Genomic DNA, 72,089 nt, shown 5'->3' on the forward strand with positions numbered 1-72,089 from the left:
GACCACAATTCTACCTGGGCCCTATATTCCTGTAACTCCATATATTTACTCTGTTAATTCCATGACACTGGGGTCAATTTAGCATGGCCAATCAACCTAATCTGCATATTCTTGGACCTTGGGAGGAAATCAGAGCACCCGGAGGAAACCCAAGCAGACACAGGGAGAAGGTACAAACATTTTTCAAGTTACAAAACCAGAGTGGACCAGACAGACCCAAATCCATCTCCTTGCTTGTTCCAAACAACAAATTCAAATTGAATCCAATTGATGATCCCCACAAGAGGGACAAACAAAATCCAAGCTAACAAGACCTGATCCTAGGCTTTGATCAGATGCTTGTTCTTAGCCACCCTCCCTGATCATTGACCCACCCCTTGCTCTATCATTGAGGTGCCCCCCCCCAGCCCCTCCCAGGGGTAGGTTTCAGCTGCTCCTCAAAACACCGTCCATATCCGCTGCCCAACTTCCAATCCCTCCCTTTTCTGTCCCACTTTGTGCGTCAAGATTATAAAGGGGTTGTGCCGGAAGATCGGTCAGACCTCAAGCACCTGATTGCAACAAGAAGAAATTACATCAAACCACTTGAGAAACTATCGCCGGATCATCTCAGCAGCCTCATGCTCTGACTGACTGATTCCATCGGCAGCCCCCCCTGAAGAAGATAAAAAGAAGCGGCAGCCACTTTCAGAGACTCAGGTCTTTAGAGTGGGCAAGACTTCCCCCAGGGCAGTGAGATTGACTGCTGCCTGTTGAGAATGTGAATGGAAGGATTTACACGATTGAAATAGACAAGGAAACTGGCCAACTCTCTCCCACTCCCTCAATCCCTGACTGAGCGGCATCCGGAGCGGGTTTTACAATCACACTCCCGGCTCCTGGAGCCTATCCTTGGGCATGGAGAGTTGGAACCGGACCGATGAAGGGAGCTGGAGGCTGAACGCCTCCGAAGGCTGGGGCACGCCGAGCAACTCCTCGGATCGGACCGCGGGGCAGCTGCTGGACGACGCCACCATGATGCACATCTTGCCCTCGGTGTATGGCATTCTGTGCGTGGTCGGGGTGGGGGCAAACAGCCTGGTCATCTACACGCTGCTGGCATGCAAGAGCAAAGGGGTGTCGGACATTTACGTGCTGAGCCTGGCCACCGCCGACCTGCTGTTCCTGCTGGGGATGCCCTTCACCATCCACCAGCTGGTCCGGGACAGACACTGGGTGTTCGGGCAGTTCATGTGCAAGGCGGTCACCGTCCTAGATGTCACCAACCAGTTCACCACGGTGGGCATCGTTACCGTCCTGTGTGTGGACAGGTAAGAGGGCGGAGGGGGGAGTGGGGGCTTCAAGTTACAGATATCAACCCCCCAAAAACTTCAAGTTTGTGAACGAGATGAACTTTTCTGGGAGTTTGAATCTCCCTGCGGCGTAATCCTGTAAGAAATCTATGAGGATATGAACTTGCAAGTGTATATAATTTGATTAATATCCTATTTCCCAACGCCCCGGGAACATTGGACAGGATGAGAGTATTTCCCCCCAAAGCAATCTTTATCTCTGGAGCCTATTTAACGTGAAATTTGATTTGCTATCTGGGCACATCTCTCAGAATGGAGAGACTGCTTCAGCCTGTGTAGTAAAACTCAATAGTTAGGTGAGTGCAGCGGACTGGGTAAGAAGGCAAGCTCTCTGGATCAAAGTGGGAGCCCCGTTTCTTTAGCGGGGAAACTCATGGTTTGAGGGGTGGCGAGGGGCTGGGAAGAGGGTGAGTAAGGTCGGCACATTAATTGTCTTGTCTCGCATCAGGTTTCTTCATTCTATTTCCTTCTTGAATCACGACTGAGTAATTTCGGTTGCTGTATACTAATGCGAACTTTTTCCGCTGTGATTTCTCTACACGATTGTGCTTTCATGGGTTGATACTTGCAGGATTTGAGAAAGGGATCATTGGGAGTGTGCCAACATTTGCCCGGGGAAGTCCAGGAACGCGTCATTAGGATTACAGAACGAGGCCATTCGTCCCATCCTGTCTGTGCTGGCTCTCCGAATGAGCGATTCACTTATTTCCAATTCTCCTGTCTTCTCCCCTAACCCCGCTCATTTCTTCTTTTCTGAATACAGCCTAATTCATTTTTCAATGCTTCGACTGAACCCATTCCACAGTCTCATCACAGACTGCAACCATTAGCTGGGCAAAAAAAGCTTTTTTCTCATGTCGCTTTAGCTTCTTTTGCCAATTGCTTTAAATTTAAATTCACTCATTATGAATCCTTTCACAAGTGGAAACAATTTGCCGCTATCTATTCTGTTCAGACCCCGCACAATTCTGAATGCCTCTGTCAAATCTCTTATCAGTCTTCTCTAGGGAAAACAATTCCAGCTTCTCCAATCTATCTTCACAACCAAAGATTCTTAATCCCTGGAACCATTCTCACCAATCTTTTCTGCGCCCTCTCTAATGCCTTCATATCTTTCCTAAAACTAGTTCCTACAGAACTGGGTGCAATATTCCAGCTGAGACCAGTGAGTGTCTTGTACAAGTTCAACATTGTTCCTTGCTCTTGTGTTCTATGAATCTATGAATAAATAAATGTTACACCCTTGTTCAAAAAAAAGTTGTAAAAATAGCCCCAGCAATTACAGACCAGTCAATTTAACATCAGTAGTGGGCAAGCTTCTGGAAACAGGGGTGATTCTCCCATCCTGATCCGCAATTTTCTGGCTGTTTGGGCTGGGCGATGCGTCACCAGCCTTGTTCCAGGATTTGTGCATGTGCCTCTCCCAGAGCCGGCGAACAGCCGGAGACTAGGCCACACTGGAAACCGGAGGGATGACAGGTAAATCATTTGAATCTTTTAAAAATATGTTTTAAATGTATTTTTAACTGTAATTATTGGGAACTTACTGGTCCCGATTGAATCTCCCACCCGGGGACGGGGATGGGGTGGGGGGAGGAGAGGGGTAGTTTAGACTAGTTCCCCATGTTTCATGCCAGAATGAAGGGGGAGGGGACAATTGGGGCCCCCTGGCAGTGCCAGCCTTCATTCCCTGACACTGCCCAAGGGGCAAAGTGCCCATGCCCAGCGGGTACCTTGATACTGCCCACTGGGCATCAGAGAGTGCCAAGGGGGCTGTGCTTAGGGGCAGTCACGGGGGTGGGGTGTCCCACTGCCACTCTACCTGGGGGCTGGTGTAGGGTGGAGGGAGGCAGCGATTGGGACGGGCTGGGAGCTGGGTTGTCTGCCAGGCACTGCCTGTTGGGGTGAGGGGAGTGGGGGATCGCCACTGCGGGGGTGGGAGGGAGGTAGGCTGGACATTGGGGTGCCCCGGGAGTGAGGGGGGGGCGGGGTTTAGGGCTGGCCCAGGAATTGTTGCGAGGGCCACGTGAGGGGGATAGAGGGGCTGCACTGAGGGGGTCCTGGGCTGGCCAGCAAACAGGGAATCTGACAGGTTGGAGCCATTGTGCATGCGCAGAGCTCAGAAATGTCAGAGTCTGGTGTTAATAGCACCACACCCCCCACCCCTCCGCCACCAGATTTTTAATGAGATTCATGATTGGGACCTCTGCAGTGCACAGAATGGGGAGATGCAAGTGAGAAGTTGAATTGACAAAACAGTTATGATCCAGAACAGTTTTCCCGCCAATTCTGTGCTTTTGGGAGAATTGCCGCCTTTCAGGATAGAATCAGTAGTCACATGGAAAAATATGGGTTGCTTAGGAAGAACCAACATGGATATCTAATGGGGAAGTCACGTTTAATTAACTTGCTGGAATTTTCTGAGGATGTAACAGACAGGAAGATAATGCTGTTGAAGTGATGTACATGGACTTTGAAAGGGCATTCAATACAATGCCACACAACACTTTTGTGGGAAAAGTTCCAGCTCATGGAATGAATGGGACAGAGGCAATGTGAATACAACATTGGCTGAATAATAGGGAGCAGAGAACATTGGTAACTGGCTATTTTTTCAGGCTGGAGGAATGTTTGCAGCAGAGTTCCCCAGGGGTCAGTACTTGGACCCTTGGTTTTTCTGATTATGTATTAAAGATCTAGATCTTGGGTATGCAGAGGACAATTTCAAAGTTTGTGGATGACACAAAACTTGAAAATATTATAAACTATGAAGAAGTGTAGAACTTCAAAAGGACATAAGCAAGTTGGTGGACTGGGTAGATAGGTGACTGATGAAGTTCAGTGGGGAGAAGTGTGATGTGATGTATTCTGGAAGGAAGAATATGGAGAGTTAATATTAAAAAAGCAGTAAAATTCTTTGAGGGATGCAGGAACAGAGAGACCTGAGGGTTTATGTGCGTAGATTGTTGAAGGTGGTAGAACAGGCGGAGAGAACAGTTAATAAAGAATATAGCATTCTGGGTTTCATGAAAAGGGGCATAGAGTAGAAGAGCAAGTAGGTTATCCTAAACTTATACAAGATGCTATTCAGACCTCAGCTGGAATATTGTGTACAGTTCTGGGTGCCACACTGTAAGAAGGATGTGATCTCATTGGGGAGAGTGCAGAAGTGGTTTACAAGAATGAGAAACTTCCGTATTGAGGATAGTTTGGAGAGATTGGGACGGGTCTCCTTGGAGACTAAAAGGCTAAGAGGAGATTTGTTTGAGATGTTCAATATCATGAGAGACGGACAGAATAGGTAGGGAGGAACCTTTCCTGCTCATAACAGGATCAAAAATGAAAGGGCACAGATTTAAAGTGATTTGCAAAAGAAGCAAATGTGATGTGAGAAAATTCTTTTTCACCCAGCGAGTAGTTTGTGTCTGGAATGCAGTGCTTGGACGTGTGGGGAGGCAGGTTCAACTGAAGCATTCAAGAGGACACTAGATGATTACTTGAATAGAAACAATGTGCAAGGGTATGGCGAAGAGACAGGGGAATGGCTCTAAGTCATAATGCTTATTTGGAGAGCCAGTACAGACACCATGGGCTGAATGGCCTCCATTTGTACAATAACTATTCTGTGATTCTGAACTTACTACATACTTTATTAAATGCCCTCCTGTCATCTTTAATGACTTACGCACATATACAACCAAATCCCTTTTGAATTGCAACCTTTGTTTTATATTTTCTCTCCATATTCTTCCTACTAAAATGAATCACTTTACAGTTTCCCACATTGAACTTCATCTGCCTATTTCACCAACTTAGCCTTGGTGTATAGGGCTCAATTTCAAAGTTTGCAGATCTTATGAAACTTGGAAGGATTGTGAATTGTGAGGGGGACAGTGTAAAAATTCAAAAGAACATATACAAATTGGTGGAACGGGCAGACAGGTTACAGATAAAGTTCACTGGTTGAGAGCCGATTAACAAAGCATTCAGTATTGTAGCCATAATTAATAGGGGCGTAGAGTGCAAGAGCAAGGAACTTGTAGAATACACTAGTTTGACCACAGTTGGAGTCTTGGATCCAGTTCTAGGTGCTAAACTTTAATAAGAATGCAAAGGCATTGGAAAGAGTAAAGAAAAGATTCATGAGAATGGTTCCAGGGATGTGAAACTTCAGTTATGAATATGGATTGGAGAGGTTAGGACTGCTTTCTTTGGAGAAAAGAAGGCTAAGAGGAGATTTGATAGTGGTATTCTAGATGTAATGGATTAGATCTATTCTTATCCCAGTGAAGTTTGTTTTCCCCCAATTAATTATTCTTACCCTATTACTGTCTTTCAGCCTTTTCCATAGCAAACCTAAATCTTATTATATAATGATCGATGTCCGCTATTTGTGCTTATTGATATTTGATCCATTTGCCACATCAAGACACACTTAAAAACTCCTTATCCTTCTGTCCTTTATGCTTTTACTATCCCAATCTATATTCGCATTATTGAAGTTCCCCGATTATAATTGTTCTATAATTCTTGCACCTCCCTGTAACTTCCTTGCAAATTTATTCTGCTACATCTTTCCCACTAGTTGGTGGTCTCTGGACTACACTGATCAATGGAATTGCACTGTCTTTGTTCCTTAGCTCAAGTCAAATAGGTCTGTACTTGGCTCCTCTGGGATACTCTTTCGCTTCAGCACTGCAATGATCTCCTTAACCAACACCTCCACTTCTCCCTATTTCTTTCTTTACTACACTTTGTATTCAGCAGTATTTAACATTCAGTCCTGCCCTTCCTTGAGCAAGGTCTCTATTATTGCCACAACATCACATTTCCACTTGGCAATCTGTGCCTCCTCATCAACTTAATTACCATGCTCATTTACAAACATGCAGATAAGCCCCGACTTGGACTTCATTACTTTCTCCTTTACTCTGATGCCATGTTAATAAATCACTAGTCTCTACTCCAGTACTATCTATTTCTCCCAGTATTCTGTGCACCTCAGTATACCTCCTTACATTAACTCTTGGTTCTCACCTGCCAAGTTAGGTTAAATGCTCCCCAATAACAAGAACAAAAAACCTTGTGTGGAACTCAGTGACCTGTATGAGTCCCATCCCTGCCAGAGCCAACCTCAATGTCTTAAGCATCCAAAACCCTCTCACTTGCACTGTCTTTCTAGCCACACATTCATCGACTTTATCCTCCTTTCCATACTCACATATGGCAGTGAGAATAATCTGGAGATGACTACTTTTGGAGTCCTGTTTGCTAATTTCTAACCTAAATTCTGATGAAAGGACCACATCTCTCTTCTTGCCAATGGGTACCACGATTGACATCCTCCTCCACTCAAGGTTTTTAAAGGGATTGTCAGGGAATGACAAAGAGAGAGGGAAATATATACATATCACTGAACTCAGAGGCTAGTCAAAGTGTGCAGAATTTTACTAGCAGTGCCAACAGTTCTTTTTGACTTCCAATATTGCACCTAAATCCATAACAAACACTTTCTCCTTCTAGATCAGAAGTCTGGCACAAAAGGAGGCAAATCAGCTCATCATGTTTGTGCCAGCTGAAAAATTTATTGAATCTTACTGTTTAGCTCTTGGTGTGTAGCCCTATAGATTAGAGCACTTCAAGTGTACATCCAAACATCCAAGTGCTTTTTCTGATGAGACTTTCAGGTCGGTCTTTTACGACAATAGGATTTCCAGCGCAGTCAGCCCCTTGCCAGAAATGGGTGGAAGGCAAGTTAATTTATTGAAATTTAATGTGATTCAATGTGATTCAATGTGATTAGTTAGCCCGGCACTCAATCATTCAGGCTCGCCTGCCTTTATGGGAGAGGAATAGAATGCTTTGCATGAATGGGGAACAGTTGACTTGGCCTTGCCAGTGGAACTGGAGACCATTGAGGCCACCTGGGGAGGCGAAGGGTAAGGGGGGTTTCTCTTAGTCAGTTCCAGACTGGCAATGCCAGACTGGCAATGCCCACCAGACACTGCCAGGGCACAGGGCCAATGGAGGAGGGGCCAGGGCCAATGGGGGAATGGACCAGTGGGGGGTGGGGCTATTTGGGGAGGCATCTGCTGCAACTCTGCAGCAATCGGTGGGGGGAGGGAGGGAGAGGGGACCTGCTGCCATTCTGGAGCGATCAGTGGGGGGAAGGGAGGGAGAGGGGATCCACTGCCATTCTGGAGCGATCGGTGGGGGAGGGATGGAGATAGGGCCTGCTACCTCTCTGCAGTGATTGGTGGGGGGAGGGCTGCGATCGATAGGGGAGAGAGGGAAAGGGGGTCCGCTGCCACTCTGCAGCGATCAGTGGGAGAGGGCAGCAGGACCATGATTGGTGGGGGAAGGAAGGGGTCTATGATTGCCTGGGAGGTGGTGGCTGTATCTCGGGCCATGGGCCCCCGCAATTGCAGGGGACGTGGGGGGAGCTGCTTCAGGCTGCCTGCAGTAGCAGGGGCCTGACAGCTCTTTCTTTGTTTGTCAGACCCTATTATTGCTAATGTACATGTGCAGCATCAGAGGTCTGCACATGCGTACTAGCTCCCTCTGCAGGCTTTTGGGTGCATTAAGCCCCACCTACAGGCATCTGCACTGAGCAACAGACTTGCTCAAAATTTTGCAGCCAGAGTGCCTTTGGGGGGGCGGAGGAGTGCCTGAAAATGCATCCAAAAAAATGGATCTGGAATTCTCCCAGTTCTACGCCCGCCCAGCACTTAGAAAAAAAATAGTAAAATACTGACCTCAGTCTCTATAACTCCTTAGATACCCTCCTCTGGGTGAAAATGTTTCTCCTCAGTTTTCCCTCTCATCCTTCTGTCTATTATTTTAAATCTATGCTCCACTGGTTATGGGTCTCTCTGCTGAAGGAATTGATCCTTTCTATTCACTCTATCTAAGCCTCTCACAACTGTGTACAACTCAGTTAAATGTACCCAGTCTCATCTATTCCAAAGAAAACAAATAGAGTCTATCCAATCATCCCTCATAGTTAACGTTTTCCAGTCCTGGCAATATTCTCAAAACTTTCCTCTGTACCCTATCGAGGGCTGAACAATAAAATATTTCTCTTTCTCTCGACCATGGAACAAGTCATGCCCATCTGCAATAGCCTCAAATGCTTATTATTATTCCATTTGGGTTATATGTTACAACGGCGTATCAGGTGAAGTTTCCCTTTTATTGCAATCTTCTACAACACATGCGACTGGCTAGGGGAAAGGAGAGCAATTTGTTTAACATGCACTAATTATCTTGCCAAGCACTCCATCGCTATGTGCTATGTATAGTAACAGAAACTCAAATGTGTTCAGAAAAATGATACGTTGCAGAACTGAGATAATATTGATAAACTACTTGAATTCTGTTGTCACAGTTAATTTTTTAATATCATTTTGTCAGCACTTGCACAAAATGTAAATTAAATTCCTTGCCAGTCGAATGTAAGCCAGCAAAACATCAGCAGCACAGGCCTGTAGAAATACCCAGCATTGCCTGCTAACACAGTGTCAGGCAGCTGTAGGAATGGGAACTGTTTGAATAAGGTGAGGATGCTTTATGCCAAGAGGGAAGTCAGCAAGAAATGAGAAAGGGAAGAACTGAGAGACCTGAGCAAAAGAAATTGATCACGAAGAATGAGGACTATCAAGTTGAGAGAGATTGTGAAGCAAACAAGTGAATAACACACAAGGTTAGACTTTCTTTCCTAATCTTTGATGCTGCACTCCTATTTTATCATGATAACTCCTTTCTCATTCATTTACGATTCCTTTGAAGACCTGGCACTGTGAAACCAGGGGCCCAATTTTTCCCATCGCAACCAACAACTTTTCTGGGGGAGTCAGGCCAGGAGATGCGCGTGTCAGCTATTTAATGTGTCCCCCCACCCCCCCCCAGCTTTTACGCATCTCTCAACCGGAGAAAAATGGCGCCCCAGGAATGTGCAGAAAACCGGCAGGCCGCTGATTTGTATGACTTTACATACTTTAGCATGCCATTATCAGAATCAACATAGCCCCTCCCACCTCTTTGGTGTGATGTCACTTTGGCACCAATCAGAATAGCTATATAAAGGTCTCAACCTGCATGGCAACCTTGAACTGGCATGAGGAGCGGAGCATGGAGGAATGTTACAGGTAGGCCCTGAGATGGCCTTCCTCCTGTTGTCTTCAGGTGTTGACCCATGGACCAGTGATATCTGGGGTGGAGGGGTGGGGCTCTCTGGGTGAGGTTTCGTGAAGGACTCCTGCTGATTCCTCCCCTACAGGGCAGCGCTGTAGCTCAGTGCGGGAGGCCCCATCAAAGAGTCCTGTTTACCTTTCCCCTCCAGGGCATTTTGCAGTGGTATTGTCTTGCAGCGGGGTGTAGTCAGGGACTTGACTGAGTGCTGGTGTTTAGGGGTAGGGGAAGAGTGCACTATGTGCTGACTGAGGCCTAACCAGATGAAGCAGCTGCTGTTCCAGGCCGGGATGCAGAGGTTCAGACATGGACTGCATGGGATCTGCTGTCACTGGGCGCACATCTGGTGCTGCTTTGCAGTTTGACCCTGCCCTGTGACACAGACCAGTAACACATGCCTGTAACAGATGCTGCAGTTGCACACATAGCAATGGCTCAAGGGTGCACATTGCCATGGCTGCACACTGACCTGCATAATCTGTGCCAGCATTTGTCATTCTGGGAACCTCACACAACCCTAATCGGGTCACATATGGCACCACGTATTGTGTGATGTTGCCAGCACACCTAAGTGGGCGTACTGGCCGAAGTGAGGGATTGGGATGGTGCTGGGCCTGTGCAGCCAATGATAATATTCCATCACTCTGTACTCTTTCCAAACCCCACTGTGCAGATGGATCTCGGTTTTCTCGATCTGGAGCTGGCCATGATGGTGGCAGCAGGGGCGGAAGAGGAGCAGGAGATGGCGGGCTTGGAGAGATCACCACAGGAGCAGCAATCCCAGACCCTCAGGAAGGAGGGCAGGGGGCTGCCGCTGATGGCCAGGAGGTGGGTGGGCAGTCTCCTAGAGGATGCACAGAAGGTGGAGAGTGCTGAGGGCAAGGAGATACAGGCCCCGCAATCCCTTCAAGGCCCTCTTGCAGAAGATGTGTTGTCACCGGCTGCACATGTCCAAGACCACAGTGCGACACATTTGCGAGGTGCTCACACACCGGGCACCTCAGGGGAGGGGTGGCCACTCACTCCCTGTGAACATAAAGATAATGGCTGCCCTAAATTCTTATACCTCTGGATCATTCCAGGCTCCCAGTGGTGACCTAGCTGGGATCTCCCAGGCCTCCATGCACAGATGTGCACAGATGCCCTGTATGACTGGGCAAGGCAGTTCATTAATTTCAATGCAGGCCGTGCACAGCAGGAGGCCCAAGCTTGTGGCTTCGCATCCATCGCTGGGATTCCCAATGTGCAGGGCACAGTGGATGGCACACACATTGCCTTGCGGACTCTCAGTGCAGGGCTGTAGCAATTTGTGAACAGGAAGGGATTCCACTCCCTGACGTCCAAATTGTTTGCGACCATCAGATGACGATCATACAGGTCGATGCACGCCACCCAGGGAGGGTCCATGACAGCTTTGTACTCAGGCCGTCGGACATCCCTGGCCTCTTTGAAGACCAGCCCAGGCTCCTGGGATGGCTACTGGGTGACAAGGGTTACACACTAAGATCACGGCTGATGACGCCTGTGCGGAGGCCTGAGACCGAGGTGGAGACCTGCTAAAACGAGGTCCATGGAGCTGCCCGGTCCATCATTGAGCATCGGCCTGCTAAAGATGAGTTTCCGCTGCTTGCGCCGCTCTGGGGAGCCCTCCAGGGTGACCCTGTGCGTGCTTCACACGTCATCATCGCTTGCTGCGCTCTCCACAATGTCAGCCAGCAGCGGGGAGACCAGCTGGAGCAACAGGAGAAGGAGGAGGAGGAGCGATGAGGGGACGAGGTGGACATCCCACAATATGAAGAGCCGGAGGAAAGAGGGCGGGCAGCGATGGCAGGTATCCAGCAGGGAAGGGCAATGAGGGATGCCTTGTTTGCAGCCCCCTTCACCTAGCTGGTGCTGTGCAGTGAGGGATCTGCAACCAACACACATCCACCACATCCCAAGACCATGTGCAATTGCTATTCCCCCTTCAAACCAACCTGGGCCCTCAAACCACCACATCACTCTTCCCCTGCTCCTGTCATCCCACCATCCTATCCCCCAGAAACATCCGACCCTAATAACGTACCTGGGCTGGCAATGGTTGCGAGTCTTGGTTGAAGACTAGAAGATAATGACAACGAGTTGTTGTGCACACTGGGATTCTGTCCCTGGTGCAACTCAAGTCTGACTCCTACCTGTACTCTGAATGCACGCTGCCACACTGGCCCACATAGCTGTAAGAGTTGGGGACGTATGTTCTTGCACCAAGAGTCTGGTGGATGTTGAGGAAAGTAGGGCAGGCACTCTGTAACATGTGGCTGAATCTGCAATGCTGAACAGAGTTTGGGAATTGGGAACACTCAGCTCTGTGGGGGGGACAGGGAGGGAAATCAGAGATACATTAGTCACAGCTGTGAGCTGCAACTAACAGTTTGTGCTCTTAACATTATTGATTAATAAACCCTGACTAATGCTGACTTTCACCTGTGCCCTCTTAGTGAACTACAACTCTCTTGCTTTGTGCAGTCTATTGTTTCTTCTAGATACTACCCCAGGATGCACATCGGAGGTATCCAGCTGTGATGCACACCCCGTTACCCGTGATGTCCTTGGCGGATGTCCCCTGAGTGGCCCTGGCTGCCTTGAGGATGGCACTGTTTCGGTTTCACCCTGTTCATCTCACTGGCCCTGAAATGTCTCGGTGTGAGGAAGAGAGGAAAATTGAAAGGTCTCGGGATGTCTGGGATTCCTTGGTGAAAGGCCTCAGCATGGGCTCAAGCCCTTCTTCGTCCTTTGAGGTGCCCAGAGGCCCAGGGGGCACTCCATGGGATGCCAAGGTAGCTGGACTGAGCTCCAGAAGCTCCGCTGACACCTGACTCACCTGGAGGCCTAGACGTGTCTGCCCCATGATAATAAAGAACAAACAAAGAACAAAGAACAACACGGGAAACAGGCCCTTCGGCCCAACGAGCCTGCGCCGCCATTTTAACATTGTGTGATAACTCAACCCTGGATCTCTGAGACTGGGCCAAGCTCTGGAACCGCTCCGCTACAGCATTCTGTGAGGCTCCGGATGGTCACCCATGGTCATCGAGCGCTGTGCCTCCTGGATGCCGGCAACACACTCGCCTGTGGCCCGTTGTGTCTCCAGCATAGCCTGGACCCTGTCACCCAGTGAGGACAGACCCATGAGCCAGACTTTCCACTATGGTTGCCACCCTGGTGTCAGGAGGTGTCTCCTGCAACAGCACTCTGTTGGACTCCCCTAAACAGCCTTGCAGTCGCAGTCTGGTTGCTGACAGCCTTCCACAACTCCCCAGGCTTCCTGATGCATTTCCACCAGCCTTGGGAGAAACACACCCAGAGACTCAGCAGCTGGCTTGGGGACAGCTAAATCCTGGCCTTCGGCAGACCTCTGTGTACCCAAGCCCTCGGATGTGCCCACCTCCACCCAATGTGCACCAGTGTCTGTCACGTGCCAAATTGTAACCCAGAAGCCTCAACGCTAAAAGTACTCACCATGGTGATGGTCGCTATGTTGGTGGGTTGTGTGGTACATGCCGGTGCCACTTCACTGGCACTGGCCTCGGAGGATTCCTCAGTGCCTCCCTCCAAGGTGTCATCCACGGGGTCATGGGCAGATTACTCCAGAGCTGCAGGGGCAGTGGCAACACCTGAACGGTCGGGTTCAGCTGGTCCAGAGCTGCAATAAAGACCACACATTAGGGAAAGGGAGGCAAAATATGCCTTGCAGCATTGCACTTACCTCGAGAGTACGCTTCTGCTCACTTGCATATGGAAGCCGACCAGACTGTTGATGACCATTTGGGATGGCTCATCGCCCCCTGCCAGCTTCATTGGCACACTCCTCCATGCTGGTCAGCTACCTCAGGCACACTACCACCAGTCTGTGTCATTTCCCGCACGTTATGAATGTTCTTTTCCTGTGCGGACATAAGGTGGATAGCAAGCATTACCATATTGCAGTGAATGGCGCGCAATGCATACCCGTGTCTCAGACATTGTGCTGGCAGTTTTGGGGAAAGCGGCCACCACTGAAAGGTGCTTGTTGTGGGGTGAGGGGAAGGGGTTAGATTCTGTTCCTGGGGGACGGGTCATTTGTTGCATGACCTTCAGATATCTAAGCAGGGGTTGAGATCCATGCCAAGCATGTGCAGGCTTCCGAGTGGGATGCTCACTCACTCTTGCTGCTCGGAGAAGGTTGTACATTTTTTCCCCACACAGAGCGCAGTGTCAGGTTCCTGGCATTCACCACTTCTGCCATCTCCTTTCACAATGCTGTGGGGGATGCACCACTTGGGTTAGGACTCTGGCCTGGGAAGACACTCACGCCTCTCCTCCACAGCATCTAGCAGGTGGTCCTGGTCGGTCTCTGAAAATCTGGAAGCAAGTTTGCGCGCAGACACCTTTGTGGCGTGACTGACTGTGTGTCCAATTCTGCAGCTTATATACAGCTCTGGCTTATTATGGGAGAATGTGTGGCATGTGAGGCAGGAGTGTTCTCTTCCTGCTGGGGAACACTTCAGCAGTCGTGGACATTCAATCTCTGATCTTCGGGTAAGTGCTCTCCAAGGTGGCCTTCATAACACATGACAGAACAGAATTGCTGAGCAGAAACTGATAGCCAAGTTCCGCACATGTGAGAACGGCCTCAACCGGGATCATGGCCTCTTTTAAGTTTTAAAGATTATTTATTAGTGTCACAAGTAGATTTACACTAACATTGCAATGAAGTTACTGTGAAAATCCCCTAGTTGCCACACTCCGGCGCCTGTTCGGATACACTGAGAGAGAAATTAGCACGGCCAATGCACCTAACCAGCACGTCTTTTGGACTATGGGAGGAAATCAGAGCACCCGGAGGCTGCAGACACAGGGAGAACGTGCAGACTCTGCACAGTGACCAAGCTGGGAATTGAACACAGGACCTGGCACTATGAGGCAGTAGTGCTAACCACTGTACCATCATGTCACCCCTCAACTGGGATCTTGGGCTCATGTCACACTATCTGTAACCCCCCTGACTTGCCTGGGCTTGCGAAATCTCACTAACTGTCCTGGCTGGAGACGATACACATCTCTTTAACCTGTGCTTAACCCTCTCTCCACTCATATTATCTGTACCTTTAAGACTTAATTACCTGTAAAGACTCGCATTCCAACCATTATTTTGTAAATTGAGTTTGTGTCTTTATATGCCCTGTTTGTGAATAGAATTCCCACTCACCTGACGAAGGGGCAGTGCTCTGAAAGTTAGTGGCTTGTGCTACCAAATAAACCTATTGGACTTTAACCTGGTGTGGTGAGACTTCTTACTATTATTACAGGAGAGCCGGTGCAGTGAGTGTGGTCTGTTAGGGGCCCGTTGGCAACAAATCCTTGTGAGAAATTTTGAAGGCTGCATTCAGTTGAGTGTCATGCATCCCTCAGGGTGCTGATTGGCTGCCATTCAATAGGCTGCTGAGTCCTGTGGGGGGGTCGGGGGGTCAATGCTCAAGGCTCCCATTCAAGAGAGGGAATGCTCACAAGTTCTCTGCAGTGAGGACAGTATGTTCTAAACAATGGAGAGGTTGGGTACCCGCATTACCCGGATCCATGGGGTGACCGAGCAGCCATGTCTGTGTGTAGGTGCAAGCGGTGGGGGGGAGCAGCCATGTCTGGGGGGGGCCATCGATGTCTATGGGGGTGACTGTGGGGGGCCAGTGATGTCTGTTGGGGGGAAGGGTTGGAGGGCAGTGATCTGGATCCTGGGAGGTCTTTTCAGTGATCTCCCATGCACATGTGCGGGTTCCCCCTCATCCCACTGATTTCAGGCTCTTCAGTGCAAATAGCACACCCTGCCTCCCCCCCACCATCCCCCCCCCCCCCCCCCCCACCTCCCACTACCACCCCCCCCACTGGGTTTTTAATGATATTCATAATTGTGACCCCTGCAGTGCACAGAGTGGGGAGATTCAGGTCTGAAGGACTGATCTAGAACAATTTTCCCATCAATTCTGCACTTTTGGGAGAATTGCCCTGCAGCAGTGAGGCTGGCGTGCAACTCAATGTATACAGATCTCCTGCTAATTGCAATTGTGCAAGCTATGTAGTCAATGTGCTTGGCTCATCATACCACACAATGCAACTTCAATCATCTAGGAGCAACTTGAATTGTCAAGCAGATTGTCAATCCAACATGCTAATTTGTTGTCAGGAGAAGACAAATAATTAAAAGTATGCAGGCTGCACTGCGTGACCCAGGTCTATTTGCAGACTGGGATCAATCATCCGTCTTTACCAGCCTCTGACAGTGTTAGAAATATTGGATTCAAGCTGATGCAACTGCCCTCGGGCAAGGTGTATAAATATTAAAGTTCTGAAAGATTATTTTAAAACCTACCGCTGACTTTTCCCCAGCGTGCAGTGAGTTGACTTCTCCGGAGTGAGAAATTCTTCAAATCCAGAACTAATGATGACTAGACTATAAAGAGCTGGCACCACAAAGTTTAGAATGTAACAGATTCCTCCCCATTTCAATTTCTTGCCTTTGCTCCAGTTGTCTTCCCTCTCCCTGATCCCTTTCATTTCCAATCTTCTTCATTCTGGTGCCCTTTGGCCCATATCTCTGTTCAATATGTTCTCTGCTTCTTGCCTCCTTTTTTCTTTCTGTGTTCCAAATCCCCATCTTCCGATGATTCTCTGTTGTTCCTTTCTGCCTCATTAGTTTCCCATTCTGCACTTTTAGTCAGTGCATCTTTGTTTTTTTTCCTTCTTAGACGTACTAGAATCATAGAATCCCGATAGCGCTGAGGGAGGCCACTCAGCCGCCCACCCAGACCCTATTCCTGTAACTTCTGGGATTGCAGCTAAACTTAAAGTAAGGTGTCGGAGCTGAGATGGGGTGTAACTGCGGCCAGGTTGGCACAGCCTGATGAGGGGTTGCGGGGGAGTGTAGGGCTTGGAAGGGCAAGGGGAATCCAGGGGATGTTTCACATCCGAGGGAATGGATGGCCCTACAATGGATGGTATCCCATTAACTTGGTCCCAAGGCTCACCAGGGTTTTCCTCTCCTGCCATCTGCATGATGGCAGTGGAGATAGGTGGTGGCAGGTGGGCACCAGGAATGGCACTGGTGGCCAATTTTATGGCCATTCTCACCAGCCATCTTGCCATGCGTTTGCCAGGGCGGGGGGGGGAGGGGAGCGGGGTGGGATGTATAATTATGACTCTATGGTGCATTTCTCCAGCCCCGCACGTTCATGTGCAAATTGCAGCATGGCTGGAGAATCATGGGAAGGGGCAGGTGGTTCTAGCACGGTTAACACCCATGACAACACCTTTCGGGATTCTTCCAACATCTGTGTCCTGATGTAGTGTGGGAATGAACCAGGTTAGCATATTTAAATATGCATTTAATTATGCAAGATAAGTTTGGAGCCAGATTCTCCCTGCTCCTGCAATTCTCCCACTGGAGAATTGTGATGGCCACACCAGAGGGCTCAGTGCCCAGCGAAGCGCTGAGTGGTTGGGGAAATTGCTGTGTAATGCCCTAGAATTGCCCCAGGCACCTTGGCAGTGCTAGCCTTGCAGCCCCAGTTGGCACTAGCAAATTGGCACTGTCATGGTGCTGTGTTGGCAGTGCCAGGGTTCAAGGTTGGAAGTGCCAGGGGGGCATGTGGAGGCTTCAGAAGAGGAGGAAGGAGGCCTTTGGCGATCACAGTGTCATGTTGCTAACTTGGGGTTGAGGGGGTGGGTTGGTACCAGCAAGTGCAGGGCCCCGATGCCAGTCAGTGGGGGGAGGGACTTAGCTGGCGAGAAGGAGGGTGGTAGCCACGTAGGGTTGTCAGGATATTGGGGCACTCTTTAAAATTTGCACCTCAATCTCCGAGAAAACGGCCTCTTTTTGGTTCACCCTCCTAACAAAATTCCAAATGTGCGTGAATTCAGTGAGAATCTCCCCGGATCCAAAAATATTTCTAAGGCCTGAATTCATTGACCTTGCCTGTGGCTGGGATTATCCATTCCTGCTGCTGTGAATGAGGATTCGACTGAGTTCTTTGTTATTACTGGGAGTGTTGGCAGGATATAAGAAACCAGAGAATTCTGGTCTGAGTGTGGGTGAATTGCAAACTGAAGCACAGCGACCCTCCCAGTGGGAATCTCACCAGTTCTTCTTGTGGGGACAACACTTCAAATTTTTCAGAGAGAAATGTCCCCCATGTCTGCAATACTGAACTCAAGGTTGCATTTGCTCATACTCAGAGCTCTAGAGCTTGCTTGTGGATAATGGAGGGGTAGACATATAATCAGCAAAGGTTCCTTAACAAAGCATGATCCAGTGATCCTGGTTGGAAAGTATGTGTTTCGTGGATTATAGTTGAAGGTACGATCAACCCTATGCTACAACGAACATGCATTTGCGAGAAGAGGTGAGGAACCTGGGAAGACAGAAAATTAAAGTGAGCAACCATGTAATTAGGGCAAAAGCTGGCTTTTCAAGGAGACAACAAAGAGAAAGCTAAAAGGCAAAAGAACCACAGATAAAGAGAAAAGAAAGCCAAATGAACAGATACTGTTAATCAGCAGTTGGAATATGTTGGCAGTATTGTAGCACCATATTATGGGCAAGAAATCGAAGGAATGAAAAAGTTTCTGAATGAAAGATTACAATTATTAAGAGATATGTGAAAGGCGAATGCATATTTGACAAAGAAGCAGGATAATTGCGAGGCAGAATAATAAGGCAAATAATGAAAGGTACTTCTACAGATTGACAAAATGGTAATAATTGAACAGAAATAATTGGTAATCACAAAACATTGTTATAGATTGTGGTAGGTTTCTGAATTTGTCTGTATTAAACTGTTGTTGAAGCAAAGTTCATTGCCTTATAAATTGCAATGAAGTAATGAATTTACTTCATTGCATTATAGTGATTGTTGAGGATATTTGTTTTTAATCATTCAAGAGATGTCACTGGCTAGGCCCAGTATTCATTGTCCATTGAGAAGGTGGTGGAGAGCTGCCTTCTAGACTTGCTGCAGTCCACATGGTATAGGTATATCCACTGTGCTGTTAAGAAGGGAATTCAGGATTTTGATCCAGAAGCAGCGAAGGAATTGTAATATATTTCCAAGTCAGGATGATGGTGGCTTGGAGAGGAACTTTCAGGTGGTGGCATTCCCATATTATTTGCTGGCCCTGAACTTCCAAATAATCGTGGTCACAAGTTGAGAAGGTGTTGCCTAAGGAGCTTTGGTGAGCCCCTGAAGGGCAGCATGTAGATGGCACACACTGCTGTTACTGTGCATCAGTGGTGGAGGGACCAATATTTGTGGATGGGTTGTCAATCAAACAAGCTTTTTTTTGTCCTATGTTGCCAAGCTTCTTGAATGTCGTTGGAGTTGCACTCATCCAGGCAAGGGGAACGTCCATCACACTCCTGACTTGTGACTTGTAATTTGTGGATAGGCTTCAGGGAGTCAGGAAGTGAGTTTTTGGCCATATGATTCCAAGTGCCTGGCCTGTTCTTGTAGCCACAGTATTTCCATGCCTAGTCCAGTTCAGTTTCTGGTCAATGATGACCACCAGGATGTTGATCACGGGTGTTTCAGTGTTGGCAATGTCAAGGGGAGATGGTTAGATTCTTTGTTGGAGACGGTTAGATCCTGTCTTGTTGGAAATGGTCATTACTTGGCACTTGTGTGGCACCAGTGCAAATATGGGGAGCAAGCAGGAGAATGAGGTTAGTCTTCTTTTTGCAGATACATGGATTTGGGCCTGTGTCTGTGGGAGTTTGCGCATTCTCCCTGTGGATGCGTGGGTTTCCTCCGGGCGCTCCGGTTTCCTCCCACACCCCAAAGATGTGCTCTTAGGCTGGTTGGTTTTACCAAATTGACACTATTCTCCCCTGAATCTGGCTAAGTCAGGGGTTCCATTCGTAGACACGCAGGGTAGAATAGGTGTAGGGTGATGCGGCGGCGTGGGCTTGTTGGGCCGAAGGGCCTGTTTCCCGTGCTGGGTTGTTCTTTGTTCTTTGTTCGTGGTTCTTGGGGAGAAAAACAACTTCATGGAGTTGATGGGCTGAATAGCACATTTCTATGAATATAGAAAAGGAAAAAGATTGTTTGACTATCCAATCTATCCCATTCAGCTGCGTTACAAATAAACACTTTAACTTCCATTCTGTGCTGTAATAGTCTCTGATTCTGTCCTAAGGAATTGTAAGATTGCGTAAAGATAAGAGTCATGGACAGATTCTGTTTTGAGTTATTTGTCAAGGTTTTGTAGGAAATGAAAAGTCCAAATGAAGAGAAGGAACAGCAACAACATGCTCAGGGTCACAAAAGTTTGTACAAGTCAACCTGATTTTATCACTAAGCAATGAGTGGTTTAGTGTTCATTTCTGTTATGTGCAGTAAAAGCAACTCAAACACACATCAGCTGTCACCAGAGGAAAATGAAATTGAAGTAGATCAGAGCTTGGATGAAGACATGCTGACAGAATGCTGAGATGTGACAATCATATTAACTGCACTGATGGAAACTGAGGAAGTGGCTCAGTGACTACTTAAAGTCCTATGCCAAATAAAGTGATCCTTTGCACCAACAAGTTGGACAATTCCATTGTGTTAATTCAGATTAATTGAATATTTGTTCATATCTACAATATACAAGGTGGTCATTCGGTCCATCAAGCCTGCACTGACAACAATCCCAACCAGGCTCTGTTCCCGTAACCCCTCATATTTACCCTGCAAATCCCCCTAACACTAGGGTTAATTTAGCATGGCCAATCAACCAAACCCACACATCTTTGAACTGTAAGATGAAATCGGAGCACCCAGAGGAAGCCCACGCAGACACAGGAAGAACATGCAAACTCCTCACAGACAGTAACCCGAGGATGGAATTGAACCCGGGTCCCTGGGGCTGTGCGGCAGCAGTACTAACCCACTGTTACTTAAAGAAAGTTTGGTTTGGAATAGCAAAGGTCCTTTTTTTTTGACACTGAGTTGCACACGCTAGAAAGGTCACAGTTCTGACCTGCATTGTCCAGCAGGGATGATAGAGCTGAGGCCAGAGTGGAGGGCACAGAGTGGTGCATAGGGCAGCGATTTCATTGTCTGCCAGATCAATATCCATAATCCTCTTTCCTTGGCCAATGTCTATCCTTCAGATATGCTAAAACTGATTGTCTGATCATTATTGTATTGCTGTTTGTAAGACTTTACTGCATGTAAATTGGCTCCTGACATCCCAACAATTTAAATGTTTGTACATAAAAGCAAAATATTGCAGATGTTGGAATCTGAAACAAAAAACAGAAAATGATGGAAAATCTCAACAGGTCTGACAGCATCTGTGGGGAGAATATAGAACATGATTGCACCAAAGATATCTCCCCTCACTCCCCCTTTCAGCATTCCGCAGGGACTGCTGTCTCTGGGACAAACACAGTAAAAAGTCTGACAACACCAGGTTTCAGTTCAACCGATTTATTTGATGGTAAATTCACAAGCTTTCGGGTTAGCCCCTTCGTCAGGTGAATGGAGAGTTCTGGCCTCAGACAGAGCATATAAATCACAGACAGTTTACAGATTACTGATTAGAATGCGAATCTTTACACCTAACCTGCTGTTCAAGTCTTAAAGTGGCTGACAATGTGAGTGGAAGGAGCACTGATCACAGTTTACAGAGATGTGTATTGTCTCCAGACAGTACGGTGAGTGAGGTTTTGCAAACCCAGGCAAGTCACAGGGGTTACAGATAGTGCAACATGAGCCCAAGATCCCTGTTGAGACCGTCCTCATGTGTGCGGAACTTGGCTATCGGTCTCTGCTCAGCGACTCTGCGCTGTCGTGTGTCATGAAGGCCACCTTGGAGAACGCTTACCCGAAGGCCAGAGGCTGAATGCCCGTGACCACTGAAGTGTTCGCCAACAGGAAGGGAACAGTCTTGCCTGGTGATTGTCGAGCGATGTTCATTCATCCGTTGTCGTAGCGTCTGCATGGTCTCCCCAATGTACCATGCTTCGGGACATCCTTTCTTGCAACGTATCAGGTAGACAATGTTGGCCGAGTTGCAAGAGTATTTACCATGTACCTAGTGGATGGTATTCTCACGTGTGATGATGGCATCCATGTCGATGATCTGGCATGTCTTACAGAGGTTGCTGTGGCAGGGTTGTGTGGTGTTGTGGTCACTGTTCTCCTGAAGGCTGGGTAGTTTGCTGCGAACACTGGTCTGTTTGAGGTTGTGTGGTTGTCTGAAGGCAAGGTCTCTGGGACACCCTAGTTCACTCGTCCATTACACCTAACCACCCCCCCTCCTCACCGATGGCACCTTCCCATCCAATCATAGAAGGTGCAACACTTGCCCCTTCACCATCTCAGGGCCCAAACACTCTTTGCAGGTGAAGCAGCACTTCATGTGCACCTCCTTTAATTCCGACTATTGCATTCGCTTCTCCCAATCCTACCAAAATGGATGACCTCACTTTTACCAACATTGTACTCCATCTGCCAGACCCTTGCCCACTCATTTCAACTATCTATATCCCTTTGCAGACGTTCAGTGTCCTCTGCACAGTTTGCTCTACCACTCATTTTTATGTCCTCTGCGAACTTTGACATACTACACTTGGCCCCCAACCCTAAATCATCCATGTAAATTGTAAACAGCTGCGGTCCCAACACTGATCCCTGAGGCACACCACTAGTCACTGATCGCCAACCAGAACAACACCCATTTATTCCCACCCTATGCCTTCTGTTAGTTAACCAGTCCTCTATCCATGCTAACACATTACCTGTAACACTGTACACCTTTATCTTATGTAGCAGTCTTTTGTACAACACCTTGTCAAGTGTCTTCTGGAAATCCAGATTCACTACATCCACGTGTTCCCCATTGTCCCTGTGCTCGTAATGTCCTCAAAGAATTCCATTAAATTAGTTAAACATGACCTGCCTTTCATGAACCCATGTTGTATCTTCCCAATGGGGCAATTTCTACCCAGACGTTTCACTATTTCTTCCTTGATGATACATTCAAGCATTTTCTCTACTACAGAATGTAAGGTAACCAGCTGTTGGTTACCTTTTGTCTACCTTCTTTATGAAACAATGGTGTCACATTTGCTATTTGCCAATCTGTTGGAACTGCCCCAGAGTCCAGTGAATTTTGGTAAATTACCAATTACCACAAGTACATTTGCTATTTCCTCCACCATCTCTTTTAGTACCCTGGGATGCATTCCATCAGGGTCAGGAGACTTGTCTACTCATTAGCTTACCTAACACTGCCTCTTTAGTGAAAATGATCAGTTTTAGGCCCTCACCTGCCATAGCCTTGTCATCAATTTTTGGCATGTTATTTGTGTCTTCCACTGTGAAGACGGACACAAAATACCTGTTCAATGCCTTGGCCATTTCCTCATTTCTCGTTATTAAATCCTCCTTCTCATCCTCTGAAGGACCAATGTTTACCTTATCCACTCTTTTTTTTTATATTTGTAGAAACTTTTGCTATCTTTTTATATTCTGAGCTAGTTTACTCTCATAATCTATTTTTATAGCTATTATTGTGGTTTTCTGTTGACCTTTAAAGATTTCCCAAACCTCTAGTTTCCTACAAATCTTTGCCACTTTGAATGCACTTCCTTTCAATTTGATACCTTCCTTTATTTCCTTAGATATCCATGGTTGATTATCCCTTTTTCTAAAGTTCTTCCTTATCACTGGTATAAACTTTTGTTGCGCACTGTGAAAAAAAAATTGCTTTGAAAGTTCTCCACTGTTCCTCAATTGTCCCACCATAGAGTTTTTGCTCCCAGTCTACCTTAACCAACTCCTCCCTCATCCCATTGTAGTCTCCTTTGTTTAAGCACAAGACACTGCTATTGGATTTTACCTTACACTCCATCTGTATTTCAAACTCAACCATATTGTATCGCTCCTTCCGAGAGAATATTGAACTATGAGATCATTAATTATTCCTGTCTCATTGCACATGGCCAGATCTTGGATAGTTTGCTTCCTCCTAAGTTCCACTACATACTGTTTGAGGAAATTATCGCAGATGCATTCTATGAGCTTCTTGTCAAGGCTGCCTTGACCGACCTGGTTTGACCAATCGACATGTAGATTAAATTCCCCCATGATAATGGCCGTACCATTTTTACATGTTTATCGCCTGCCCCATCATGATGTTACTATTTGGCAGCCTATGGACTACACTGCTCAGTGACTTTTTCTCATTACTATTTCTAATTTCCACCCAAATGGATTCAATGCTTTTCTCCATAGAACCTATATCACCTCTCACTACCGCCCTGATGTCACCCTTAAACGTCAGAGCCACACCACGTCCCTTATTTCCAGTCTGTCCTTTCCAATATCTGATAACCCTGGATATTTAACTCCCAGTCGTGACCACCCTGCAACCATATCTTTGCAATGATCACCAAATCATACTCATCCACGACGATTTGTACCATCAACTCATCTACCTTGATTCAAATGCCATGAGCATATAGATAAAGTGCCCTTGTGCTAGTTTTTCTACCTTTTTGAATTCTAACATCTCCATTAGTAACATTTCTCGAGATCTTCTCCCTTTTAACTTTTTTTGTAATTTTCCATGCCGTTGAATCCTTCTCCCTACATGCTGTTTTGCTGCTTTGTTTCCTATTAACTATTGTACTTGCTATAGTTTTACCCTTCCCTTCTCTCTCACTTGTTAGTTTAGAGTCCTTGTGACCACCTTTCCGCTAGAGCACTTGTCCCAGATCAGTTGAGGTGAAGACTGACCCAATGTTACAGATCCCTCCTGTTTCAATACTGATGCCTATGCCTTATGAATAATATAGCCCTTAGAAACATTAATATCTAGGTGTGCAGATCCACAGTTCCCAATTCAGGTGCAAGATGGTCAAGAAGGCATATGGCATGCTGGCCTTCATCGATTGAAATGTTGAGTATAGGAACTGTAAAATCACATTGCAGCTGTAAAAGACTTTGATTAGGTTGCATTTGGAGCACAACATCTCCAATTCTTCCCTCCCTTTATTTCTCTTTCTTAATGGAAAGGGAGAGGACCTTGACAAATATCTACTACAAACCCACAGCTACTCGAACATGTCCGTTCCATTTCCTGCAGATCAGCTCTCAGCCTTTCTCTTCCCTTCCTCAACCACATTAAAGTTCCCCTTGTCCTCACTTTCCGTCCCATCAGCCTTCATATTCAAAGGACCATCTTTTCCACCTTCTCTAACCTGATGTCCAGAAGGAACACATCTTTTCCTCCCTTTCCCATTCTCCATTCTAAAGTGACTGCTCCCTATACTAAACTCTGCTCCACTTTTTCAATCACACTCAATAACCTGTCCAACTTTTACCACACCTGTCCGTGCTAATGTAGGAGATGCCACATTTGCTCTTTACCTTTTCCCTTCCTATTATTCAATCCCCTAGCCAATCTGTCCAGATGATATGGTGATTCATGTGTACCTTTTTCAATTTTAATACACGAGATTCGCCTCTTGGTGCACAATTTCCTTAACTGTGGGGGAGAGCAAACACAAATTGAGTGATCGCTTTGTGGAACACCTCTGTTCAGTCTGTAAGAGTAACCCTGGGCTCCTGGTTGCCTGTCACTTTAATTCTCCACTCCACTCTGACCTCTCTGGCCTTGGTCTCCCATGCTGAGGTTCAACAGAAGCTCAGAAAATAGCAACTTATTTTTCGATTCAGCACTTCTGTAGAACATTGAGTTCAACAGTTTCAGATCATGACAAGCATTCCCATTTTCTTAAGATGGCATCTGTTGGTGATGACTCAGTTGTTCCTATTCATACCTCTTTGCATGTTTGTTTATTTGTTCATTTTGCCTTGCACCATCCAACCTTTTGTCATTTAATCCCTCCTGTCATTCATCCTGTTACCAGAACTTGCCTTTCATTCTTTCTCCTCCACCCATTTATTGGTAATTACAAAAAATCTGTTACAACTATATAATTTCCAGATTGCTAAAAGGTCACTGACCTGTAATAGAATCCCTACAATAGAAGGAGGCCATTCAGTCCACCAAGCCTATACTGACAACAATCCCATCCGGGCCCTATCCCTGTCATCCCACATACTTCCCCAACTAATCCCCCTGACACTAAGGGGCAATGGAGCATTGCTAATCAACCTAACCTGCGTACCTTTGGACTTTGAAAGGAAACCGGAGCACCTGGAGGAAACCCACACAAGACTCGGGGAGAACATGCAAACGCCACACAGAGTTACCCAATGCTGAAATTGAGCCCGGGGCCCTGGTACTGTGAGGCAGCAGTGCTAACCACTGTGTCACTGTGCCGCCCTATGTTTGTTAGTTTTATCTGAACCCCCAGATGCTATCAGATATGCCGTCTGTTTCCAACATTTCCTAATTATGTTAACAAAGGATCTCCAGCTAAACTGCATCAAGTTGCCCTGCAGCGTGTTAATTGTATTCACTAGTTGCAGCTTTGATCTTTTCTATCTCGTAATCTCATCCTCAGCATCCTTAAATAGCTTCATTAGTTATATTACCATGTCTGGACATTTATCAAGCCTGCTTTCAGAGTCTTGCTAGTTTTTTTTATCTATAAAATATAAACAATTACAGTATTACAACATTCCATTGTCGATACTCTGAAAATTATTAAAATTTGCTAATGTAAATATATGCTGCCAGCTCCTCTCCATTCAAACACGTGGAAATTTTACACTCAATTTCCAAGGAGCTTGATGGAGGTTAACAAAATCGGGAATCAATTCCATTCAGAATTTTACTAGAATCATGGAATCCTACAGTACATTGCGTCTGCACTGACCAAAATCCCACCCAGGCTCCACCCCACGCATTTACCCTAGCTAATCCTCCTGTTACTAAGGGATAATTTAGCATGGCCAATCCACCTAATCTGCACATCTTTGGACTGTGGGAGGAAACCTGAGCACCCAGAGAAAACTCACGCAGACGTGGGAAGAACGTGCAAACTCCACACAGACAGTGACCCAAGCTGGGAATCAAACCCCGGTCCCTGGTGCTGTGAGGCAGCAGTGCTAACCTGTGAGATATGTGAGATATATCTGCCATTCAGCAGCAGACAGTCATTCCCTGGTCCATTGCCCATGGCAATGTTTTGACCAGAGTCAATTTGCCTGATTTGAGTTTGAACAATTTTGGCAGTTAAATGTTATCTGCTGAATTTTCCATTGCAGCACCTCTACCAGAGTCCACTTGTCCCAGAACTAAGACCTCACTTTATGTCTTACAATATATGTATCATCCTGGCTAATTTATATCTTTTTCAACTGGAAGAAGGTTTTAAGATGGAGAAGTGAAAGTCATATCACATGAACCACTCCCCCCTCCCTCCACACCCCCAAAATGGGAGAATAGGTTACTCAGTTCCATTGCCTTGCTAGAACTGCAATACGCAGACTGCTATCTTCCATCAAACAAACAATAGCTGATAATAAGATCTCAATCCAGGCTGGTTCCCAGCTAAACCATTTCCACTGGAACTTCTGCACCAGCAGCTGTAACAATTGTTTATCTCTGCATGCAGCACTTCAAAGAATCAATAGTCAAGTTAGGTTTTGCATCCTGGGGAACGACTGCCTCCAAGGTCAGCCCCTTCCTTCCAACTCCAACCCCAGTTGCTCCCATTGAGACGAACATGCACCCAAGCAAGACCAAAGAGTTTAAAAATGAACACTTACTTATGAGCTTCTCCTCTTTGAATGTCTTGCCACCAGCTCTCGGCTTTTCAAGGATAATACCAAAACATGCCTGCGCGACTTCCAGCAGCGAGAGCAGGTGAATATCACTTTGGTGCGTGTATCAGGAGTCAGTCCTGCGAATGACATGGAGATGAAGGTATTTGCATTGTTACCGGGTTGCTGCCCGCACTGGGGTTGGAGGTGCAGGTTGAATGAATCCTGACTACCTTGATGCTCATTGGGAATCCCAAGTTTGGCTGACCTCTCATTCACTGGGGCATCGGGATTCCTGCTAGCCATCTGTGGAGGTTGATGAATCATTCTCCCCCACCCTGCTCCCCCCACCCTCCTGCCAGTGTCCGTTTTGCCAACAATATTCAACTAAGAATTGTTTAGTTCAGACCTGATTTACAAGTTGGTGATAGTTATAGTAGACGATTTTTCAGGTGGTCAGATCCCATCAGTTGCTGGAGGATGGTTTAGGTCAAAACCAGTCTCTCTGAATGGATTCAGAAAATTATAGAATAGTTTCAACTCAGAAGGAGGCCATTTGGCCCATTGGGCCCATGTTGGCTTTCACAGTTAGTTCCACTCCTGTACCTTTTCCCCATTACTCCACAACATTTCTTATCTTTAGTGCTTATCAAATTCTATTTTGAAAGCCATGATTGAATCTGCCTCCACCATTCCTTCAGGCAGGGCACTCCTTGGTGTAGTCATTTGCTACAAGAAAAAGATTTTCATCACGTCCTCTCTGGTTCTTTTTATCAATCACCTTAAATCTTTTGTCCTTTTATTTATACACCCTCCCACCACAGGGAACAGCTGTTCTCTGCGTAAGCTGCTCATGATTTTTGAACACCTCAATCAAATCTACTCTCAATCTTCTTATCTTCAAGAAGGACAAGCCGAGCTCCACCAACCTACCCATGTAATTGAGTTGTCTGCTCTCTGGAAACATTTCTTTCAATCTTTTCCGCACCCTCTCCAAAACCTCCGCATCCTTTCTAAAGATGCAAAACTGGACGTGCTGTCAATGTGATCTCCTAAACTGTTTTCATTCTTCTGAGGGGATTGGAGTGTAATTTGCCAAAATTGCTTTCCTGTATTTTCCTTGTTTACTGTTCCATGTTTCTTACCTTTTCTAGGAGATCACAGAGTTGGTGAGAAAGAATGGAGGTCGGAAATACATAGCCATGATTCCCTGGGCATCAGGAGTGCAGGGCAGACTTTAATATTCTTTTTCTTGTCTTTCATTCTCATACATTTATTACTGTAGCTCCTTCAAGATGAACTTCTTGGTGTTTATGCTCTGCATATTCTCCAATTGCTGTCTGAGACCCATTGTACATATGCCTTGTTGAGACAAAAAGAAATGCATGCAATCACGTTCCAATAATTTCTGATTGTGAATGCAGTACAAGCTGCGATATGCCCCCTAGGAAAGGAAAGTTACAAGCACCAGCTATTAGCTTTGATTCTTGTTCCTGCTGGGAATTTTTGGCCATTTTCAGTTGCTTAACTTGATGGAAATCTTTGAAAGAAACGATGAAGTGTTGATAACTTCTCAGCAACAACTCTGATCTGACTGACTCCTTTCAATCAGTGGAGCTGCTGTAAGCATGGGAAATCTGATTATAAACAGAGAAGCAGACGGTCAGTTAACAAGTTTCCACATCAAGCTCATCTCAGTCAAGGTACAAACAATTATTTCACATTGAACTATGTGCCGAGTCACTTCCAAGTCTGTGCTAACTTGGCACTTGTTTGCCTCAGTATAAACAATCAGAGGAGAGGCAAAAAACCAGTCAGGTGTCTCAGTCAGGACTTAATTCACAGAATTGTTATAGAATCATGTAGAATCCACACAGTGAGAGGCTATTTGGTCCATCAAATCTGTGCTGACTCTCCGACAGAGCATCCCACCCAGGCCCTACCCCTATAACCCAGGTATTTATTCTGCTAATCCCACTAACCTATACATTTTGGGACACTAAGGAGCAATTTGGCATGGTCAATCTGTCTAACCTATGCAGTTTTGGACTGTGGATGGAAACCAGAGCACCCAGAGGAAACCCATACAGACATGGGGAGAATGTGCAAACTCCACACAGTGACCTATGGCTAGAATTGAACCTGAGTTCCTGGTGCTGTGAGGCAACAGTGCCTACTGTGCCAATGTGCCGCCTATAGCATTGCAGAGAAGCCATTTAGCCTGTTGCGTCTGTGCAGCTCTCTGAATTAGCAAGGTACCACACACCATATCTCCCTTCCTCCCCATAGTCCTGCAGATTCATTTTGGAATCATAGAATCATAGCATCCCTACAGTACAGTAGGAGGCCATTTGGTTCATTGAGCCTGCATTGACAACAGTCCCACCTTATCCTCATAACCCCACATATTTACCCTGCTAATCCCCTCGAAACTAGGGTCAATTTAACATAGCCAATCGACCTAACCTGCACATCTTTGGACTATAGGAGGAAACCAGAGCACCTGGAGAAAACTCACGCAGACAGAAATTCCACACAGTGACCCAAGCTGGGAATGGATCCTTGGGACCCTGGCACTGTGAGGCAGCAGTACTAACCATTGTGCTACCATATCATCCTTTCCTTCAGAATGCCTCGACTGAATTTTCCTCCACCACACTCAGGCAGTGCATTCCAAAAGTTAACCACACATTTACCCGTGTATAGATGGCAAATAAGGATCAGATTGGACTTTCCAAAATTTTGTTCTCAGGTACGTGCACTTTTCGAAGTGTCAGTGTATTAGTAATTGCAGGCTTTGGCGATTACATTGTTGAGGTAATTTCATCATTGAAAATGGGCAATGATCATATACTCAACACCCAAAGGAGTAGAAATGGGCACAGCTGGGGAGAACTGTAAGGAGTTTGTAACACTACTGAGCTATAAGAAGAACTTGCTGAAGGTTAAAAAAAAGCTACTGTATTATTCCTCCACCATATGCAGTTAATTATCTAAACTGTAAGGCCAACATCCTTGACTGGCCTGGATAAGGTGGTGGTGAGCTGTCTTCTTCACCTTCCCTTCTCATTGCTGGAGGTTGAGGGTTTAGGAGGATTTGCTAATGAACCTTTTGGTGAGTTGCTGCATCGGATCCAATGGATAATGTTCACAGCAGCTACAGTTCCTGATTGTGGAGGGAATGGATGTTTAAGCTTACTGATAGTGCACTGATGAAGTAGATTGCTGTTGTCTGAATGGTGCTGGGCTTCTTGATTGTTGTTGAAGCTGTACCGATCGAGTGAAGAATTTTCCACCACATTGCTGATTGGTAATTTGTCGCCTGTAGGCTGGCCAGACCCCATGTGGAGCATTTGGACTATTGTGAGCAGTTTTGGGCTCCATATCTAAGGAAGGATGTGCTGGCCTTGGAAAGGGTCCAGAGGAGGATCACAAGAATGGTCCCTGGAATGAAGAGCTTGTCGAATGAAAACAGTTGAGGACTCTGGGTCTGTACTTGTTGCAGTTCAGAAGGATGAGGGAGGATCTTATTTAAACTTACAGGATACTGTGAGGTCTGGATAGAGTGGATGTGGAGAGAATGTTTCCACTAGTAGGAAAAACTAGAACCAGGAGGACACAACCTCAGACTAAAGGGATGATCCTTTAAAACAGAGCTGAGGAGGAATTTCTTCAGCCAGAGAATCTGTGAAACTCTTTGCCACAGAAGATTGTGGAGGCCAGGTCATTGAGTGTCATTAAAACAGAGATAGATAGGTTCTTGATTAATAAGGGGATCAGGCATTATGGAGAAAAGGCAGGAGAATGGGGATGAGAAAAATATCAGCCATTATTGAACGGCAGAGCAGACTCAATGGGCCGAGTGGCCTAATTCTTTTCCTGTGCCTTATGCTTTCTGGTCTTACTGGCTTTGAGAAGCCAGGAGGTGAACTACTAAGCACAGAATGCTTATCACATCCTCTGATCTGCTCAATATTTATGTTGCTGGTCCAGCTCAGATTCTGTTCATGGTAAACCCCAGGATGGTGGAGGACTCTGTGATGCTAATGTGTTTAAGTATAAAGGAGGGGCAGTTGTACTCACTCTTCACACTTGTGTGGTGTGAATGCTATACTTGTTATTTCTCAGCCTAAGTCTCAATATTGGCTAGGCCTTACTACAAGTGGACACAAACTGCTTCATTTTCTATGCTTAACATTTAATCATCAGGGAACAGCCCTATTTCAAACCTATTGGTGGAGGGAAGGTCATTAATGAAGCAGCTGGAGATAGTTAGGTTTAGGACACTGTCCTGAGGAACTCCAGCACTCATATACTGGGAAGGTTGTCCTCCACTGACCATAAAATCTTGCTTTGTGTGAGGTATGATCCCAACTACCTGATGCCAAGTGACTTCAGTTGACTTGGCCAAACACTGTTTTGAAATCAGTGGGGAATTACTCTCAAAGCTCCTTAGCTAGAATGTGATTATTTACTGCATAATGGCAATAAAAGGAAGGCATGGTGGCTGGCACTGCTGCCTCACAGTGCCAGGGCCCAAGTTCAATTCTGGCCTTGGGTGACTGTCTGTGTGGAGTTTGCATGTTCTCCCATTATCTGCATTTTCCTCCGGGTGCTCCGGTTTCCTTCCACAGTCTAAAATGTGCAGGTTTGGTGAGATGGCCATGATAAATTGCCCCTTACTGTCCAAAGATGTGTAGGTTACGGGAATAGTAGGGTAAATACATAGGGTTATGGGGATAGGGCCAGGGTAAGGTGGTCTGTCAGAGAGCCTGTGCAGACTTATGGCCTCCATCTGCACTTAGGCATTCTATCGCAAATGATATGTTGGCCTCCATAGCAAGAGGACCTGAATACTGGAGCAGAGATGTCTTGCTGTAGTTGTACAGGGTGTTGGTGAGACCACAGCTGAAACATTGTTCAGCAGTTTTGGTCTCCTTATCTGAGGAAGAATGCTCTTGCTATAGAAGGAGTGCAGTGAAGGTTTTCCAGACTGATTCCTGAGATGGCAGGACTGATGTATGAAGGGAGACTGAGTTGGTTAGGGTTATATTCACTGGTGTTGGTTAGGGTTATATTCACTGGTGTTCAGAAGAATGAGGAGGGGGATCTCATTGAAACCTATAGACTTCTAACAGGATTAGATTGGACAGATTCAGGAAGGATATTCCTGATGGTGGGGGAGTCCAGAATCAGGGGCCATAGTCCAAAGATCAGGGATAAACCCTTGAGGACTGAGATGAGAAGTTTCTTCACCCAGAGAATGATAAGCTTGTGGAATTCTCTACCACTGAAAGTAGTTGAAGCCAAAGCATCGTATGTTTTCATAAAAACATAAGAACTAGGAGCAGGAGTAGGCCATCATGCCCCTCAAGCCTGCTCTGCCATTCAATAAGATCATGGCTGAGCTTTTTGTGGACTCAGCTCCACTTACCCACCCGCTCACCATAACCCTTAATTCCTTTACTGTTCAAAAATTTGTCTATCTTTGCCTTAAAAACATTCAATGAGGTAGCCTCAACTGCTTCACCGGGCAGGGAATTCCACAGATTCACAACCCTTTGTGTGAAGAAGTTCCTCCTCAACTCAGCCCTAAATCTGCTTCCCCATATTTTGAGGCTGTGCCACCTAGCTCTAGTTTCACCCACCAGTGGAAACAACTTCCCTGCTTCTACCTTATCTATTTCCTTCATAATCTTATGTTTCTATAAGATCTCCCCTCATACTTCTGAATTCCAATGAGTATAGCCCCAGTCTACTCAGTCTCTCCTCATAAACCAACCCTCTCAACTCCGGAATCAACCTTGTGCATCTCTGCACCCCCTCCAGTGCCAGTATATCCTTTTTCAAGTAAGGAGACCAAAATTGTACACAGTACTCCAGGTGTGGCCTCACCAGCACCTTATACAACTGCAACATAATCTCGCTGTTTTTAAATGCCATCCCTCTAGCAATGAAGGACAAAATTCTATCTGCCTTCTTAATTACCTGCTGCACCTGCAAACCAACTCCTCCTGTACAGCAGCATGCTGCAATTTTTTACCATTTAAGTAATAGTCCATTTTGCTATTATTCCTATCAAAATGGATGACCTCACATTTACCAACATTGTACTCCATCTGCCAGACCCTCGCCCACTCTTAGATTATCTATATCCCTTTGCAGACTTTCAGCGTCCTCTGCACACTTTGCTCTTCCACCCATTTTAGTGTCATCTGCGAATTTTGACACGGTACACTTGGTCCCCAAAGCCAAATCATCTATGTCTTTAAGAAGGAGTTAAATATAGCTCTTGAGGCAAAAGAGATCAAAAGATATGGGGCAACATGGAAAAAGGTTATTGATTTGGACGATTAGCCATGATCATAATGAATGGTGGAGTAGGCTTGAAGGGCCAAGTGGCCTATTCCTGCTCCTATTTTCTATGTTTGTATGCTTGGATCCACACAAAAATGGTTCCTTGGATGAAATGCTAGAAGGTTTTTAGCCAAATTCCAGTGCATATTTGCGCACCCAGAAGATTGTTGGCAGGGGAGAAAATGAATGAGAATGGAAAAAGCAGCCTCTTGCTAAAATTGTCCAATCAAGCCCTCAAATTGTTTGGAGTAATTATGTAAAGTGCCCCATGTTACAATTTAGTGAATGCAGTTCTCTGCATAATGAAGATACTAGTGCTGTAGGAACTCATAACCGACTGGGCACATTCGTGACAGATTTATTCAAGCAAAAGAAAGATGACCAGGTAGGATGCAGGGAACAGCCAACTGTCAGAACTTAATGAGCCACAAGGAAAATAGAGATTACATTAGTGTCATCATCTTGCTTAGTTCGCTAGACATGATTTGCACTTCTTTTGTAAATAGTCTTCCATATTACACTTGAATCCCCAGGCAGATATGAGGGCAGGCAAATTGAAAGTTCATTACATCTTGATAATTGAAGGAGTGTCAAAACTGGTGAGAAGTGCATGAGGTAAGTGTAGCACAAATGAGATTGCTCACACCAGTGAGCGTGGCTGCTGAAGGAGAAAAAAAAAGAAATGTTCCTCTACCTTTGTGACTTAATTGGTACCGAGACTGTGATTTATTTTCATAGAACCCTACAGTGCTGAAGGAGGCCATTCGGCCCACTAAGTCTGCACCAACACTCTGACAGATCATCTTACCTAGGTCCTATCCCCTTAATCCCACTTTTTAACCTGGCTAATTTCCCTACCCTACACATATTTTGGACACGAAGGGACAATTTACCATGGCCATTGACGTAACTTGCCCATTTTTGGAGTGTGGGAGGAAACCGGAGCACCCGGAGGAAACCCACGCAGACATGGGGAGAATGTACAAATTCCACACAAACAGTCACACAAGGCTGGAATTGAACCTAGGCCTCTGGTGCTGTGAGGAAGCAGTGCTAACCACTGTGTGATGAGGCTTATAAACTATTAAGTCCCACAATTTCTGGGCTGGACTGGGCTGATATCAAAAGCTGGCAGTGTCTGAAGAGACTGAATGACCTATTTGTTGTTAGTTTGTTCCTGTGGTTTACCAGAGTAGCATTATAGACATTCAAATATTATTATTGGTCCAGGATTAGGAAGGGGAATACTGATTAAGTCTCCTGTTCTTGATCGTTGTTCAGTGACCCTTACTGTAAATTTATACGTGTTTAGATTTAGGGGAGACATTACTGATTTTCTCTCCTGTGCCATTCTGGATAGAATGGCAATCAGCAAAGTGATGAAAGGTGTCATTGACAGTGTCGTAAAGCAGACTTTACTCACCAAAACTGCTCACTAATGCTCAGTGGAGAGTTTTCCCCTTGATTCCCGTAGGCTCCAGGCACATAAGAACATAAGAAATAGGAGCAGGAGTAGGCCATCTAGCCCCTCGAGCCTGCCCCGCCATTCAACAAGATCATGGCTGATCTGTTGTGGCTCAGTTCCACTTTCCCGCCCTCTCCCCATAACCCTTAATCCCCTCTCTTATCAAAAACCCATCAACCCGCGTCTTAAAAATATTTAGCGAGGCAGCCTCCACCACTTCAACGGGCAGAGAATTCCAGAGATTCACCACCCTTTGAGTGAAGAAGTTCCTCCTCAACTCCGTTCTAAACCGCCTCCCCTTTATCTTGAGGCTGTGCCCCCTAGTCCTACTGTCTTTTTTGAGCGGGAAGAGTCTCTCCACCTCTATCCTATCCATCCCATTCATCATCTTATACGTCTCAATGAGATCTCCCCTCATTCTTCTAAACTCTAGCGAGTACAAGCCTAGTTTATTCAGCCTCTCCTCATAGCTCAACCCCCTCAACTCCGGTATCAGCCTAGTAAACCTCCTCTGCACTCCCTCCAGGGCCAAAATATCCTTGCGCAGGTGCGGCGCCCAAAACTGCACACAGTACTCCAGCTGCGGCCTCACCAATGCCCTATACAGCTGCAGCAAGACCTCCCTACTTTTATATTCAATCCCCCTCGCTATGAAGGCCAGCATCCCATTCGCCTTCCTGACCACCTGCTGCACCTGCAAGCTGGGTTTTTGCGACTCATGCACAAGGACCCCGACATCAGATGTCATGAGTGACTTTGATAAGAACTGTTTTGGTACTGTGTCAGGGCAAAAACCTGATTGGAAGGATACAAATATGTGATTCGGGAAGGATGGGAATGAATTTGCAGGGATAAGAGCGCATACAGTGGGTGGAATTCTCCCATCCTGCCCAGGATGAGTTTTGTGGTGGATGGGAGCAGAGAATCTTGTGAAAGCCAATGTCTCAAACCTTTCAGCTTAAAAAATGACTACAGTTGTCCCAGTGGCAGGTTAATTATAGGTAGGTTATTCCACTGGCTAGTGGTGTGAATGCTATTTGCTTCCCATGAATAATCATTAAAACAACAGTCCGCCAGAATGTCCCTGTGCCTTCCAATCTTGCCAGCAGCAAATCATTTTGGCCTCAACCCCATTTGAAGAGGATTGGCATGCACATGGCAGACCTCAGCTTACTTGAGACTTTGAGGCGAGTGCAACATGTATAGCCTTTGTGCCGCCTTTTCTTGCACTGAATGCCACACTGCAGGGGTACTCGTGCCCTTCAGCTCCTTGCCAATGGTCAGTGTTCTCTCTAAGGACAGCACTGTGCTGCAGGACACGTGCATCCTCCACTTTGACTGACCCTGTACTGCACCCAGGGTTGTGGACTGCAGGGGTCTTCTGCTCCTGGTGTCTGTATGGACAGCACTGTGCTGCGGGACATATACATCTCCACTTTGACCGACTCGATGTTCGATCGGGGGACGTGGATGAGGTGCGAGATGAAGGTGGGACTGATGAAGTCAGTGGGGGGGTGTGCAACGACAGGAGGGAAGGGCAAATGGAAAGGGGGCGATGGGAAAGTGGACAGTGTAGGTGGGGGATTGGGGGGGGCAGGACGAGGTGCAAGAGGATGGGGGAAGATGACAAAAATAGGAAGGCACAGGGATGATGAGGGGTGGGAAGCCAGACCCCGACAGGTTCATAGAATGCAGACAAACAAGGGAGTTAAAGGAATATCACATTGTTTACTGGAATCCTATGCACTAAGACTCTGGAAAAGTTGGGGGAGTTGGTCTCATTATCCGTATTAAGTTGTTGGGAGAAGCCAATCGCTCCTTCCCCACAGAGATGATCCCTGACCTTCCAGGCTGCAGTCTGCTGAAGTTCAGTGAGGTTGAGTATCTCAGCCATCCCTCCCCCTCTCCCAGTCTGTGCTCGCTTACATTATTTGTGTGCCAGCTTGGACTGTATGACAATGAAAGAAAGATATGATCAGAGAGATGGAGCAGGGATTGGGTTAAAGGCATGTCCCTATGTGTGGCAAACCCTCCCCAGAATGGCCAGTGGACGGAATGTGAACAACATGGTTGATGGGACGGCAATGCTGTGAAAGTCTCAATGAGAGAGTGTGTCAATATGTGTGCCCTGCTCATGGATGCGTGAGATTGGTGAAGAGAGTAGCTGTTTGAATACATGATGCCGTGCTATAAGTTTGATAGTGGAGGGAACTGAAAGAGGACTTACCCTGGCAGAGTGGATGAGATCATTCATCTGCTTCCTGCACTGTGTGACACTTAGGACGCTGTGGTCAGCCTCACTGACCTACTGGGAAACCGCCTCCCAAACCGCTGAGCTGATCTTTGGGAACTTCCTGGAGAATTCCCATGGGTAGAGGCCTCTTTGCCCTCCAATTCCACTTCGACTCTGCAGATCAAAGCCTCGAGGGCCTGGTGGTTGAAGTGGGGTTCTCCCACCTTCTTGAAGCTGTTGACCTTCCTCTTCTGGCTGGATTCCTTCTTTGGCAGTCTTCTGAGAGGTGGACTGGAAATGTACATGTTTAACTGGTGTTTAAATATGGCAGCGAGACCTTTGAACCCACTCGCTGATGACAGACAAGGCAGGCAAATCAGCTCCTGATCCCATCAGGTGATTCAGGGGGATGCTGACCTGAGCATATTTAACAAGTCTGCAAGCACGCAATCCCACCATTCCGGCCAATGGGAAAACAACACCATAGGCACTGCCTGCCTCCACACTTTGAATAAAAAATGGAAAATTCCACGCAATGGTTTTGGGATTATTGTTGGTGCAGACTCGATGGGCTGAATGGCCTCCTTTTGCCCTATAGGGTTTCTATGATTCTGTGATTCTTTGACTTTGGGAAGAAAAGGGAGGTTGGAATTGGGACAGTAGCTTGCAACACCAGAGGGGTCAAGGATTGGCTTTTTGAGGTAAGGGATGAGAATTACAGGAGGGAGACAACACCTGAAGAGAGAGAACTGTTTGCAATAACAGTTAAGGTGGGGACCAGGATGGAAAATTGGGTGATAAGCAATATTTATCTTGCCCTTTGCATTCCTGCAACGTGAAAATTCGGATTCATTGCACCACCGCCTACTCTTAGCTGTTCACAGAAATTGTGAAAAGACGATCATCTTCCTCAGTCACATCTGCCCACGCGATCATATTCAGGCTTTCAAATTCCAATCTTGCCACTGGCTCTTCATTCTTTCCTGACACTCCACTTTTATGTTTAATTCTCCTCATTTGTTGGCAGGGGGGGAGGGGGGGGGTGGTCATTTTGAGACGTGGCCTTCCAACTCTGGCACTCAGTCAAAGAAAAAAACTACAAGCGGTTATTACAAAACTGGCCTGGAGAGAAAGAGAAAGGATTGACATCTCTGTATCCCCAGTTGTGTGTGAGCTCAGCCTGTCTCCTGTTAGACTAAGATTCTAATAACAGTCTCTGTTCTATTGTGGTCTGGTTCGCATTTGGAACCAGGCAACAAAACTCTATCCAGAGATGGGTATCAATATGCTGCTCCAATTCATATGGAAGCAGTGCATGGTCATGATAGAATAGAAGAAACACTGTCTTCCACATTGCAACCTATTTGTTTTTCTCTATGATCCATACGATATACAGAGGCACAGCTGGATATTGCGATATATAAGACCCATACATTACACAGAGTCACAGGTGGATATTGTTATGTATAAAACCCATATATTACACAGAAATACAGGCGGATATTGCTGTGTATAAGACCCATACATGACACGGAGACACAGGTGGATATTGCTGTGTATCAGACTTATACACTACACAAAGACGCAGGTGGATATGGCTTTGTATATGACACATACACCACACAGAAACACAGGATGATATTACTGTGTATACGACCCATACATTACGCTGAGACACAGGTGGATATAGCTGTGTATAAGACCCATACATTACACAGAGACGCGGGTGGATATTGCTGCATGTATGACCCAGACATTATGCTGAGACACAGGTTGATATTACTGTGTATGAGACTCATACATTACGCCGAGACACAGGTGGATATTCTATAAGACACATACATTACACAGAAACGCAGGTGGATATTGTTGGGTAAAAGACCCATCTGTTACACAGAGACGCAGGTGGAATTTGCTGGTTAAAAGACCCATAACCACACAGACATAGGTGGATATTGCTGGGTATAGTACCATTGTAAAAAGTCTGACAACACCAGGTTTTAGTCCAACCTATTTATTTGATAATATACTCACAATTCAGGTGAATTCACCTGACGAAGGGGCTAACCCGAAAGCTTGTGAGTATATTATCAAATAAATAGGTTGGACTAAAACCTGGTGTTGTCAGACTTTTTATAGTACCATTACACAGAGATGCAGAAGGATATTGCCGGGTGAAAGAACAGCAGCAGCTATCTATGTTCTATCTATGCTTGCCTGGAAGTGAAAACACAAAACTTGTTTTTGTTTCTCTTGGTTATGTTTGGTTTCAAATTCCTGCTTAGTTTATTCATAAGATACAGATACTTAATTGAAGAAGCGCTCTGCAAAAGTTAATGCTGTCTGACAGAGTCAAAGAAGGCTGCCCCACTCCAGTGCTTTAGCACATTTGCTTATCATCTACACAGTGCTTTGGAAACAATAAATATCAATGAGCTTCGTAAGTGGATTTCACAGTGAAGTGATGTTATTTACAGAGATCAGCAAAAGCTGGAGGTGTCTGTTATCAAGGCTTTTGGACACTTTATCTATAGACATAGTGATAATATGACGAGACTAATTAAGATGTGGGAATGCCGGCGTTGGACTGGCGTAAACACAGTAAAAAGTCTGACAACACCAGGTTTTAGTCCAACCGATTTATTTGATAATACTCACAAGCTTTCGAGGGGACTGCCTCTTCGTCAGGTGAATGGAGAGTTCTGGCCTCAGACAGAGCATATAAAGCACAGACAGTTTAGAGATTACTGATTAGAATGCGTATCCTTACACCTAACCTGCTGTTCAAGACCTGAAATGGCTGACAATGTGAGTGGAAGGAGCACTGATCACAGGTTACAGAGATGTGTATTGTCTCCAGACAGTACAGTAAGTGAGGTTTTGCAAACCCAGGCAAGTCACGGGGGTTACAGATACATGTCGCACTATCAGTAACCCCCGTGACTTGCCTGGGTTTGCAAAACCTCACTTACTGTACTGTCTGGAGACAATACACATCTCTGTAACCTGTGATCAGTGCTCCTTCCACTCACATTGTCAGCCACTTCAGGTCTTGAACTGCAGGTTAGGTGTAAGGATACGCATTCTAATCAGTAATCTCTAAACTGTCTGTGCTTTATATGCTCTGTCTGAGGCCAGAACTCTCCATTCACCTGATGAAGAGGCAGTCCCCTCGAAAGCTTGTGAGTATTATCAAATAAATCGGTTGGACTAAAACCTGGTGTTGTCAGACTTTTTACTGAGACTAATTAATCCAGAGGCCCAGGCTGATGTCTTGGGCTAATGGATTCAAGTCCCACCATGCCAGCAGATGGAAATTAAAGTAAATAACAGTAAAACTAGTCTCAGTAATGGTGACCATGACAATAGCCATTGTTGTAAAAACCCAACTAGTTCACCAATGACCTTTGGGGAAGGAAATATGCCATCATTACCCAATTTGGCCTACATATGACTCTAAACTCCAGAATCGTTGAATGGCTTCAGGAAGGAGATAGATGTATTTATAATTTTAAAAAATGGATAAGGGGATGTGGGGAACAGGTGGGGAGGTGGATTTAATACCAGGAGTGATCAGCCATGATCTGACTGAATGGTAGAACAGGCTCGAAGGACTGAATGTGCCTACTTCTGCTCCTATTTCCTATGTTCCTATGACTTACAGCAATGTGGCTGACTCTTAACTGCCCTATGAAATGACTCAGCAAGCTACTCAGTTCAAAGGCAATTAAGGATGGGAAACACATGATGGCCAACCACACCCATGAAAGAACAAAGGAAAACGCATTTATATCGGCCGGGATTTTCTGACCATTCCCATCAACAGGATCTTCCAGTCCCACCGAAGTAGACCCCCCCCCCCCCACCCCCAGTGATGGGTTCCCTGGTGGCGCCTCTGGTGAGCAATCTAAATGGCCATTGACTTTGGTGGGTTGGGAAGATTCCAGCAGCAGCTAATGCCTCCACTGCTGGTAGACCCAATGGTAGTCCCGGGCATGGGAGTAATGAATACCTGGATGGACAATAAATCAGGTTCTGATAAATTCAGGCAGTGGTAAAGCCAACCATTTGAGTTCTTCCCATTCTTCGAATGATACGTGGAAGTGCATGTTGTGCTGCTGACAAGATGAGCTGAAATAATAGTGTACACATTATATTCAGTATAAATAGTACATCCCTGAATTCAAAGAGATTATACATAGAATAATGGATATCTCGGAATGAGTTTCCAGCCAGAATCTAATTCTGGGGCAGCGCAATGGCACAGTGGTTAGCACTGATGCCACACAGCACTGGGGCCCAAGTTCGATTCCTGGCTTGGTCACTGTCTGTGTGGAATCTGCATGTTCTCCCAGTGTCTGCATGGGTTCCCTCTGTATGCTCTGGTATCTGTAAACTGTCTGTGCTTTATACATTCTAATCAGTAATCTGTAAACTGTCTGTGCTTTATATGCCCTGTCTGAGGCCAGAACTGTCCATTCACCTGACGAAGGGGCTAACCCGAAAGCTAGTGAGTATATTATCAAATAAATCGGTTGGACTGAAACCTGGTGTTGTCAGACTTTTTACTGTGTTTACCCCAGTCCAACGCCAGCATATCCACATCATGCTCTGGTTTCCTCCTACAGTCCAAAAAGATAAGCTGGTTTGCTGCATTGACCATGCTAAATTCTCCATCAGTACACCCAAACAGGTGCTGGAGTGTAGCGACTAAGGAATTTTCACAGTAACTTCATTGCAGTGTTAATGTAAGCCTACTTGTGACACTAATAAAAAAACACTTAAACATTTAATTGTTCAGGTGGTGACTCAGATCAGAATTAAGCAGAATACTGGATACTTGTAAGGGGTGTTTCAGGTTGAACATTAATCAAGGAATTCAGGTGGTCTATGTATAATAGATTCAAGGAGTGAGTTTCAACTAGAATCTAATCAAGGGGATAAGAGTACTTCTATGGAGAATAATGGGATGCCTGGGGGTGAATTTCAGGCTGGGGTCTGATTGAGGAGCTTGGGTGTTTTATATAAAGAAATGGCCTTGCAAATAATTGAAGGATTCAAATAATTTATATGTAACTCTTTTTTTCTTTGATTTATCTCTATTTTTTTGCTCTGTCTGAAATGGCTTGTAATCAGAATCAGTTGGTAAATAGCCCATCCAGTACTTTGTGATCTCCAAATAATGAGGGTTAATTTACACCCCAAGTGAGCTGAATGATGATTGAGTGTCCATTTTTGAAGTACTCAACAATTCCTTGTCCGAAGAATCCTTGAATCATATTTCTGATTTTAAAAAATGAAACACCTTTACCTTTTCAGAGTTTGGAAAAAAGCATCAGAATGTGCAGGCAGGGAGTCTGCAGCTGACCAAGTGGAAGTATGGGCTGCAGCTTGTGGGCAGAGGGTGGTTGGTTACTGATATCTAGTTGGGGGAAGGTATGATCTCCGATTCTGGAGTAGAGGTTCCGGCAGCTCACTGTGTCATCTGTTGCAAGGACATCGACAAAAAATAGCACTGCCAGTTTACCAGTACCTTTCCAGGAGGAAGGTAAATGATGATGTGAATGGAAGAATCAATGGGCCAGAGGATTCATTCCCACTCCTCACAAGCAGTGCCGCAACCTCACCTTTTCCACAAATGGTTTTCCCCTCCATTTAGCTGATGAGAAGATGAGTTACATCTCAGACACTCTGGTCATTTAAATATCCTAATGAGGCAATCTGCCTCCTGGGAGTAGGTTAATTGTCCCTCCAGCCTGTTTTTGGGGGTTAGAAATCCCCCTCATTGATGTTGACAAATAGAAGAAGGTTGCATTAACATTGAGAAAGATGCTACATAATGCTACAGTTACTCCTGGGCAATTTTGCCAGAGAGGAACAAATGCCTAGGACAGAAAAGTGGGTAGACATTTCTCTCTGAGTCTTTGTTCGATTGTGAGATCTTTGTGGAGAGCTTTCTTTGAGGGCAGGTACTTTGCCACAGTCCATAAAATCCAGGATATTATCTTAAAATTTACTATAAATCTAACTGTAATTGAAATATCTACCTTCCATTGCTAGGACTGGAAGAGATTTAAGAAAAGAGGAAATTTTTAAAAAAGGAGGTATCTCTTCCAGTACAACCTGCACTGGAGTCCGAGAGAGCAATCTAACGTTTAAATACAAACTACAGATTCATGTGATGGTTGACCAATCAAATGAAAATCAATAGTGGGTATTGGATTTAGAACACTCCGTTTCATGGTTGAAATAGTATGCGATGAAGGAAAATATTGACATTAGAACCAGACTGAGCACATCGTCTTTAAGTGAGCAATCCCATCTGCAGACCATTGCATTTCCTTCATCCCAGCTTGAGTTTAAACATTAAACTGAGGTTCCATCTACCTCCTCACGTGGACATAAAAGATTTCATCATAGTATTTTGACAAAGAGCACGGCAGTTCTTAGAATCATAGAATCCCTACAGTGCAGAAAGAAGCCATTCAGTACATCGAGACTGCACCAATAAAAATCCCACCCATAACTCCATGTATTTAGCCTGTTAATTCCCCTGACACTAAGGGCAATTTAGAATGGCCAATGCACCTAACCCGTGCATCTTTGAACTATGGGAGGAAAATGGAGCACCCGGAGGAAACCCACACAGACACAGGGAGAACATGCAAACTCCACACAGACAGTCACCTGAGGTTGGAATTGAATCCAGGTCCCTGGCACTGTGAGGTAGCAGTGCCAAGCACTGTGCCACTGTGTTGCTGTTCTTCCCATTGTCCTGGCCAATATTAATCCTAACCAACTTTGCTAAAGCAATGGTCATAATTATGTTGATGCTTGTGGGATCTTTCTGTGCACTAAATTAGTTGCTGTGTTTCCTGTATAACAGTGACAGCATTTCATTAGTTGTAACCTGCTTTGTGGGGGGAGTGGGTGGGTGTCGGAGATGGGGCTATATTAATGCTTTGGCGGGGTAAGAGGGTAGTGGGGAGGGGGTATGTTAAAGCCTAGCTCCTCTCTTGTGGCACATCTACCGGGGATTGGCTCTGCTCAGTAGGGTGACGGACAGCTCGCTGTGTCGTCTGCTGCAAGGACATCTACAACCAACCTGAGAGATGGATCTGCCAGTTCAGCAGCATCTTTCTGCTTTCACCTCTTCACACCTTAGCAGTGAGCTTATTTGCAATGTCAAACACTCTGCTGCTCACTTCAGACTGATGCATTGCTCAACATTTTTAGTTGAACATCTCCAGTTGTTTCAGCTGTTTTACCCATTGACAACAACGTGACACCATGCTCTCAAGCTGACAAGAATCTTGATGCAGGCTGACAAGAGTGAGAGAGCTGGATTGAACATCAATAGAAATACATTGAAAACTGTAATTTGATACATCATGTTCAGTTAATTTCCTCACTGTCACACTTCTCAGCAGCTGCCCAAGCCACTTAACGACAATTGCCTTGGCATTCACTGTCCAAACAGCTTCCAAAATGTTCCTGGAACAGATTGCTCCTGTCCTTTTCAACTGATGAATCTAAGTTTAATTAACTCTGCAATACAATTAAGGAGAATTCCAAAGCACCATTTCAGTACTATTAACACAGATCATGGTGGGCTAACTCAGAATTAATCCTAACCAGCTAAGTCTATTTTCTAAAAATTCAACAGGCCTTACAAATAATTACAGCAATAACCTTAACACTTCTGTACAATAAGGACAATATTGCTATAGTCCTTCCACAATTAATGTTCCTTAGGCAGCATCTTCCAAATCTGCAACCTTTCCTACTTAGAAGGACAAGGGCAATAGAAATCTGGGAGCACCATCACCTGAAGTTCCCCTTCAAACCACTCACCATCCTGACTTGGAAACATACCACCGTTCCATCATCGTTTCTGGGTCACAATCCTGGAACTCCTCCCCTAACAGCAGGATGAGTGTACATGCACTTCAGGAACTGCAGCTTTTCAAAAAGGCAGCTCACCATCACCTTCTCAAAGGCAACTCGCGATGGGCAATAAGTGCTAGTCTAGTCAGTGATGCCCATATCCCAGAAATTAACTTTTTTTCAAAAAAGTACTGCCAACAGTTAAGAACAACAAACTTAAACCATCAAAACAGTGTTACTCCATTAATCCCCAGCATAACGCTACCATCGGAATTAAGCAGTAACCCCAGCATATCAGTAACATCAGATTCCAGCAGGCTAGCACAATATTACTGTACTAATCTAGCAAGTCAGTATGGGAGTTTAACTCTAACCAATGAATTATTTTGTTCTTTGACAGGTATATCGCAATAGTCCATCCCACCACGGAGAAAAGAACCATCTGCCGAACAATGCTCGTGAACGCTCTCGTGTGGCTGGGCAGCTTGTTGCTGACAATCCCAGTCATGTTATATTCCAGGACTATTCAGATGGGAGGCTCTGAAATATGTGCTCTGGACTTGCCTTCTGGGGCAAAGGATATGTACTGGTACACACTCTATCAGTCCATATTGGGATTTATCATTCCCCTCATTATTATAAGCACTTTCTACTCAATGACTCTCTTTCATGTCTTCAAATCACTCCGGCGAGTGGGCAGGAAGCAATCAGTGCAGGCAAAGAGGGCGACCCAAACTGTTCTCATGGTAATAGCTGTCTTTCTAGTGTGTTGGTTGCCTTTTCACGTGATGCAGGTGCTCAACCTGACCTCTGTGACTCCCACCTCACTCTTTCATTACATCTACCATGTCAGCATCTGTCTCAGCTATGCCCACAGCTGCATCAACCCCCTTCTGCTCCTGTTCTTCACGAAGAATTTCCAAGAGCGCTTGTGTGGCACTGTGACAAAGAACAACTTAACCTCACATGTCAAGTTGACCACCACCAGGAAGGGTGGAACCTGCGAGAGTATGGAAATAGAGTGTAAAAGCTCGGTTTAAAAGTTCTCTGAAAAAGTGGCACACACTTAACAGCGAGGAAACATTTGCAGACCAGCACTGTTCTCACTGTGATTGGAACAGAAAATAATTGGAGCACTCAGAAAGTGTGGAGAGAAGAACTGTGTTAATTTGTAAAACTGATGAACTTTCTCTCTCCACAGATGCTGCCTCAACAGTATCAGCATTTTTTTTGCTTTTTAATCCAGATTTCCATCAACAGTATTTTGCTTTTACTTTATTGACAACCCATTTCCAAGAAGTAAACTTATTCCTGTATGAATCTGGTGTTCATCAAACTGAAGGAGTTTTGCCCTCACAATAGAATTCTGCCTCTTTCAGGTGCCCTGAGCTCAAGTACAGGGTTGTTAGATCCAGAACAGAACACCTTCGATTTTGTCCCAACAGCGTGCTTGGAACTGAGGGAAATTAAGCTGTTATGAGATATTTCATTTTCTCTTGAAATCAGATATCTCACTGAGGTAACCAATTTCGTGAAGCATATAACAGTCTTCGCATCCACTGGGAACTGGATTGAGACTGCGTGAACCCATTTCACATCGAACTACTATAAGCCACGCTAATGACAGTGTTCTCCCATTTGATATAGGACCCTTCCAGCCAGTAGGTAGTGACTTTCCATCTATTTGTTAGAACAGAAGTAGACATTATGGAGAACAAGGACAACATCTAGAACATTGCACCATCCAACACTAACACTTTGTCCTATCTGATGTTTTTGGGGGCGTTTCGCCCACATATATCTGTCTAATTGCAAAATTTACCACTGTTTTCCCATGTTGAGGTCCAATGAGAAAGTGGATGTGAGTAAACAGACAAAAAAGAATGGTAAAAAGGGGGAAGAGTTTCCTTCTGCTATTTTCTCCACAGCGGGTAAGCTGCAATGAATGATAAAGCCCTGTGGAGAATAGACAAAGACTTTTGCTGAATGTAATTGGGGAAAGGCAGAGAGTTTGGGCTGGGCAAATCTTGTAGGGAAACAGACAAGTAAGAGATGTTAGGGAGGAAAGATTTCAAGGCCAGGGAAGAAAGAAAATCAATGCTGGATGGCTTGAAAGATGAAAGAAATTGATAGAAAATTAAAAGACTAGTACAGGATAGAGTGAGAGATGGGAATAAAAGCTGTGAGCCATGGACCCGTCTTTTGAGTGGGGTACACACGACTATAATGAGGATGAGTAAAAAGTATTGAGAAATGACCCAACAAACAGAAAAACATGCTCATGAATATACCTTTAAATGCTAAAGGCAAACACAAAGAATTAACATAGCTTTGTTCTGAGTGGAGTAGATTTTTAAATTGCCGTCTTGGTGTCAATCTGTGGTCCCCTTTTATTAATTTTAAAAAATGCCCAATTTTCTTTGTAATGAAATCAATGTACAGTTTCTACAATGAGTGACCAATCTATAGCTCAGCTAATAATTTGAAAATCTATCCCGAGAAGACAGGGGGCTTGATATGTTGCTTAGCCTGATTGTCTCCAATTTCTCTTTTGGTGGAAGCATGATTATTGATTTTTAAATCAATAATTGAGATGAAAGAAACGCCGAGAGTAACCTCAAACTGCTTGTGGGTGGTACCATGGCACAATGGTTAGCACTGCTGCCTCACAACATCAGGGACCCAGGCTCAATTCCTACCTTGGGTCACTGTCTGTGTGGAGTTTGTAAGTTTTCCCCACATCTGCGTGGGTTTCCTCCTGGTGCTTTGGTTTCCTCCCACAATCCAAAGATTTGTTAAATTGATTGGCCCATGCTAAATTGCCCCTTAGTGTCAGGGAGATTAGCAGAGTAAATACTTGGGGTTATGAGGATAGGGCCTGGATGGAATTGTTGTCAGTGCAGGCTCAATGGGCCAAATGGCCTCCTTCTGCGCTGTAGAAATGCTATGATTTTATTCTAGGTCTCAGCAATACCTAGTTGTGAAGTTCATACTCACAGAATCAGAAAGCCCCTTGGAACAGGAGTAGACCATTCAGCCCTCATGTCTGATTTACCAATCAATTAGATCATGACTAATCTGTACTAATCATGACTAATCTGTACCTGAGCCCCATTTACCATCCTTTAATCAGGTCTCGGGATATCCATTCAAAAGCCTATTATTATAGTCTTCACAATGTTATCTGTTCCAACCCTCTATGGAGGAGCAAGAGTCAGATTGCCACAATTCCTGTGCTCACGATTTCACTCATTGATTTAACCATTGTCCCTCCATTACACACTGTGTGAAGTGTATTGTTTTGTACCGTGCATTCTGTACGTATAAAAGTGGAGTAATTTTTCCGTGAGTGTTATTGATTGTATTGTTCAGGTTTAATCATTGCCGTATTAACCATTCACAATCTATTGCGATGATCAACTCCTTAATGTGCGCACTTACCTATATACTTAATTTCAAGCACTTTAGTTTGTGGAAATGTTGTTACTTGTTCAACTTTTGCTGTGACTGCAAGATGTTTTATTTTCATTAAAGGTTCGAACAATTTAAATAAAGTGTTTTTTGGGAAGGCAAGGGTGTGTTCTCAATGCAGGCTCAATGGGCCGAATGGCTCCTTCTGCACTGTAGGAATGCTATGATTCTATTCTAGGTCTCAGCAACACTACAATACCTAGTTGTGAAGTTCATACTCACAAGATCAGAAAGCCTCTTGGAACAGGAGTAGGCCATTCAGCCCTCATGCCTGATTTACCAATCAATTAGATCATGACTAATCTGTATCTGAGCCCCATTTATCATCCTTTAACCAGGTCTCGGGATATCCATTCAAAAGTCTATTATTACAGTCTTGACAATTTGCATTCTTCTGTGTTAATACTTCAACAGCAATCATTCCTTACAGAACAAATGTAACATGGGCAGGATTTTCTTGCCCTTCTTGCTGGCGGGATCTTCTGAAGCTGACTTTCCGTGATGGATTCGCTGTGGCACAGCTAGTGAGCAACACAAATGCCGATTGACTGCAGTGAGCTGATAGCAGGTTAGGTATCCCATTGAGTAGTGGTGTGAAGACTAGTTGTTACTTATCATATCATTACCATATTATGGATACTCATGAAATTAGCTTCTCACTGGGATCACTTGCTGCCTTTCAAACAGCCTGAATCTCGTGAAAAAGACTGACATGCACCTATTAGTACTCAGTTCGCTCATGACTCACTCACTCCCTGTCAACATGAGTGAGGAGCAAATGGGCTGCAGGGAAAAATGGAATGCTTTTTTTTAAGGCATGAATGGCCTTAAAGGAGAAGTTTAGAATATAGAACATAGAAAAACTACAGCACAAACAGGCCCTTTGGCCCACAAGTTGCGCCGATCATATCCCTGCCTACTAGGCTTACCTATAACCCACAATCCTATTAAGTCCCATGTACTCATCCAGAAGTCTCTTAAAAGACCCTATCGAATTTGCCTCCACCACCACCGATGGCAGCTGATTCCACTCACCCACCACCCTCTGAGTGAAAAGCTTACACCTGACATCTCCTCTGTACATACTCCCCAGCACCTTAAACCTGTGTCCTTTCGTAGCACCCATTTCAGCCTCTGAGAATCCACCCGAACTATACCTCTCAACATCTTATACACCTCTATCAGGTCACCTCTCATCCTTTGTCTCTCCAAGGAGAAAAGACTGAGTTCCCTCAACCTATCCTTATAAAGCATTCCACCCAATCCAGGCAACATCCTCGTAAATCTTCTCTGCACCCTTTCAATAGCTTCCACATCTCTCCTGTGATGAGGTGACCAGAACTGAGCACAGTACTCCAAGTTGTGTCTGACTAGGGTCTTATAAAGCTGCAGCATTATCTCCCAACTCCTAAACTTAATCCCTCGATTGATGAAGGCCAGTACACCATACGCCTTCTTAACCACATCTTCTACCTGTGAGGCCGATTTAAGAGTCCTATGGACCCGGGACAATTTAAAGGGACAATTTAAAGAGACAATGTAAGTTTCACAGGTAAGTGGTTCAGACAAGCTGGGGAAGACCAGGAAGGGTGTGTGGTGGTATGGGGGTGGGGGTGGGGGAGGGGGGTGGAGCATTGGGGGGGCGCAATCAGGTCAGACTGGAGGATGGTGTTGGGATGGGGGTATAGGGTCAGACTGGAATCAGACTGGAGAAATGGGTATTGGACTTTGGAGAGGTGGGGGGTTTAGAGTGGGGGTCAACTTGGACCAGGGGTGGCGGGGCAGTGGCTGAACTAGAGAGTGAGGGGTCGGACCTGAGGGCGGCAAGTCGGAATGGAGCGGGAGTGGGGATGACAAGTCGGACCAAGAATGGAGCCGTTCGGTTTGGACCAGGAGTGGATGTGGGGAGTCCGGTCTGTGGGGATGGTGTGGTGGAGCCACTGGGAGGCTGTGTGTGTGTGTGTGTGTCTGTGTGTGTGTTTAAGTAGTTACTCTGGCATTAGAAGTGTTTCGTTCCTTCTAACTCTTTCAGAGTTACAATCAGGGAAAACTGGCAGAATGATCCGGAGGTATTGATTTAAATTACTTCTGTTACATGGTTCCCAGCCCTGTGCAATTGTCTAGGGGAAGTTAGAATTCTGGACAATTGCTAGGTAAGCCCTTATGTGGGAATTTCCTCGAAGGGTTCCCTCGTGCATCGTGGGAGAGGCTGTGGCATAGTGTTATTACCAAAGGACTATTAATCCAGTGATCCTGAGTAATGCTTTGGAAACCTATGTTCAAATCTTGCTATGACAGGTGCTGAAATTCGAATTCAATCAAAATCTGGAATTAAAGTGTAATGAAGACCATGAAACCATTGTTAAATGTTGTACTAATCCATCTGGTTCACTAACATCCTTTAGGGAAAGAAATCTGTTATCCTTACCTGGGTCTGGCCTACATGTGACTCCAGATCTACAGCAATGTGGCTGACTCTTAACTGGGCAATGATACTGGCTGGTTCAGCCAGCAATGTTCACATGCCAGGAATGAATAAAAAAAACCCTTAAATGCAACATGGGAGAACTAGGAATTTATGTATTCTTGTGTCAATATTTCAAAGAGCAATGATATTTTTGTCCAAGCCCTGACTGACATTTATGACCTCAACCAACCTTGCAAAAGATTAGATTCCCTGGTAATTATCGTATTGGTGTTCATGGGAGCTTGCTGAGTGCAGATTATCTGCTACGTCTCAACAGTGGCTACACATCAAAAAGTGCTTAATTAGCTGCAAAGATTAGTGGCATATTCTTCCAATTTACAGTTCACCCAACTGCCCACTATAACTTGAATGTAAGGCACCCTAAAGAAACAGCATAAATGGGCGCTTAGGGTCATTTCTTCAGCTAACAGCAACGTGCTCACCACTTCTCCAGAGTTTGTGTTGATCCTGTGGTGAAATGATGGCAGCAAAAGGCTTGGCAGCAAATTTAACATTATTAATGGATTCAGATCCAAACAATGGACCTGTATATCTCAGCCAGAAACCTTAACCTGCCAGTTAGCTTCGTGATGTTCTAACCTCTGTAATTATACACAGTTGATGAATTCTGAAGGCTCTTTTTAACAATGCAATGTTCATTAGTTGATGACTCATTGGCCAAAATCATGCTGTGTCATTTACCACATAATCTGAAACTAATTAACAGATCACGCAAAAGGATACTGCAGATGCTGGAAATGATAATAACAGATCATCCAAGACCTGTAAACAGCAAATTTGTCATCTTAGCAGGTCGTATAAATTTAGAGCCAATTGCGTCTCAGCTGTAGAGTGATTAAGGTTCTGTTACAGAACTGGTTCTTTGGAATTCCTCCCATTTCATTGCAGGATGGATCATTAGCCCAGCATCATCTGCAACAAAATAGCTGTGGTGATGCAATTGTTCAATCTTATTATTAAATATTTAAATGGTTGCATGACTCCTTTAAGATTTTGTGATGGTGTCATTGAGGTGCAGTTGGCTCTGTTTAATTAGCTGTCAAATCTTTTGGGGCATCCTTGAGTTATGGTTAGCTATACAAATTTTCTTTTTGACTTCGACAGGATGTATCCTGCAGCACTGATGGGGTATCAGAATCACAAACAGTTAGTTGTAATGTCCTAGCTATGTTAGGGGCTGTGGGTTTTACACAAAAAGAAAACGATGTGGTTTGTACATTTGGATTCAAAGTAACAACAACAAGGTTTATTGTTAGAGCTGTTGCCTGTATAGGGGAGAAACCAAAACTAAGCAGCAGCTAGTGAAACACCCCAGTGCCATTACAATACAGTTGGCTCTAAATTGATACTGGATATTTAGGGTGACTTGCATTGCAGTTGCAGCGGGCAGTTGGGAGAATTGTAAACTGAAAAGATATATAACTAATTTTCATCATTTGTATATTTGACCCAATCAAATTTTACAACTCAGTGGTGGTAAAACCCAGCTTTGTAATGTTAGGGATTTTCCCTCCCAAAAATCTGCTTTATTCATAAACAACATAATTTGGCAGCATGGTGGCACAGTGATTAGCACTGCTGCCCCACAGTGCCAGGGATGTGAGTTCGATTCCTGCTTTGAGTCACTGTCTGTGTGGAATCTGCACATTCTCCCCATGTCTGCGTAAGTTTCCTCCAGGTGCTCCAGTTTCCTCTCACAGTCTGAAAAAAAGTGCCAGTTAGATGGATTGGCAATGCTAAATTGTCCCTTAGCATCAGGGGGACTAGCTAGGTCATGGGATTATGGGGATAGAGCCTGGGTGGCTTTGTGGTTTGATGGGCTAAATGGCCTCCTTTTTCACTGTAGGAATCTTTGATGCTATGAGACAATGTTTTAACATGGAAATTACGAATGTGCAATGAAATTCAACTTGTCCCCATACAGCGTGTTTCACTTTGAGCTGCTCTAGGTATTTTTTATTGATATTTTATGCTTTTGATATTTACAACACATATTATATGTCAGGCATACAGCCTGTTGCAAAAAGGTTTCAAATGGAAGGTTATAGAAAGTACAACCATTTTGGTTCTATGGATGGCACTTAAAGTGCCTTGGCTGGATGTTGACTTCTGGTGTAGCCTACGTTGATTGTCACCTTAGTGAAGGTAATAGCATAGGCATTATCTGAGAAATAGACAAACATAATATTAGACTTGATGCCTGACCTGCCATCTTTGAACACACTGCTCTAGTTAACAACTTTCGTAAATACACATAACGTAGGAGGTAACTCCTACCAATGCTATTTACAATCATCAGCATCTAACTTGAAAGATAGTTGCCTAGCACTATTTACTGTCTCTTGCAGAGTCGGTGGAACAAATGGGTTATTAGAAAAGTTCAGAAAATTTGGTATAGTTTGTAGGAAGCATTGCTAAATTGAAACAGCATTTGCTGTTGTGTCATAACAGAGTAAATTCAAAGTAATCAAGTAGAGTCAGCATGGTTTTGTGAAAGGGGAATCATGTTCAACCAATTTATTGGAGTTCTTTGAAGAGTCACAAGTGTTGTAGATAAAAAGGAACCAGTGGATGTACTGTATTTTGGTTTCCAGCAGACATTTGATAAGGTACTTCATCAAATGTGGAAACTATTGTGTTATTGTGGAAAATAGAAGCTCATAGTGTAGGGAATAAAGTATGTATTGAATGTTGGCTAGCTCACAGGAAGCAAAGCAGCCATAAACAGGACATTTTCTGGTTGTCATGATGTGATGAGTGGGGTGCGGCAAGGGTCAGTGCTGGGTCCCCAAATCTTTACAATTTATATGAATGATTTGGATGAAGGGACAGATGGTATTGTTACTAAATTTGCCATTGACACAGATAGATGGGAAAATAAGATGTGAAGAGGATACAAGCGGGCTACAAAATGATATAGTTGGTTAGGTGAGTGGGCAAAGATCTGACAAGTGTAACATAATGTGGGAAAATGTGAGGTTCTCCATTTTGGCATAAAAAGAAGCATATTATCTAAATGGTGAGGCATTGCAGGGCTCTGAGTTTTTTCTCATTCATTCAAGGGAAGTGGTCTTCGTTGGCTTGGCCAATATTTATTGCCCATCCATAATTTTCCTTGAGAAGATGGTGATGAGCTGCCTTCTTGAACTGAATGGTAACTCTCAGGATATTGATGCAATTGGATCTTCATGTTCTCGTGCATGAATTGCAAAAGATGAGTAAGCGTGTGCAACTAGTAATCAACAAAGCTAGTGGCATTTCACTGTTTATTGCAAGAGGAATTGAATATAAGAGTAGGGAGGTTTAGACAGGGCATTGGTGAAACCACATGCAGTGTACTGTCTAAACAGTATTGGTCACCTTATTTAAAGAAAGATATAAATGCATTGGAAGTAGTTCAGAGAAGGTTTATTTTACTAGACTGAAATGGGCAGGTTGCCTTGTGAGGAAAGGTTGGTCAGGTTAGACTTGTGATAATGTAGTTTAGAAAAGTAAGAAGTAGTTTGATTGAAACATTGAGATTCTAATGGGATTTGATGGGGTGAATATGGAGAGGATGTTTCTTTGAGTGGTAGAATCTAAAACTAGGGTTCATTGTGTTCAAAATAATGGGTCACCCATTTAAGACAGAAATGAGGAAAAATATTTTCTCTCAGAAGGTTATGAAGCTTTGGAATTCTGTTTCTCGAAAGGTGATTGAAACAGAGAGCACAATTCTCCTATTTTGAGTCGAAGTCTTCTGGCGAGTTTGGGAAAATGGAATGTTTCCCACTGTGTTGGAAAACACACCAGACCTTCCAGCCCCGCCCTCATACCTGGTGTTTTGTGCAATATTGATTGGCGGAGAAGGCTCGGATGGCATGTAATCCGCTTGTCATGTCCGGGTGCCATATTGAAAAGGTGTCCAACATCAGTGACCCATTATTGAAGAAAGAAAATGGACTTTCTGAAAATGAAGATTTTCAGGGCACTTTGAGACTGGAAGATGGGCTTCCTGAGAACAAAAATGGATCTCCTGGAACATTCTGAAGCTGGAGGCTCGATCCCCTCCTGAACCCCAAATCTGGAAAGTCCACCTGCTGTGGAGTTCTAGAGTCCATGGTTGCGAGCGGCCTACATCTGAACACTGGAGATCACCCCAGACACATTCAGATGCGTCCTGACATCTGCAAGACATGTTGTTCACAGAGAATTTGATTGTGTTTGTGTGTGGGGGGTAGTTGGGCCTTCAAGTGCATCTCATTAATGGGATGCCAATATGGTTCAGGCTAGCTTCTGTTGGGTTTTCCAATGTGCCATTGCGAGCATCAGCAGAATATCCCGCTGTAAATTCACAAGGGTATGAAAACAACTTCTGGGCTTCCTGTCATATTCTCCCACTGTGCCCACCAGTGAGGTTTTGAAGAATTCCACCCCGGGTCTTTGAATATCTTTAAAGCAGAGGTAGATAGTTTCCTATTAAGTAAGGGATTGAGAAGTTATTGAGCATAGGCAGGAATGAGAAGTTGGGGTTAAAATTAGATCAGCCATGATCCTATTCAATGGCGAAACAGGTTTGAGGAGCTTATTCCTGCTCCTAATTCATGTGTTTGTATACATGTCTATTTGTTATTGAGAGATCTCTCGTTCCCAGTCATGGTGGCTATAGTTTCCCCTTGGGCTGCAGCATCAGAGGGAGATGCAGGAGACAAGGTTAAGAGGCTTGCAGAGGGAAGGGGAGAAGGGTTCTCAGCAGGAGGCGGCACCCACTTCAGGATCTTCAGAATGCACTTCTCCTCTACCAAGGCCAGAAACAGTGTGTTTAGCTGCTGTTCTGCACCAAAAGGCTGGTCACAGGAATTGTACTGCCTCTTAGAACCAAAGCTGCAGCCTCAGGGTAAGGAGGTGATCAAGATGATCATGGCATTGAAATCTTTTGACAGCTGATCTGTCCAGGTTGGACAGGCAAATATCTCACAATTCGCCATCAATCTCTGCAAGTGAGTGGCACAGGGGCTCTGTATGCCGGAGGGTAACAAGAGGACTCTGTGGAATAGCAGATTTCCACATAGTGCTGGAGACTTTGACTACATGCATGTCGCATTCTAAGAGGTACTGCCACCTCAAAGGATACCATTCACTCAATGTGTAGCTGGTGAAGGCCTGTTAACCTGGTAGCTGTCTGCTATTCCAGCAGTCCTTTAGCCACCACATTCAACCAGAGGCTGTGTGCTCTGTTCTCCATTGGACTCCCAGCTGAAAACCTTTATCTATAGCTGGACCACATGTAACTCACACTCATACAATGTGAGCCATGCTGCTATGAAGAATATCAGTGGGTAGACTATCAGGGTGCTGAAACAATGGTTCTGCTCACTGGACCACCAGGGAGAAGCCCCTCAGATGCAGAGCAAGTGTCCCAATTTGTGCTGCATCCTCCAAAAGCCCTGGCTACAACTTGGCACGGGCCTTTCTCTTGTGACTTTGAAGTGGGGTAAGTGAAACGATTTCATATTAAAATTGATGGTAAGACATACTTTAGAATAGGCAAATATTGTTATGAGAGCTCTTTGTAAGCATGATGGGAAAAACAGCCCACACTGTAGCCAGAGCTGTGGGAATCCAGCTAACAATCACAATTTATAAAACTTACTGACCTTCACAGGAAGGGTAAACAAATGTTATGGTGATAAGAGCACAGACTGGGAGATGTTAGATCCGAGGCATTCACAGCCTTTCATTGAGTCAACAGAGAACATCTGCACCATGAATAAATGTGCTCATTAAGAGTTTATCTGGAGGTTGCACTAGACAATAAAGTGAAATGTGATAACTAAAGGATATAAATATGTAGCAAAGTTTTATATCAGAGAGAGACACCTTGTAAAACCAGGCTGTGTTCCTTCCAGCATATGTTTGTGTAATAAAGCTATTGCCTGCGTGAATCTCACAAGACTCAAGACGGCTAATTTTTTTCACCGTAATAGCTTCGGTAACCAACAAAGGACAAGAAGGAAGGAAAAAAGGAGGAGGTGGGGGTAAACAAAGAGGCAGCTGGCACAATGACATTCCAGATGACTTGCCCCATGAGTGTAAAGTTAGTCTCTGGAGTGAACCCCCAATGCTCAATGCTTCCCCACCTCACCCTCCTCTTGTCCAAAACCATGAAATAAAAATAACACTACATAACCATTTCATACCAACTTTATTCAATAACACATCCAATGCCTCAAACAATACTAGTGCCTGTCCTGTGGGTACCTTTGCCTGGCCAACTGCTACTGCACAGTGATACATAGTAGGAGGGTTGTTGGAAGGCTGCTGACTTTCATGGAATAAAACTGCAGAATCTCCTCAAAGCAGCTTTGGATGAGAAGATAGAGAAGTGTGTTATGAAACTCAGAAACTCCAAAGTGTCTTATGGAGCTCTCCTGGATTATAAATCTTGCAGATTATAAATTTGGATAAGACAAGCATGATAAGCTTCCCTTCAGATATGATTCAAATGACCCACTAAGGAGCTTTTATCAGTCAAATTTTATTTAAGAATAGTCAACATGCATAGTAAGAAAATTAGCAAGAACTTGATTAGTTACGAAGAAGAAACAAAACCACCACATAATAAATAATCCTTAACAAAGATATCTAATTTGTCCCAATCAAACCAAAGCCCCTGCTATAGATAAAACCCATTAAACAGATTCAATACAGCAAAGCCCACTGCTCTTATTGTATGGAAATTAAGTCCTCTGGTTGAAGTCTGCAGTTCTCTGGATTCACTCTGAACAGTTTGAAGATAAGACAGCTTCCCAAAGCACCGAGAGACTCTAGTCCAGCCTCCAACAACAGCAAGTTTTTACCCTTCAAGAAAACAAAATCACATTTTTGGCTAACCAACAGAATTTTCAAATCAATAGGGAGAGAGGGAAAACACTTCTTTTTAACCTGCTGCCCTTCTAAAATTAAAACTCAAACCTGCAGCTCCAAACTAAAAATGAAAAATAAACTGCCCAAAAACACGTGACTATCCTCCTAACAATGCAGGGTCATAAAACTAATCCCAGAATAAACACAAACAACCACATTTAAGCCACTTAAATAGCAATAAAAGGATATTTCTAGTAAAGCTGGTAACAATGATATCACTGAAGTTGTGAGCTAAGAAGCCATTGTGAGACCTGCAGAAATCATGATTAAAAACAGAAACCTTTTTTAAAGGTACATCAATGTTCCAAGTGTAAGCTGAGAGCCAGACCAACTGTGTTATGGAAAGGCAAATACAAAACCATTAGTACTGGCATTCACTTAATGCCAGAAGTACAGAAACACGTGTCAGAAAGAGGAGATAATGGCTACTGAAGTACTCCAGCCCATGGCATACTATGGGAGTTGATTTACTTACACATAATAGTGACAGACTATCCCTCAATGTTTCCTTTTATCTGGAAGATGAAAGATTTGAGAACCACCACCTATTGACTGAACAAGAAATTCCTGGAAGATTAATGTGCAACAATGGCACACAGTTCAGATGTCAGTTCTGAGCCATAGTTCATCCCAGGGAAGAAAACGCATTCTAAGGGGAGGATAAGGCAATCATGTCTGATGAGAGAAGTCAGGGACAGCATAAAAGCTAAATAAAAAGCATATAATGTGGCAAAGATTAGTGGGAAGCCAGGTGATTAGGAAGCCTTCAAAAAACAACAGCGGACAACTAAAAAATAAGAGGGGGAGAAGATGAAAAATGAGGGTAAGCTAGCCAGAAGTATAAAAGAAGATTGCAAGAGTTTTTCTAGATATATAAAGGGGAAGAGAGAGGCAAGAGTGGACATTAGATTACCAGAAAATGACACTGGAGAAGTACTAATGGAGAACAAAGAAATGGTGGAAGAACTGAATAAGTATTTTGTGTCAGCAGTGAGGCACCAGTAACATAACAAAAATTCAAACAAGTCAGGGGACAGAGGTGAGTATGGTGGCCATTATTAAGGAGGAGGTGCTAGGGAAGCTGAAAGGTCTGAAGATAGATAAATCACCTGGATTAGATGAACTATACCCCAAAGTGCTGAAGGAGATAGCTGAAGAGATATTGGATGCATTAATGGTGATCTTTTTGGATTTACTGGAGTCAGGGAGGGCTCCAGAAGGCTGGGAAACCATTAATTAATACCCCTGTTTAGGAACGGAGGGAGACAAAAGACAGGAAACTACAGGCCAGTCAGCCTGACCTTGGTCATTGGTAAGATTTTAGAGTCCATTATTAGGGCTGAGATTTCAAACTATTCGGAAGTGCATGGTAAAATAAAGTCAGGATGGTTTCATCAAGGGGAGGTCATGCTTGACAAATCTGATAGAATTCTTTGAGGAAGTAATTAGCAGGTTAGATAAAGGACAGTCAGTGGATGTTATCTACGTGGATTTCCAGAAGGCCTTTGATAATGTGCCACACAGGAGGCTGCTGACTAAGATAAGAACCCAGAGTATTAGAGGCAAGGTACTAGCAGGAATAGAAGATTGGCTGAATGCTAGAAGGCAGAGAGTGGGGATAAAAGGATTCTTTTCAGGTTGGCAGCTGGTCACCTGTGGAGTTCCATTGAGACATTGGTGGGGCCACAACTTTTCACTCAATAAGCCAGTGAGCTAGATGAAGGAACTAAGGGCGTTGTTTTGCAGATCATACAAAGATAGGTAGAGGGACAGATAGTATCGAAGAGGCAGGAAGGCTGCAGAAGGACTTAGACGGGTTAGGAGAGTGGGCAAAGAAGTGGCAGATAGAATACCACATGGGAATATGTGAGGTTATGCACTTTGGAAGGAAGAATAGAAGCGTAGATTATTTTCTAAATGGGGAGAGAATTCAGAAATCGGGAGCGCAAAGGGACTTGGGAGTCCTAGTTCAGGATTCACTTGAGAATAACTTGCAGATTGAATTGGTGGTTAGGAAAACAAATGTAATGTTGGCATTCATTTTGAGAGAATTAGAATATGAAAGCAGGGATATATAGCTGAGGAATTATAAGGCTCTGGAGAGACCACATTTAGAATATTGCGAGAAATCTTGGGCCCAGTTTCTAAGGAAGGATGTGCTGACCTTGGAGAGGGTCCAGAGGAGGTTCACGAGGATGATCCTGAGAATGAAAAGCTTGATGTTTGAAAACTCTAGGTTTGTACTAAATGGAGTTTCGAAGGATGAAGGGATCTCATTGAAACTTACAGAATAATGAAAGGTCTGGACAGAGTGGATATTGGGAAGATGTTTCCATTAGTAGGAGAGACTTGGATTTAAGGGCACAGCCTCAGAGTAAAGGGACACCCCTTTAAAACTGAGATGAGGAGAAATTTCTTCAGCTCGAGGGTGGTGAATGTATGGAATTCATTGCCACAGAAGATTATGGATGTCAGGTCATTGAGTATATTTAAGACAGAGATAGAATAGGTTCTTGATTGGTAAAGGGATCAAAGGTTATGGGGAAAAGTGGAAGAATGGGGTTGAGAAACCTACCAGCCAAGATTGAATGGTAGAGCAGGCTTGATGGGCCAAATGGCCTAATTCTGCTTCTATATCTTATGGTCTTATTGTCTGATAGATCCAGGAAAGGTCAGGAATTCACTGAACTGAGTATGGGTTCGAAATCATCACACTTCCCTCATGGACACAGGTTTATAGAAAAACAAATCCAAATGATCAAAAGAATCCTTGAAAAATGCCGAGAGACAAAGGGAGACCCAAAACTTGCCTTATTGTCATCCTGATCCACATCCCTCAAGGCTGACATGAAATCATCTGCAGAGTTGTTGTATGGAAGAAAATAGAAGACAATTCTACCAAGCAAAATGCCTCCTGCAAGTGACCAGGAAAAGATGAGACAACAACTCATTGACAGACAGGAAAGAGGAGGCCAGCACTTCAACAAACAAGCTAACTCCCTATCCGAGCAGTTGAAAGGAAAGGTGTGCGTGTCCAGAATCCATTCATGAAAACCTGGAGCCCAGCAAAAATTGTTGCTCAATCTGAGACACCCAAAGGTCAAACATCACTGAGAGAAAAACTGTCAAGCAAATGAGAAGAAACAGAGTCTATAATCTGACCTACATTAGAACTGGAAAAACAGAAAAGACCATCAACAACACTGCAAATATTAATGTCCAGCGAAGTAACATTAACAACATCACCACAGAGCCAGCCATGCTAACAACTCCTGGGTCACCAGGGACAACATGCACAACATTGCCTGTACAGCATGCCAACTCCACACTAATACCAATGTAGCCAAGGCTACAAGATGGAGGCACAATATCTTACCACCCAAGCAATACAGTGAATAATACTTTTAGAAGAAAATACATGCTAAAAAAGAGACTGAGAAGTTTACAAAGGGGTTTAGTTTATTTCCCAAAATTCCTTAGTTTAGAATAGTTTATGATTGGAACAGCTACACTGACAGAAGCATTGTGTTTTAAAGAGAAAAGGGATGTAAACATTGTTGTAATATCTGTAGACTGGTAAGAATTAATTAGTTAGGAATTAGTGATTATGACTGAAGAGTCACTTCTCATTGGTGCACGAGAGGTGCATGTGATGTGTGACACAACCTGTTCAAACTGGCCCTACAAGGAAGCATAGCCTGTATTAATCATAAAGACCCCTCATCTTTCCAAGCTTAAAGTGCAATTCTTACCAACATTTGGGTCCAAAAGGCAACCAGACCACGTAACAGTGTTGAGATTTTACTTTCCCTGGTGTTGCAAAGAACATGTCTGGCCACACCACTGCAGAATGCTTCATATAGTTGGACTGTGCCATACCACTTGTCCTTTGTGGAGGAATTTATGCAGAAAAACACATAGTACTGAATTGAGACCTTCCTCCAGGACCCAACCGACTGAACTTATGATGAGATTTTCCTAGTGTCTTATACTTTACATGCCTATGTTTAATAATGTTCCTTTTGTTTCATTTGTAGATGAACTCAGGAGTTGGGGGAATGAGTGTGATGGCGTGGCCCCTTTTAGGAGGTGATCCCTTAGGGCCACGTGATTGGTCCAGACCCTGTGGAGAAGCAATCAGGTGCAAGGGTGTGCATCCTCGATCGGGGAGGAACCTTAGTTGGAGCCAGGGAGGTGAAGAGAGAAGATTGTATTGCAGTTCTGTCCGGTCCGTGGTATGTGTATATATATATACATATATTTAAATATTGTTGGTAATAAACATTTATAATTTGAAACCACAATGAGTTGCTTTCAGAGTTATTACACTTCGTTATTAGAATAATTAGCAGCAGCCAGGTCGAGCTTGGGGCCACTGGCTATTACTCTCTGCATTGCAACAGTGGGCTCAATTTTCTGCTCACAGTAATCAGCACGTATTCTGGCAATCACAGCTAATTGACAGATAACTGCCAATAATAGGCTTCTTCTCTGAAGTGCTACAAAATTGCAGAATCCCTTAGGTTTTCTTTAAGTTCTAAACTCCCTGGCACTCTGTCAGAGTTTAAACTAACTCGTCGTATTGGTATTGGATTCAATACTGGCACTATTTGTAGGTAGGGTTGCCAATCGTCTAGATTTGGCCCGGAGTCTCCAGGAATTGAAGATTAATCTCCAGAGCACTGCTGCGTGTGACCCCGGATATTAAAATGGATCGTTTCTTATCATTTTCTTTGAGCATTTATCGTTACCAGAGATTATAATATTGGAAATTGGGATATATAGATAACAGTCAAGCATCATCCACTGAGGTGATGAGTCAGATTAAAAAATAGAAAATGCTGGATAAATGGGCAACATGGTGGCACAACTTTCTACAGATTCTGAAGCACTGCTGCCTCACAGCGACAACTACCTGGATTCAATTCCATCCTCGGGTGACTGTGGAGTTTTCATGTTCTCCCCATGTCTGCATGGATTTCCTCTGCATGTTCCAGTTTCCTCCCACACACCATGGTGTGTAGACTAAGTGGATTGGCCATACTAAAGTCGCCCCCATGTCCCAAGATGTGTATGTTAGTTGAGGGGGGGTGGTGAATGTGTAGGGTTAGGGGGAATGTGGTCTGGGTGGGATGCTCCCTCAGAGAGTCTGTGGTTACTCAATGGGGCTGAATGGCCTACTTCTGCACTGTAGAGTTTCTCTGAACTCAGTAGGTCCCTGGCAGCATCTGTAGAGAGAGAAACAGAGTTCATGTTTCGAGTCATATGCATGGAAGTTGCCAGACTTGCTGAGTATTTCCAGCATTTTCTAACTTTGTTTTAGATTTCCAGCATCTTCAATATTTTGTTTTTTTAGTGGGAAAAGAATCCTTTTACTTTCCAATTCTCACTGTGGGGCCTGTATGACCTGGGGGTGAATGTGTTGGCTAATTAAGGGATGGAGCATGAGGCATGTCATGTGACAAAATCTCCAAGAATACAATTCGTCACAGTTGGCAACCTTTTTTTTGAGTCTCAAACATAAGTTGCTAAAGCTTTTACAGTCAATTGCTTTTGATCTTCATGAGGAACCGCAGCTGTGGTCTTATTCTGAGTTCTTATCTCAGTCATGCACTACAATATAAAGCTTTGCTAAATGCTAAAAACTAAAAGCAAACTGACTCTGCACTGTGACCTTTGTATAAAATTTGCACTTCATTTTCTATAAAACAGCATTCATTAAACTTTCCTAAGTAAGCCCACAGTAAGAGCTTGTATTTTGCCTGAGCTGAATTTGTAAGTAATCCTTTTGATTTACCGAGAATTGTCTCTTGAAACTTAGGAACATAATTAAGGACATCAAGGTACATCTCATAACCTACACATCTAGGGACGCTAAGGGGCAACTTTAGCATGTCAGGGCATGGACAGGATGGATAGGGAGCAACTCGTTCCTCTTAGTTGAAGTGTCAGTTACAAAGGGACAAAAATTAAAAGTGAAGGGTGGGAGGTTTAGGGGGGGAGTTTGAGGAAAAATGTTTTACCCGGAGGGTGGTGACAGTATGGAATGCACTGCCTGGGAGGATAGTGGAGGCAGGATGCCTCACATCCTTTAAAAAGTACCTGGATGAGTACTTGGCATGCCATAACTTTCAACGCTGTGGGCCAAGTGCTGGCAAATGGGATTCGGTGGGCCTTTTATGCGATCAATGGACCGAAGGGCCTCTTCTGCACTGTAGTATTCTGTGATTCTGATGTAAAATAAAAACAAAAAATGCTGGAAAATCTTAGCTGGTTTTAATAGCATGTGTGGAAAGAGGATAGAGCTAATGTTTCGAGTCACAATGTCCCTTCATCAAAGCTAACCTGGCCAAAAATCATATGGTCACTGTTGGAATTCTTACGAAGAAAAGGCACATAATTGAGGCATTTTGTAATCTTAGCAATGAACTGTAGCATCAGGCCCCCAGCATATGCTACGAGTTTGCATCAGGAAATTTCACACTCATAACTTGTAGATTTCTGAGCCTGCTTGAAAAATCATAGCTAAAGGAGTGCAGAATTTCCCACTGCATGCTCCCCAGGCATTGCCAGGGACGCAGAAGTGGAAATTCCTAACCAATGCCTGCAGGAGAGGAGAGACAAATAGCAAAAATAAATAGTAAAGAGAGTATTGAACACTAAAGACAAAATGAAGAATTGTAAAGGCTCAGATTAAATACGTAGAGCTTTCAGGGTTGGCCAATTCTTTAACTCTGCTGTGAAAATGTGTGGTGCAGAGATCGTGAGGTTTCCAGAATAGGTGCTAATTATTGTGATTATTCAGATGCCCCTCATTAGGGCCTGTTTAAAAAGGAAAAAGTTACATTTATAAAGTACCTTTTTTTGCTTTATTTACATTTGGAACAGAAGGAAAAAGGAAAGAAAGCGGGAAGTAGGAGGAAGAAAAAGGAAAGAAGAAAGAAACAGATGAGAAAATCCCCCCCCAGTCTCCCCAAAAAATAATAAAGTCAATAGCAATTAGAGGACAGATTTAATTTCACATTGTGTAACATATGCAACCAAATGAGGGTCAGTTATAGTTCAAGTTTATTTATTAGTGTCATAAGTCGGCTTACATCCATACTGCAATGAAGTTACTCTGAAAATCCCCAAGTCGCCACACTCAGGGAGAATTTAGCATGACCAATGCACCTCACCAGAGTCAACTTGCTTTTAGTTTTTAGCATTTAGCTAAACATTAAATGAAAGTAGAGAATTGTAGTTCTTCAAACTAATCTAGGAAAGGTTGCCAAGCTACACCAAACCCATAGTGAAGCCTCTTATAGTCTACTTTATTTTCTCAAGTTTGAGATTGTGCATATGATCACATATCCAGTTCGTAAAATTGGGTGGGCCAGACTGCTTTCAGCTTAATAAAATATGCATATAGCCAATAATGTTAAACAGGTGAGTGCATTAGTCTAATTTTTTCACAAGTGGGATTGCATTTGGTTCCACTCCAAAGACTGCTGTAATAGGAGGAGGCTTAATGTTACTACTTAAAATATGTGAGAGCGATGTTAAATAACTTGTCCAAAACAAAGCCAATTTAGGACGTGACTAGGACAAATGAATGGCATTTATCACTAAATTTGGATAAATCTCAGATAATTTAACTTTAGATAAATGGATACAGTGTAAAATTTAAAATTGTAGCAAACCATGTCTTGCACATGGGGTGAAGGGAATCAAAGAATATGGGTGAAAGGTGGGCTCAGACTATAAGTCGGCGATGTGGCGTAGTTGGCTAACCCATCTGTCCAGTAACCAGAATATTGTGAGTTCAAATCCCAGTACATTTGGAGCAGCAAGGTGGCACGGCAATTAGCGTTGCTGTCTCATAGCACCAGGGTTTGATTCCCAGCTTGGGTCACTGTCTGTGCAGAGTTCACGCGTTCTTCCCTGTGCCTGCTTGGGATTCCTCCTGGTGCTCCGGTTTCTTCCCACAGTCTGAAACATGTGCTGATTAGGTGCATTGGCCATGCTAAATTCTCTCTGTGTATCCAAACAGGCTATTTTGAAATGTAGTCACTGCTGTTTGGTAGGTAAAGTATACTGTCAGCACATCTGTCACTGTATATTGTCCTGGGGGAGGGTGGACACCAATGAAACCAGCTCTGATCCAGCAGCCATATCAGAGTATGAAGTATCTGGTGTAGTAACTCCCAGAAAACAGGCACCAGAGCGTGGCGACTAGGGGATTTTCACAGTAACATTATTGAAGTGTTAATGTAAGCCTAGATGAGGGTGTAGAAGGATGGATTAGCAAATTTGCTGACGACACCAAAGTTGGAGGAGTTGTAGACAGTGAGGATGCATGTTACAGTTTGCAGAGGGACATAGATAAACTGCAGAGCTGGGCCGAGAGGTGGCAAATGGAGTTTAGTACGGAAAAATGTGAGTGATTCACTTTGGTAAGAGTGACAGGAGTACAGAATATAGGGCTAATGGAAGGACTCTTAGTAGTGTTGACGAGCAGAGAAATCTCTGGGTGCGTGTGCATAGCTCCCTGTAAGTTGGCACCCAGGTTGATAAGGTTGTTAAGAAGGCGTATGGTGTGTTAGCTTTTATTGGCAGAGGGATTGAATTTCAGAGCCGTGAGTTTATGTTACAACTGTACAAAACTCTGGTACGGCCGCACTTGGAGTATTGCATACAGTTCTGGTCGCCGCATTGTAAGAAAGTTGTGGAGGCATTGGAAAGGGGGCAGAGGAGGTTTACCAGGATGTTGCCTGGTATTGTAGGAAGGTCTTATGAGGAAAGGCTGAGGGACTTGAGGATATTTTCATTAGAGTGAAGAAGGTTACGAGGTGACCTAATTGAGGCATACAAGATGATCAAAGGATTGGATCGGGTGGACAGTGAGAGCCTTTTTCCTCCGATAGTGATGGCTAACACGAGGGGACATGGCTTTAAATTAAGGGGTGGTAGTTATAGGACGGATGTCAGAGGTAGGTCCTTTACTCAGAGGGTAGTAAGGGCGTGGAATGCCCTGCCGGCAGCAGTTGTGGACTCGTCAACTTTAAGGGCGTTCATATGGTCAGTGGATAGGCATATGGATAACATTGGAATAGTTTAGGTTAGAGGGTCATTAGATTGGTTCCACTGGTTGGCGCAACATCGAGGGCCGAAGGTCCTGTACTGCGCTGTAATGTTCTATGTTCTATGTACTTGTAACAGTAATAAATTAACTTAAACTCTAAGCTGGAGTTGGATGATCAGACATGATCATTGTGAAATGCGGAGCAGACTCGAAGGGCCAAATGGCCTACTCCTGCTCCTATTTTCTATACAGATGAGGAAGAGAAACAAGAGAGAAGAGATATAGAGCCATTCCTTCACCTCAGGATCACCCACATCACTTTACAGCATTGAAATACTGTTGCACCGTAACCACTATTGTAATTTAGGGACCATGGCTGCTAATCTGTGCATAGCAAACTGCTACAAACAGTAATGTGATAATGGTCAAATCATCTATTTGAGTGATGTTGGTTGAGGCACAAATACTGGTTAGTGTGCTGGGAAGAACTCCTCTCTTCTTCTTCAAAATAGTGCCACAGGCTCTTTTACACCCAGCTGAAATGTCAGCTGCCTTCTTCTCTGACGTACAGCGCTCAGCACTGCACCTGGATTTTGTACGTAATCTCTCGACCTAAAATTATAACCGACCTTAATAATTCAGCCAAATGCCAGTTTCCTGTCACCAAACGCCTTCTATCGTGTACCAAGAAAAAGATTGCTCCCATGGCTCTCAGCTAAGTAGTGTAAAACCACAGGACTTACAACACGCGTCCGGGTGAACTGACAGGTTTAAAAGCCCCTGCTGAATGCTTCCAGTTGGGCAAGGCTCTGCTTCCTCTATAAGGGAAATTATACTCCATGAGTATAGTATTGACAATCCCCCACTGCCTTTGTGGCCTTCCTAACGCTACTGATTCAAAAGTCAGTGCTCTTTCACTGAACTAAGGTTGACACAAAGGTACTGATAGCTTATTTGGTGTGGAATATATTGTGTATGGTATACCCTGCAGGAAAGGATGTCCCAAGGCTTGGTACATTAGGGATACCATGCAAGTGCTACGACAATGGATGAATGAACACTGCTTGACAATCACCAGGCAAGACTGTTTTCTTCCTGGTGGGGAACACTTCAGCGGTCATGGGCATTTGGGCTCTGTTCTTCGGGTAAGTGTTCTCCAAGGCGGCCTTCATGACACACGACAGTGCAGAGTCACTGAGCAGAGACTGATAGCCAAGTTCCGCACGCATGAGGATGGCCTCAACCGGGATCTTGGGTTCGTGTCACACTATCTGTAACCCCCATGACTTGCCTGGGCTTGCAAAATCTCACTTACTGTCCTGTCTGGAGACAATACACACCTCTTTAATCTATGCTTAATGCTATCTCCACTCACATTGTCTGCATCTTTAAGACTTGATTAGCTGTAAAGACTCGCATTCTAATCAGTATTCTATAAAATGAGTGTGTGTCTTTATATGGCCTGTTTGTGATCAGAACTCCCCACTCACCTGACGAAGGGGCAGAGCCCCAAAAGCTAGTAGCGTTTGCTACTAAATAAACCTGTTAGACTTTAACCTGGTGTTGTGAGACTTCTTACTGTGTTTACCCCAGTTCAATGCTGGCATCTCCGCATCATTATTTGGTGAGGGCCAGTGGCACATGAGCTGCAACAGATGCAGGGAGAGAGCAGCAAAATGGAGAAAGGCTAACTTCAGATAATGTTTTCAGAAAGTTGAGTAAGATCTCTAGTTACATCTTTGTTCAGGATTTGTGCAAATCGCTCTCTTATACTTAGCAACCTAGAATCTTGCCTGATAGCTCGCTAAGTGAAAGTGTGTGGATGGGAAGTCCAGATTATTCACATTGTTGATTATGATTCTTGGGGTGCACTCATTGTGCTAATGAGCCAATGGTTTGCCACGGCTGCCTATTAGCATTCCCAAACAGATATGATCAAACCCTAATTAGAAATGAGAGCTAGGGTAAGAAATTCAGGATCACAGAGACACTCTGGAGTATGAAGTATTGAATTGTTCTCATTGAAATTCCGATTAAGCCACTCCACACTGAGTGCAGCTGCACAATGGTTTCAAAAATGGAGAATTGCTCATTTTTAGAGAGCCCATTACATGCAACAGATGCCAAATGCACAACAAGATTAATGCCAATCATTTTAAACTCCCTTTCCTTTCCTCAACACTCAATCAAAAGTCTTTAGTACACATCTAAATCAGAGGGTAATTGAAAATGGAGTGGTGAAATGAGCATTTATTCACGCCCAAACAACCTGCGACCTGTCAATCAATTCAATCATTGAGGTAATCATTAAATCAGAACAAAAGGCAAAATATTGCAAATACTGGGTACAAAAACAGAAATGCTGCTCAGGCAGCATTTGGCAAGAGAATACAATGCAACATATTGGATATTGAGCTATTCCTCAGATTCATTCCATTGTTGTGCTCGCTCAATGATAACAATTTACAGTTAATAAGTCAGAAAAGCAGTTGCTGGCCTTCCAACAGCAATAACCAGTCAGCCTGCTGTTAACACGATCAGCAATATTCAGTCTGCTGTTAACATGAGCAGTAATAACCTGATTGCTGTTAATAGCCAAAGTCAGGCATAACCAGTTTGCTGTTACCATGGATCTTACCGATTTGCCACACTGGTTGATTTGCATGCTGAATCAGGATAGGGCGAGAGGTGAAAAATTGGGTTCGTGCCCAATTTCTCACTATATTGAACATACTCAGTGACCAAGCCTCCATAGCCCTCTGGGGGAGAGAATTCCAAAGATTCACCTCCCTCTAAATAATAAATTCCTCCTCATCTCAGTCTTAAATGGACTACTTCCTTATTATTAGACTGTATGCCTTGATTCTCGACCTCTCAGCCAAAGGAAACATCTTTCCTGCATCTACCCTGTTGAGCCCTGTAAGAATTTTGAAATCACCCTTCATTCCTCTAAACTCTAAAAGATGAGAGAATATAGGGCCAATCTCCTCAATCTTTCTTCATAAGGCAATCCCGCTATCCCAGGGATCAATCTGGTGAACCTTTGCTGCACTCCCTCTGAGGCAAGTCTCACCAAGGCACCGGGCATTTGCAGCAAGACTTCTTTATCCTTGTCCTCTTGCAATCAAGGACAACATACAATTTCTTCCTAAATACATGTTAGCTTTTAATGACTGACACCCAGGTTTATTATAGAGAAAGTGGCAGAGCATCCTGCTGAGGACAAAATATCCATAGGGTGGGAAGTGGCTCATAATTGGGCAATTAAGCAGAGGGCAGCCATGGCATTAAGGTTTCCTTTGCTGATATGACAGGAAGACATTGGGTTCCCCCTCCTCTTATTGACTGCCCTCCTGCCTTCCAAACCACCGATACTGGACCAAGAAAATTCAGTCCAATGTTTCAGGTCAATAATCTTTAATCAGAATGGATGAATGATTGTTGTCCTGAAATATTGGATGGAAACCTCTGGCCTCCCTGCATCATTTTTCTCAGGGTGGAATGTGGGCACCATTGGCCTTTGGTGGGATCTGCTGGTGCCTTTGCTGTCATAGGGATTTCCCATTGATTCATTCCCACACCACTGGGAAACCCGCGACAGGGGTACACTGCCAGCAGGACCCAAGGATCTCATCGGTGTGGACAGCCAGAAAGTTATAGTCATCCCTCACTACAAGAAGGATGTGGAAGCTATTGAAAGGGTGCAGAGGAGATTTACAAGGATGTTGCCTGGATTGGGTGGCATGCCTTATGAGGATAGGTTAAGGAAGCTAGGTCTTTTCTCCCTGGACAGACAAAGGTTGAGAGGTGACCTAATAGAGGTTTATAAGATGTTGAGCGGTATAGATGGGGTGGATTCTCGGAGGCTATTTCCCAGGGCTGAAATGGTCGCTACGAGAGGACACAGGTTTAAGATGCTGGGGAGTAGTTTCAGAGGAGATGTCAGGGGTACGTTTTTCAGTCAGAGGGCGGTGAGTGAGTGGAATCGGCAGTGGTGGAGGTGAACTTATTGGGGTCTTTTAAGAGACTTCTGGATGACTACATGGGATTTAATGGGATTGAGGGTTATAGATAGGCCTGATAGGTAGGGATATGATCGGCACAACTTGTGGGCCGAAGGGCCTGTTTGTGCTGTAGTGTTCTTTGTTCTATTAACTCTTTTCTCTCTCCACAGAGGCTGCCTGACCTGATGACTATTTCCAGCATGTTCTGTCTTTATTTCTACACATGCAGTAATTTGTTGTTGTATATATTAGCTTATTCCAGTCCTTACAAAAAAAAACTCCATGAATCAATCTGGAGCAACCAGAGGAAACGCGCACAGACATGGGAAGAATGAACAAACTCTGCGCAGGCAGTTACCCAAGGCTAGAATTGAACCTAAAGGTATGATTTCCAAATTAAATATTGTTTAAAGACATTATTGCCTGCTATTACCTGAGGACAAAAGCGCCTGATGGAAACTGGTATTTCATGACATCTCATGGAAATGAAAAAGATGTGAGATGCTGATTGAGAGTAAATTGAAGCAGTCCCTGGTGCTGTGAGGCAGCAGTGCTAACCACCAGGCCGTGTTCCTCATAATTTAATCCCTCCATCCCAGGAATCATTCTTCTCCTATCTTCTGTATTCTTTCCATGATGTGGAGATACTGACGTTGGACTGGGGTGGGCACAGTAAGCAGTCTCACAACACCAGGTTAAAGTCCAACAGATTTATTTGGAATCACAAGCTTTGGGACACTGCTCCTTCATCAGGTGAGTGGAGAGGTAAGTTTCACAAACACGACATGTGTAGGTAAAGAAACAATTGCAAGATAATGGTTGGAGCACGGGTCTTTTCAGATAATCACGTCTTTACAGGTACAGACAGTGCAAATGGAGAGAGGAATAATCACAGGTTAAAGAGGTGTGAATTGTCTCAAACCAGGATAGCTAGTAG

At 44.4% G+C, this 72,089-nt stretch overlaps 1 protein-coding gene across 1 annotated transcript; it reads left to right on the forward strand.

Annotated features, from left to right (window-relative positions):
- Positions 1 to 897: 897 nt before the first annotated feature.
- On the forward strand, positions 898 to 46,370 carry mchr2b (melanin concentrating hormone receptor 2b). Its single transcript, XM_080201137.1, has 2 exons — positions 898 to 1,310; positions 45,620 to 46,370. The coding sequence occupies exons 1-2, from the start codon at positions 898 to 900 to the stop codon at positions 46,257 to 46,259; spliced, it is 1,053 nt and encodes a 350-aa protein (XP_080057263.1). The 3' UTR covers positions 46,260 to 46,370.
- Positions 46,371 to 72,089: the final 25,719 nt, after the last annotated feature.

Source organism: Carcharhinus amblyrhynchos, chromosome 13, assembly GCF_965287045.1.
Source record: "Carcharhinus amblyrhynchos chromosome 13, sCarAmb.v2.hapA, whole genome shotgun sequence".
NCBI classification, from domain to species: Eukaryota; Metazoa; Chordata; class Chondrichthyes; order Carcharhiniformes; family Carcharhinidae; genus Carcharhinus; species Carcharhinus amblyrhynchos.

Coding starts and splice junctions, on each gene's coding strand:
- mchr2b (XM_080201137.1), top strand. CDS start 898: ATGGAGAGTTGGAACCGGACCGATGAAGGGAGCTGGAGGCTGAACGCC. Junction 1,311..45,619: donor ACCGTCCTGTGTGTGGACAG/GTAAGAGGGCGG, acceptor GTTCTTTGACAG/GTATATCGCAATAGTCCATC.